The following is a 51,665-nucleotide window of genomic DNA, read 5'->3' on the forward strand; positions in this document are numbered from 1 at the left end:
GTTTTCAAGATGAATTATGTTGGAAAAAAATGAAGGAGAGAGCAACTTTGTATTTCTTATTTTGGCTGAAATATTTTTACGTAATAAAATTCAAATATATTGTGGGGGTAAGATTGTAATTGCACAGGAAAACATTACAAACTAATGTTTTTATATTTTTGTAAGTTTGACAAAAGAATAGAGGGGGATATTTGATATGTTTCATAATTGAGGGGTGTGTTTGCGGCACACTCTATAATACATGGGTGCAAAGTAAATTTTGCGCAATATATCACCAGCCTACCCCCAAAAATTGAGTTTCTCTCGTTTTCTCTCGTTTCAAATCTCACCCTACCCATAATTGAGGTATTACCAAAAACGAGAGAAACTCGACGATCGGTAAAAGGGTAGGGTGAGATTTGAAAACGAATTGACGTATTTACCCTAAAAAGCCTCACACGCCACACGTGTGTGCAAGTGATTCCAATGAGACTTGAACGGAAATTATAAATTTGAGACACCGTGCAACAATTTAATGAGTTAAGGTAAAAACTTTTTAAAAAAATAGTCCAGGGGGTAACGTGCAAAACGCACAACAGTTGGGGGGCAAAGTGCAATTAACCCTAAAAAATAAAGAAACTGAAAGAGAAGTCCAAGTTAAAGCACATGAGATTAGCAAGTGGACAAAGTTTTTCACCTAATAAAGCAATATTAAAGAAAGACTTTCATTGAAAATTGGGAAAGCAATAAAAGGCATAAAGCTCGTGTTTAAGAGTAAAGACAAAGGAACTTCATTTTCATGCATGTCACTTCTTTCAAATTCAAGATTTTAAAATAAAATTATCTGATTTACACACCATTTTATTTCATTTTTTAAAGATAATCAACCATAAGAAATATATTTAAGGGTAAATTACACACACCCCCCTGAGGTAAGCTTAAATAACTGTAAGGTCCCTGTGGTATCGATAATTACATTCACCCCCCTGAAAGGTAGTTAAAAACTCTAACGGGATAATGCATTGGATACATTATTTCGATAGGGTTCTAATGGACTATTACTTTTAGCTAGTTGTGGAGATAACATAGAGTTATGGGGAGTTATGGGGTGACATGGCTCCCCCAATATTTTTTAAATCACCCATAACTCTTAGTTGTCTTCACCACTTCCTGAAACCAATAGTCCATTAGAACCCTATCGGAATAATGTATCCAATGCATTATCCCGTTAGAGTTTTTAACTACCTTTCAGGGGGGTGAATGTAATTATCAATACCACAGGGACCTTACAGTTATTTAAGCTTACCTCAGGGGGGTGTGTGTAATTTACCCTATATTTAATGTTCCAAGTGGTGTTTATTGAAAGATAGTATATACCGAAAACCGAAACCGAAATGGCAGATCGGTGCGTAGAAATGGATTAATTGCGTAGAAAGGGAATGAGTTGATTAATGAAATGGTGTTGAATGATATAGATACACATATTGCATTCGTGAGTTATTTTTATGCTACACTCGGTGAAGATTACAACGGGTGAATTTTTACTGTTGATCTACACACACCAATGTGAATGTGTGTGAGTGCGTATGAATGGTAAAAATCTACCTCGTGTAGCATAGAATAGACTGCATTCGTATTACTTGATAGTTACAATAATTTGAAAATGATCAATGAAATCATTATTTCTTGATTGGTTGTAGTCTCGTAACTTTTTAATTGCAATAAAGTTGAATTTAATCATATATTTATATTAAATGTGTGATTACATTTATAAAAAAAAATTATAATTTGATAACTTTAATGAAGTTTAATTAATCAACCCCTCCCATTTATCATCTCTCAGAAACTCTCATGCTAAATAAAAATCTACAATTTCACTCTTATATTTAAACTTATTACATTAGTGTTTTGAAATTTTAAATCTAAGTTAGGGTTACTATAGAATTAAATTTTAATAAAAAATCATCTTAATTCAAAATGTGTTCATAGATTCACGTTGAAATTAAAAAATAAAAATAAAGGTTTCTTCATTTATTTATCATATGCATATTTGATGTGGGACGAATAAATGCTCGAACATATTAGATGCATTCTTGTTACATGTATCAACTACTTCAACTAACATATAATTTGATAATAATTGTATACATTAATTTGTTTATTTGAAGTCAATATAATTTTGACACCGTATTTGAGAAGAGCCTAAAATAGAAGAAATTTCAATACTTTTGCTTTTTAATTGGAAATAAATTGGAAAACTCACATCACACCCGTTACATATCAGTTATGTTTAGGGGTGAAAGTCGGATGGATCGGATCGAAATTAGCCTTTTCGGAAAATTTTCAAAAAAAAATCGGAAGTACAAAATCAATTCCAATTCCAATTCCAAAATTTTCGGAATCTAAACATTTATTCCAATTCCAAAAGGCCCGGAAATTTCGGAATTTCGGAAAAAAATCGGAAATCACATAAGCTTTAAAATTTCAAAACTTAGCCGAAATTTTCTAAAATGTTCATAATTTTTCGAAAATAAGAGCATCCACGTCGATAAAAGTAAAACTAATAACTACTAATTTCAGTTCAAAAAAATAAATAAAAATAAACACAGCATAATATCCAATAAAATTTCTAACAACAATTCATTATGCCAAAATCCTAAAACAAAACTTATAGATGTATTTTTCGGAAAATAAGTATTATATAATATATACTATTTATAGGTGTAAAAATCGGAATTTTTCGGAATTAATTTCGGAATTAAATCGGATCGGAAATCAGAAATTCCAAATTTATTTTATATAATTTCAATTCCAATCCAAAAAAATGGGAAAATTTCGGAAATCGGAATTTCGGAAGTCAGAATGAAAAAAATTGTTCCAAAATTGGAACTTTTCGGATCGGAACCGGCGGAAATTGGAAAATCCGTTCCAACTTGCACCCCTAGTTATGTTGCACGGACACTAAAATAGTGATAAGATGAAAAAGGAAAACGGATATGGAAAAACGGCATATCCCAAAAATGGGGTTATGGGTGTTTGAAGAAAATGTGTAAGTATTAAAATTATAGGGATAAATTTGTAAATATGCTATATAAACATATATAAGTTTTATTTATACATAAATTATTTTTATATATTTTCATACAACACATATTCAAAATAAAATTTAGTATCAACTATCAATTTGCAGTTGAGCATTAAATCGTGTAAATAATTAGGGAAGCAACAAAAATATTTTAAAATTTATTATTTAAACATATTATGTTTAAATTTATATATTTTTAGAAATTACAAAATAGCACATAAGATGTAAGGTAGGTGTTCTCGAGTGTCCAATGTGAAACAACTTTTGAATTGCTGAAACTAGGGGTGAAAGTCGGATAGATCGGGTCGAAATTAGCCTTTTCGAAAAATTCCAAAAAAAATCGGAAGTGCAAAATCAATTCCAATTCCAATTCCAAAATTTTCGGAATCTAAAAATTCATTCCAATTCCAAAAGGCCCGGAAATTTCGGAATTTCGGAAAAAAATCGGAAATCACATAAGCTTTAAAATTTTAAAACTTAGCCGAAATTTTCTAAAATGTTCATAATTTTTCGAAAATAAGAGCATCCACGTCAATAAAAGTAAAACTAATAACTACTAATTTCAGTTCAAAAAAATAAATAAAAATAAACACAGCATAATATCCAATAAAATTTCTAACAACAATTCATTATGTCAAAATCCTAAAACAAAACTTATATGTATTTTTCGGAAAATAAGTATTATATAATATATACTATTTATAGGTGTATTTTTCGGAAAAAAATTGGAATTTTTCGGAATTAAATCGGATCGGAAATCAGAAATTCCAAATTTATTTTATATAATTCCAATTCCAATCCAAAAAAATCGGAAAATTTCGGAAATCGGAATTTCGGAAGTCAGAATGAAAAAAGTTGTTCCAAAATTAGAACTTTTCGGATCGAAATCGGCGGAAATTGAAAAATCCGTTCCAACTTGCACCCCTAGCTGAAACATTAAGGATTTGAAGTTTATGTAATATGGCACCGTATCAATTCACAAAAATAACACAAATAAATTAATATGCCATAAAAAGTTAAGGAAACATCGAAAAAAAGGCATGAATTATTATGTAAAATGACACGAGTGCGTGTGCATTATTAAAAGGATATATATATATATATATATATATATATATATATATATATATATATATATATATATATATATATATATATATATATATATATATATATATATATATATATCCACTAATAATATACCTGCCTGGCTGCCTCATTATGCTGTTGGAAAAGTCAACCCTTCACATATTGTTCAATGGCATCTCACAATAGTAGAAAAATTAAAAATTATAATTTAGATAATTAAAAATGAGAAGATATCATTAGGGAATTAATAATATTATTTTTCCCGTTCCTTTTCCGCTTACGTAATTTGAAATGGACGATGAATATCTCTCAAAACTACCTTGAAGAAAACTGCGTAACTTCACAGATGTTGAGTGAGGAAAAAATAATTAAGAGTATTATAGAAACAGATAGATTAAAGATGGTGAAGTTGATAATAATACTAATATAAATCTCATTTCTCGGACGGAAACTCTTAGAGCACCAACGCTATTGAACAGTTTATACACGGGAAGTCCTTACGGTAATAAGGAAAAGTAAAGGATGAGATTTAATGTGATATTGTCAACTTTACCGAGAAACAAAAGATAATCGAATCATATTTTTAAGTTTTTATAGATTTATAAAAAAATTAATATACTGGCATGTATTTGAAACGTTATTTTTATACATTATTAATTTATATATTAGATGGGGTCTATAAGAATTTACAATACATATTATCTTATAAATTTAGCGAATTATTAATTTAGCACGTTGTCGTTTAGTATAAAATGTTTGATTAAGAAAAATTAAGTGTTTCTTAAGCAAAATTTGTTTGCAAAGAACACATGAACCAGCAATTTAAGCCACACAAAAAAATTGCCAGCTTATTTAATGATATCCAAAATTGCCTCTAATGGTGGGTCGTCTTCTGCTAATAATAATTGTTGTAAAATAATAATAACTATATTAAAAGATTACCAAACACAAATGATTGAGAACTAGCATTTAAATACAATAATTGACAACTAATACTTACATATTTTCACAATTAATTTCTTCTAAAATGACAGTCAAAATTACGACCCTTGTTAATTGAATACGTGTTGTCGCCTTATTGAGGCTAACATTTATTCTTTTATATATTCAAAACAAAATTAAAATTGAAATATTCATACTAAGTTTTCTTGTTGTAAGCAAGTTAAGCTAGCATACACCCTTAATTAAGATTTTCTTCATCTAAAACGATATTTAATTATGATTCCGATCCTCACGATCCTAAAATACGAAGTTTACTTGAACTTTTTTTTTTTTCCGATTTAATTCTTTTTCGTTACGACTTTTGCACATATTATTTCAATTTCTCCGATCCTAAAATATAGTTTACTGAAAAATACGTGGTATTTGTTGCAAACTCTTTTACAGTAAACTGCAAACGAAATACTAACTAGGAAACACAAGATTTTTTTCTCAAAATATGGTTGCAAGAACGGAAGAACGTGTCGTTTATTGAGGAGTTACATCTGATTATTTATACGGGGTGAATTTCAACTGATTAAATAACCCGCTAAGCATACGTATATATGGGTGTGTATAATTATATATAAATATATTGTTGAAATCCATCTAATATAAATAATCAGATGTAGCATCTAATTACCCCGTTTTATTTATTAGTTTTTTAAGGACTTTCTCTGGGACGTGGTTGCCACGAAATGTTACTGAAGTAATTTTTCAATGAAATTACACATGGGTCCATTAATTTATGTGAAATTAATATAGTTTATTATAGGTTGCCAATCATTTTTTTTATTATTATTATGTGTCTATGATAATAATAATTATTGTTGTACGTATATCTGTTCTACAAGTATAATAATTCACATATAGAGTGTAAATTTATCGACGTCAACTTATTGTTTGAAAGCTCAATTACAAGCTTGAATAAAGTTTGACGAGCTCGACCTCAACCGAACCTATTTCTTAGAGTTAATGCTCAAACTCGAGTATTTCGGTAATTAGGGGTGAGTTCGGGATGGGATTTCGGGAATTCGGGATTTTCGGGATCGGGATTTCGGGATTCGGGATAGAAATTTTAAATCCCAATCTCGTCCCATATTATTAAATCCCGGTATATCGGTATCCCTAAATATTTCGGGAATTCGGGATTGGGATCGGGAATCCCATATTTTGCCTAAAAACTAAGAAATGTTGTATTTTTTTTTTCCATTAGTATTATTTTATACACTAAACCAACTTAAATATATTATATACATACTATTGTTCTTGCACTATTTATTTTTACCACAAAACTTGGAACAAATAAAATTTAAAAAATTTAAAAATAAGTTGAAACGATATATTATATTGTATTTCTCATCTCCTTGACAATATATATATATATATATATATATATATATATATATATATATATATATATATATATATATATATATATATATATATATATATATATATATATATATATATATATGTGTGTGTGTGTGTGTGTGTGTGTGTGTGTTTTATTAGTTTTTTTTTTCTTTTTTCCTAATTCGGGATTAAAATATCCCGATCGGGATTGAACCAATTCCCGAATCCCGATCCCGTATTTGTTCCTAATCCCGATCCCGAATCCCGAAATCCCGAATTCCCGAAGTTTTAGTCCCAAATAGTAAAAATCCGATCGGGACGGGACGGGATCCCGAATCCCGATCCCAAAGTCCCAGCCCTATCGGTAATTATTGAGTTTCACAGTCGGGTTGTGAGCTTTTATTGTTAATTTTTTTTTGTGGGATTTTGAAAACTTAAAAGTGATCCTCAAGACCTCGAGTAATTAGAAAAGATCGAGCTCGTGAATTCGAGCTCAAGTTTTTTAAACTCGTCATTGTTTTATTATTGCGTTCAATCATAGGACTGATTGATTTATTTACACTTCTAACCTGCCAACAATTTATGTAAAATGAATAAAATAGTGGTCAATTAATTATTCAATTATTTTGCTAAGTAAAATAAAATACTAAATAGTCCCGTATTTCTTAATAAAAATTAGTAAAGAATAATAATAAAAATAGTTCAACACCAGAAAACCTATTGGTTGCTTATTAAAAAATGGGGCAAATAACGGTCGGCCCCTTGATGTAAGGTCAAATAACGAAAAAGACCCTATTGTTTGGATAATTGCAACCGTCTTCCTCAACTATGCATTATCTTACACATTCACCCTTACAGACTACAGTGCCAGATTTACTTACTGAATGCCGGGGGTTTTCGTAAGACAATACATAATTAAGGGGTGATTGTAATTATCCAAGTATAAAGGGGGTTTTAGAAATTTAACCTTAATTAAGGGAGGGATTTGTTGTAATTTAACTTTGTTTTAATATTGGTTATTATTGCTTATAAAAAAATAGGGTAAATTACAAACACCCCCCTGAGGTATAATCAAATTATAAAAATCCCCCTCTTGTTTGGATAATTACATCTACCCCCCTCAACTATGATTTTTTCTTAGACCTCCACCTCTATGGTGCCAAATTCAACATAGTCATCTCGATTCCGTGAAATGTGATCTAGTTTGTACTCTTTTTGTGTAAAAAATACAGTTTCCGATGCACCACAAACTGATATATACAAGCTAAAAATCACATATTATGATCATCTTGCTTCATAATGTAGAGTTTGAATGGGATAAAACGGGTACAAAAGTGATAATATTCCATATAATCTCGAAGATTCCACTAAATTTGATGAGTTGAGGGGGGTGGTTGTAATTATTCAAACAATAGGGGTATTTTTGTAATTTGACCATACCTCAGGGGGGTGTTTGTAATTTACCCTAAAAAAATAATATTGGTTATTATTATTAATATTTATTTACCCTCTCTTGTTATCGAATCAATAGTGGGGGCATCTTCATAGGTAACAACGAAAAGGGACCCAAGACAATCAGCAAACGCCTTAAATGAAAATCCAACTCATATCTCAATTCACCATATATTAATAAAAAAATAATAACGCCTCTCTCTCTCTACTTTCTCTCTCACACACACAAACAGGCATCTAACACTCGCGCACACACAGACAACACTCTTTGTCCCCTTCTCTCTCACACAGTCGAGTCTTCTCTCTCTCACACATTAGAACAACTGCTCCCACCCACCACTCACCGCCACCCGAATCGGAGAAAATCCTCTTCTTCCACCGCCAACCACTGCGCCGCCGCCGCTGCTAAACCGAAATTCCCCCCGTCAAATCGAATAAACAAACAAAAGAACAAGCCATAAATACAACAAAAAACCCCCCCGAATATATTGACCGCCTCCGGCACACGCGCACACCGCATCTCCTCCATTTTTCCAGCTCACTCTTCTTCACGCCTTTCTCTCTCTACAAATATTAAATTCCTAAATTCCGACGTAGAATTATTTGATTATTTTTTTTTTCCGTTTGACTAAGCTAGAGATTGAAAAAAAAAGAAAAAATGGTGGAGCTTGCACAGAATCAAGCAAGCTGAAATCAGTTCGGAGAATCTCTCCTCATTCTGAATGTCGAAAGAGGAAGACGTTCGGAAGGTATTCCGCACCCTCAAAGATAAAGCGGAGCGGAAATTCGCGCGCGTGCGCGACGCGCCGCTGCATCCGTACGGCGGGAGCGGCCCGCAGTACGGCCATTTCTTCCACACGGTTTTCAAGGCTTACATGAAATTGTGGAAGTACCAGCAGCAGAATCGGGCGAAATTGACGGAATCGGGGCTCCAGCGATCGGAAATTGGGGAGATCGCTTCCCGAATTGGTCAGCTCTACTTCAACCAGTATCTGAGGACCAGCGAGGCTAGGTTTCTTCTCGAGGCGTACATATTTTACGAGGCGATTTTCAACAGGAAGTATTTTGATGGTTCGGCCAAAGATCGAAGTATTAGATTTAAGGAATTGAGGTTTTATGCCAGGTTTCTGATGGTTTCTCTGGTTCTGAATCACGTGGAGATGGTGAAGTTGCTGGTTCAAAAGTTCAAGGAGCTCGTCGACTACAGTAAAGCTGATTTTCGGGTAATGAATTGTTATCCCTTCCTTTTGAACTGCACTAAGTTTTACAGCTCGATTCGTATGAATATCCGTTGGTTTACATTTGAATCTATCACTCATATTTTCAATTATGTCAGTTAGGTTGATTTTGTTTCAAGGGATTTCCTTTTATTTTTTTGTTCCTTAAATTTTATTTGTGAAGCATTGATCAATATTTGTTCTATCCGTTTGCCAATTAGTATCATTATTTGTTGTTTCTTATTTGAGTATGTATCACTGTTATTATTGATTTTGTCGACGAGCTATAATTGTGCGGCTTTTTTTCCCCCTTTTTGTGAATTCATATTAGACTGTCTCGTTTGGGTTGATCTGAGGGAATGTAAAGTTCAGTATTCAAGAGAGTGAAGGTGATAATTGAGATCTGAAAATGAACAGCTAGGGATTTGACCATATCGGCAAACTATGTGGTGCTCTGGCTGTAACTAATGAATAATATAAGATTGTTTGACATATTTAAAAAAAAAAAAATCCGATCAATATACGCATGCACGATGCCACCGTCAAAGAAGAACTCAAAGAAAATTATTATATGTGTAGTCCAATGACAGTTATGAGGTAGCTTTCACGGTAAAGTAAAATGATAACCCCTATCGGTATTTTCATTCTCACTTTAAAATACATTTTTCTAGTATCTATTTGTGATATTTGGAGTCCACTGATAATGTTTGCTACCCTTCTTTTGTTATTGTAAACAAGTAATTGCAGTTTATTGATATTTCTGATTGCACTTGGAGCTCCGTTATACTTGTCGTCTTTGAAATTTTGAAAGAGACACATAGCTAAAACCTGTAGACTAAGTCTCTCTCCCTTTCAGATCATATTATTTATTCATTTGCAGAAGTGCCAAGCATTGTTGGTAGCTTAATACCTTTGACTTTTTGTTGTTTGTTACTTTGTCTTTTACATAAACAATGGATAAAATAAAACTCATGAGTCATTTTAATGTTGACTGACAGTAATGTTATGTTGATGTTTATTAGTTAGTCGGCAAATAATATTACCATATCTACCATTTGGCGACAAGTTATTGATAAATCAAGTCATTTGAAATCTTCCTTATAAAATGCCGAAAAGTTAAATAGTTTTGTCATTTATATATGGAAAATGTTGAACTGGATTACAGGTTCGTACATGAATATATAACTTATTAAGTGTAACAACGAATGAAATTTAATTTGTACATCTGACAATCTAGGAAATTACTTCGGTACGAAACTTGGTATAATTTGATCGTTATCTGTTTGTTTGTGGGTATCATCTTGTTGTATGAACAACGTACAGCAAATTTTGTCACTTCTCTACAAATAATTACCTGATGTTCTATTAAATGAAGGACTGCAATAGGTGCATAACTACTTAGATCAGAGCAAGGAAATTTATTACTGAAAGAATACCTTTGTATGTTATTCGATATGCTAGTTCAGAAGTTGTCTGAAATTACTAGAAAGCAAATTTGTGCTTTAGACCAATTAGGGTTAGGTGTTTATAACTTGACCTGTAAATCTTGAAATATAAAATTTTGAGCATACTTATCAAGTATGAGTGTATTAACTGCCATGAAGGAGTCTGGTAATAGAATGTGGGCCTAAAGTTGTGGGGCAAGCAGCTTTGTTAATTGGATCCTTCTAAATATTTCTTATTCCACGTGGGCTTCAGCCACGTGACAATGCCATTTTGTAGCATACACTGGTTGCGTATATTGGATAGACTAGATGCATTAGATATGATGTATCACATATAATTCCTTTTTCCCGATTTTTCTATTTTTGCACTCGATAACTTGCAATATGGTTGTCATGTAACCACCATTAACTGAATCTGTTGTATAACTGCACAACCATCTAAATAGATTTCTCCTCTAGGACACCAACTTCAAAGAATGGAAGCTTGTGCTGCAAGATATCGTGCGGTTTACAAAAGCCGATTCAGCTGTCTTAAATGCTAGACCATTGCGTTATACTGCCACGTTAGATTGGCATCCAGCTTCATCTCCATACGTGGCCCGTTATCATGCTAAGAGACTTCTGAAATTCAGAGATGCACTGCTAACAAGCTATCACAAAAATGAGGTTACAGATTTTTTTTATTTTTTTTTTCTTAAAAAATTTAGGTGCTAGAATTTTATCCACTTGAAGTGTACTTAACTGTGGGCAGTGCTCTATACAACATTCCAGGTGAAATTTGCAGAACTCACTTTAGACACTTTCAGAATGCTTCAATGTTTGGAATGGGAACCTAGCGGATCGTTCTACCAGAAACATTCTGTTGAAGCGAGAGAAAACGGTGGACAAGCTGATCATTCTATTACTTCGGGATTAATAGATGTGAATTTGATGGCAGATATGACGGATCCAAATTTGCCTCCTAACCCTAAGAAAGCTGTTCTGTACCGTCCGTCTGTAACACAGTTGATATCTGTGAGTGCAAGTTCTTGAAATGATAATTTACCCTTTTCATTTTATATCGAATTAGGGCTGCATGAAAAGTTTGAACGCATTTTCTAACTTCAAGAAAGCAAAACTATTTGCTTGCATGACAAGCTACCTGAAGCTCTAACAACTGCCATTTCCTTGTTCATCTATTTACGAACAGGTTATTGCGACAGTTTGTGAGAAACTGCCACCAGATCATGTTATGCTTGTGTACTTATCCACCTCAGGTTGCTTTTCACTGACAATTGAATGATTGGTTGCTTTTTTGAGGTCATTATTTATTAGCATCCAAACTGAACATCAATGTGAATGCAGGGACTTCTGGTAATTGTAGTACTTCGCAAATGGAAAACCCTAAGATATCAAGAAAATATGCCATGTCCAGTGGCCCTGCCAACAACCACCATGAACAAAGCAATGGTTTTTGTGAAAATCATATTACTACTAATGGGGATTCAGATCAATATTTCAAGAATTCTTTGTCTTTAGGTCCAAGCAAAAATGGAGGTAGGAAAACTAAAATATCCTTATTCTAGTTCTTCTCCGTACTATGAAACGATTTTATCCATGATGAGTTGTTTTTGTTTTTGTCCTCTAAATCGAACTCACTGTCTATTGATAAATGTTTTGCAGATTCGGATAACCTGTTCCCCGGTGATATAATTCCTTTCACAAGAAAGCCTCTTTTCCTGATAATAGATAGTGATAATAGTCATGCATTCAAGGCAGGTTTGTTGAAACTTTGTTGAACTTATTCCTGTGCATTTCCACGCCTAACTCTATACTCTAGCAGCGTTTGGGGGGGTCCAGTACAATAAAAGTGATACGTTGGATAATATTTCATTAGGCATGTCTAGTCACATTTTTCTAGATGACAAAATTATGATTTGGTTGTGTATCAGCTAAAATTTCCAGCCAAAGAGCTCTAATATAATTCATTTTTGACGTGTTTAAATGTGTATAGTAATTTGTGTAGTTCGTTTCACATTGTGCTGATGCAATGAAACAAGTAACGCTCATTAATGATAACTTTAGTTATTTGAGAAGAAAAGCTCGGCATAAAAGTCAATCTCCAAGTTCGGTTGTAATTTCTGCAAATGTCAACATGTCACATGCATTAATAATAATTGACTTGTTGAAACATGGAAATAGAAATAAATTTATTTCCTCCTAGTTTTTTAAGATACTTGGACAGGATTATATTGTTGTTTCTTCAATTTGGTATATATAGTTATCCGACATGCATCACTATACTTATTGCTAATATTAATGAAATGCGGATATGTGCCTTCGTAATGTATATAATTGTGGAAACTTTGCTGGAAAGATATAAAGAAGAAGAAAAAATTCGTGTAGAGTGCTAATATGCTAATTGCGATTCAGGTTCTACGAGGAGCAGAAAGGGGTGAGCCTGCAGCTTTCTTTCTTTCTCCTTTGGCCCCTTCATTCAAGAATTCGATCGGTATAGATATGGCACGACATGGAAGTCAGTTCACCTTCTTCCTGACTGCTCCTTTGCAGGCTTTCTGCCAATTAGTTGATTATAACTTAACCAGTGATGACATGGTTAGTGCGTGCACCTATAATCGATCGAACTTTTTAGAAACTAACTCTGTTTGTATCTCTAATTGTTTCTGTTTAAATGTTTTATGTTAGGATATTTACAAGAACGCGGAAAGCATTCTCTCCACTGCCTTCTCAAAATGGGAGGAAATCCTCTGTACTTCAACTGAACTGGATCTGGTTTGGGCTCAACTTCTATGCGATCCATTTCTACGCCGGCTTATTCTTAGGTACTGTGTTTTTGTCTTACTCGTCTCATGATCGTAAATTGGACTAGAATGCTGGGAAAACAAGAAGGCTTATTTCAAGTTATATTAAATAGTTTCTTGATTTTTGCGCATCGCTCCTAGTGATATTCTTTTTTATACATTTAATTGAATTCCATTGATAATGAAAGGATTTTACGAGGCCATGTAATAATAGCCAATTTTCTTGTTGATAAATTTAGGCTACAATATAGCAAGAAGTAGAACCCTTTTAAAAACAGCTCTTACAAAGTATGATTTAAAATATCACCGATGGAAGTATTCGTGATGTTTATGCCATGTGCGATGATGTCATATTTCATATTCTCCTCAAGTTTCTTGGTTTGCGTGATATGGGAGTTTATAGAACATATTTCAGAACTAATGCATGCTGTTTGTTGTATTAGTACTTAGAGGTGGCCAAGAAATATTTTGATTTTTCTTTGAATTGTTTATAAAGTGACCTAACTTAATTATTGAGCTATGGTTTTGAATTTCTCCAGATTTATTTTCTGCCAAGCTGTTCTCAGTCTGTTTTGCGTACGTGAAAAAGGTGATCAATATCTGCCCGTTTGCCTACCTGAATTTCCCGATTCAGTAGCTGTCAACTCCAAAGCCGTGCAACCTGCAATCGCCGAACTCGCGGAACATTTTAAGGTTGCTCATTGTTTTAGATTCTCGTGAAAGGCATGGAAATGTGTATACAGAAGAAATCGGCATTTTGAGTGGGAATCGGAGAAGATTAATGTTTATTAGTTTAGTGGCATTTCTGTGGGGGTTTTTTTATACAAGATTTAGATATGTAATTTGTTCATACCTTGTGTAAAATAATAGAATCGAGTAGGTGTGTTTTGAGGTTTTTCCTTTTATCCATATTTATTCTTTTTCTTTCGTTCTTTCTTGTAAGTTTGTCTGCAGAGCTGTTGGTTAGAGTATGTGTGAATTTGGAAATATGGATGCACAATAAATACTTGTTTGAAACTCTTAATAAAGTGAATTAATTATTTCATGATTGGCTATCGTCATATTTGCCCTACACTTTACCTTTTCAAGAATCTGGTTTTTATTGTCCCACAGGGGATGGCGTAATAGTTGGAGTAAAAATTTATTGTCCCGAAAGTGTGTATTTATTAGGGCAAATTACGACCAACCCACGAGATAAGGTCAAATTATGAAAAAACTCCTCATGTTTGCATAATTACAAGCACGATTCCTCAACTATGTGTTATCTTACGAAAAATCCCTCAACCAAGAAAAAAACATTGAAAACAAAATCCCAAAAAAGAAAATAAATAAAGAACGAAAAATGAGAGAGAGGGTTTCCATCTTCCTCGCACCACCCACCCCGTCTTCTGCTCTCTCCCCCAACCTTAAACCAAACAACTCTCTATCGAAGACCTGAAATGGTACATCCGCCGCCGCACACATGGGAAAGTGAACGACCATTTTTAATGAAATATAAACCGGATCGGGCCGGGGGCAATTGGGATTGAAAACTGCCTGAAACTTTCTCCACACACACTCAGATGAGAATAGAGAGAAGAAAACCAACATCAAAACATTTCATTTGAAGATGATTCCCCATTTATATGCATTAATTCATAAAGTGCTACTAGAAATAAAAGAGTAAATTGCATTGACTACCCCTGTGAAAGTCGCAACTGCGCGATTCCCCCTTGTCATAAAATAATTAGCAAATACCCCCCTATGAATTTTAGTCAAAGGCGTATTCCCCCTTGGCGCACCTTCGTGTTGCTCACTCGATGTGCGTGCGACTGGTAAGGGATTTTTGACATGAAATTACGTAAATATCCTTATATTAAATTGATTAATACACCAATTGTAAATATCTTAAATTGAAGGACAAATTTGCAATAATTAAAACATATATTCTAGCATTAAAAATCTTTATATGTTTTCTTAAAGAAAAAGTTTTTATATATTTTACATTTTATATTAAATAAGAATAATAATAATAAAATAAAATAAAAGTCTTCTTCTTCCCCGCTCCAACTCACCACCCACAAATCACCACCGCTTCAACTCTCGCCGCTCCCCACCACCAGTTCAACCACCCTGCACAATCACCGCCACCATCACAATCTTCTCCAGATCCACATCCCACAACCACATTAAAAAAAGGTTCCAGATCCGTCGCCCCGCCTACAACAGTAAGACTGATGGATGTTAATACTAAATAAAAGGAAATGAGTTAATTGCAAATACCACCCCTGTGAAATCTCTAATTGTCAAATACCCCCTATCAAAAAAATATTCAGTCATGCCCCCTATGAAATAAAAGTCAAGGCATCGAAGCCCTTCGGAGCAAATCGTGTCCCTCACGCGCTGACGTTGCGAATTTTTCTCTCCTTTTGCGTGGGAAATGTCAGATACATCCCCTACGCAAGCCTTTTTTTTTTTCCCTTCTTTTTCTTTCCTCTCCTTCCTTCTTCAGCTTCCTCAAACCCACAACCGTCAAACATGTATCTCCTTCCTTCTTCATCTTCCTCAAACCCACCCCTGTCAAACATGTAGAAAAATCTTCCTGTAGATATAGCCCGAAAATTCTATAGAAACCATTGACATAAGTTTTTTCTCGCCTCTGCAACTCCAAGGCTGACCGTTGCCGCCGCACCGGTCTCACCACCCACCGCCGCGGCATGGCAGCGACCTCAATTGTGAGAAAATCGTTCAATCCTCCATTTTTTGTAGAAGATCTTAGTAGATTTAGAAGAAGAAATCGAGAGAAAATAATGTTAATATAACCTAATTTTAGGTCCAATTTTATTTTTTCATTAGCTCATTCAGATGAGTGAATTAAATGTATTCAAAATGTGAACTTTATAATGTATTATGTCCATTGTTGAAATTTTTAGCTTGGAGTTTGTGCGGATCTGTAGAAGATGTGGTGGTGTTGTTGACTGGTGAGCGTGGTGGTGCAGGAGGGTATGTGCGTGGGGGGCTGTTGCTGGGAACAAGATGAAGATATTTTTTTTATTTATTTTTTTTTAATTTTAATAATAATAATAATAATAATAATAATAATAATAATAATAATAATAATAATAATAATAATAATAATAATAATAATAATAATAATAATTATTATTATTATTATTATTATTATTATTATTATTATTATTATTATTATTATTATTATTTTTTTGTTTAAACTTGAAAAAACTATTAAAAAAAGTTTAAAACCTAATATGACTTATTAATTGCAATAAAACCCCGGGGTATTCTCGTCTTTTTACGCTTGGTCAAAGATTAAAAAGGCAAAAGGTGCAGTGTGCTTCAAAACATGTTACACAAGGGGGTATGAGTGATATTTTTTTTTGATAGGGGGTATTTGACAATTAGAGATTTCTTAGGGGTGGTATTTGCAATTAACCCAAAAGGAAATATATATTCAACAACACAAAAGTTGAAGTACTCTTCCGGTGGCAGCCCCACCACAGAGTCCGGAGGCGGCGGAGAGATTTCGATCTCGTTCTCGTCTCGGTGCAGTTCCTTTTCGTACGATTCCTTCTCTTCACCTGCACTATTTCGTGAGGTCGCCCGCATCGATAGAGCGGCAGGACTGAGGAGGCGTCGGCGGTGGAGATAGATTTTTAAGAAATTTTAGAAATTACAATTTGGTGCTGTAAATTAGGTTATTTGTAATTGATTCGATATTATTTTATGTTTATTTACAAAGGGCTATTCCTAAATTAAATTATATGGGGTATTTTGGTATTTTCTCGGTCAGTTAATGGGAAAAAATCAAATGGGTCGAGTGTGCTGTCCAAAAATATTCGTAGGTGGGTATTTACTAATTATTTTATGACATGGGGGAATCGTGCAGTTACGATTTTCACAGGGGTGGTAAATGCAATTTACTCAGAAATAAAATGCTACTACATCTAACACAACCTATAAAAGTGTTAAATTTATTATTTAAATAAAATGTTATTTGACTTAAATAAAGTGAGCGGCTAAAACAAATACCATTTTTTTCTTCAATACCATCAACATACAAAAAAAAAAATAGATAATAAATAGGTAATGTCATTATTACCCTTAATGAAAATCAATACCACACACATAATTTGTGTGGTATTGATTTTATTAAGGGTATTAATGTCATTACCTATTAATTTTCTATTTTCTTTGTTGTTGGTACTAAAGTGAGAAATAAATGACATTTGTTTTAGCCGTCCCCTTAAAGAAGTGCTACACCCCTTTTTACGTTTCTTTGTGCCTTCCAATTTTGGACCGTTACAGAAAACCACCGTTTACGAGTAACCAAAATCGTCGACGGCCGGATATGGGCGTCGAAGGGAGGTTGATATGGCGATGGCTGTGGTGCAAGCGGTTACGGTGGTGACCGTGGCTACTCTTCCCGCGACGGTGGCGATCCTGAAAGAAACTTCAAATTTAGTTGCATTTTTTTAGTAAATGCGTGATCAAGTTTTCAGATTTCGCTTTTTGTTTGGTTTTCATGGCTACTCTATGTTTTAGAGGTTTTAGCATATGGGATCGCTGTGTAATATGTCTAATGGCTAAAAAAGCCCATGTGTTAAAACAATTAGCACATATCCCCTTATGTTACAAAGTCAAAGACACTAAGGCCCCTACGAGCTGGTCGTGTGATACACTCATCAAATATGCGACTGGGGTTTGATTTTCTGACGTGAAAAGACCCAAATACCCTTTACATTATAAATTTCAAAAATAAGCCCCAAGTAAAGTTTTCAATTTTTCAAGTCTTTTAAAGTTTCAGAAAAGTCATTTTCTTCCTTAAGTCAGAGACTCATTTACAATTTTCCAAAAATACACTGAACATAACTGACCGTCGCTCTCCCTCCGGCGAACACTCTCTCCGGCCTCACCTCCCTCCATATTCTCAGCCTCCGGTTCGCCCCACCACCCCAACAATTTCTACGACGAAATTCAGTTCGGATTGGAGCTAAGATTCAAGCTCATTATTTTTCTGCAAAACCCATCAAAAACCCGTGAAAATCCAAGAAAATATCTACCCCCATCGAAAATAGAGCTTTTCACATAAAAAAAAATCCACGAAAAAAACTATTTTTTACATTTTTTGGCGTCTTCTCCGGCGTCTCCCGATAGGCGCCCGTCATTGTGCAAGGTACCTGATGCCTCCGGATCCAAACCTCCCCGTTGTTTTTTCTTCTGCTTTTTATTGTCTTCTCCGACGATGCCGGCGATTACGGCTTTGGCGATGGTGACGATTAGAGCTTTGGCTGGAGTTTAGTAATTTTGCTAGGCTTGCTAAGATTCTAGAATTTGCAAAAGAAGAATTGACTGGTGTGGAACTGGCAAGGAGAAGTTGGCGGTGGAGAGGACGAGAAGAGCGGATGAGGCGGGTGGTGGAAGGAAGGGGCGGCGGCTGGGGTGTGAAGATGTGATTGTCAGATGTGGTATTGTAAGTTAGGTGGTGGTGGTGATTGCAATGGGGAAGAAGAGTTTTTGGGAAGACATGTTATTTCTGTCTGTTTGGAGGCGGCGGCTTGACGAGGTGATTGCTGGTGTTGGCGGTGGGAGTTTGCTGGTGGTCGTGGCAATTTCAATGGAGGAAGAAGAATTTTGGGGAATAAGCAATTTTTTTTCTTTTCTTTTCTTTTTCCCACTTTTCTCCATAAAAAAATGTGTTCTTTTTCTTTATTTAAGAAATTTTAATAATTCCAATTTGATCCAAAGTTTTGGATTAATTATATTTAAATCCAATTCTATTTTATGTTTGGGAAATTACAATTCAGTCCCCTAATTTAAGTTTCAGAAGTTTAATGAAATTGCAATTTGGCCTTTATTATATATTAATTCTAATTTTATGGTATAAATTGAAGGGTAGTATAGTGACTTCCTCTTAGTCAACATATTTATTTCCACTAGGGGCAGTGAACTAAATAAAATGCAATATAGGGGATTAATTGATAATTATTTTAACATGGGGGCGGCTTTTTTAGCCATTACAGTTTACACAGGGGGTATGTGCAAATAACTCCTATTTTTTATCGCTTGTTTTGAAATTGTCCATGTACAAATAGTGTTTACAGAGTTCAAGTTTAATGAAAGAAGTGACTTGTGGTATTTACATCTCCTAAAGAAAAAAAAATTGGGTTAATCTGGAGAAGATGGCTTTTCTGGAAGTGCTAAGGACTGAATTGAAATTTTTGAAAAACTTCATTTGGGGACTTAATTTTTCTGGGGTGAATCTGTAATTTCTGAAATTTATAATTGAAAGGATATTTTGGTCTTTGCAGGGTAAAAAATACACACCCAGACGCAAAATCCGCGCATAACACCGATAAGCTGTCAAGGTCCTTATTGCCTTTGACTAATTTTCATTGGGGGGTTTTGCTAAATTTTTTAACACGAGGGTTTTTCGGGCATTCGAGATTACACAGGGGTGGTTTTTGCAAAAATCTCTATTTAATCATATAAATGTAGCTTTTGTAATATATAAATTATCCTCTCATAAAACTCATTTTTATCAAAAATTTATAGATATATTTTTGTTGCTCCCAACAATGATGATATGTTTTGAGTTCTCTCTCGTACTTATGTATTGATTTTGGGAGAGTTTTTTTTACTTTTACATGGACATGGGGAGTTATTCCACAGATTCTTAAAAATAACCCCGGCCAATTTTTGCATTAAAATAGAAGTATTTTTTTTTTTATTCACGAAAACCCCCCATTATATGTTTCAATAATTACGTCCGCCCCGTGCTAATTTTAGATATCTTACTGATGATGCTAAAAATAGATCACCTTAGATAGTTGAGATCGAGGGAGCTGGGAAAGCACAGTGGATCACTGCTCACGTGCTAGATGACCCTGAGATACCTGCGAACAAAGAAAACGTGAACTAGGCCGGGGGTTGATCCGGCGGAAACCCCTCCGACGCTCAAGTCAGACGTGCGGATTTTGGAAATAGTTGAGAGAATACCAATTATCGTATAACTCAAAAAATAGGGCCTAACTTTAATAAATGAATTATGTCGTTATTTATACTTTGACGATTGGGCTGTGGTTAATTTGTTGGGCCAAACCTTATTTGAAGGTAATTGGGCTTTCGTAATAGTATGCTTCTAGATCGGGCTCGTGGCCCAGTACGTAGAGGAATAATAGGTTAATTGGGCTGGGCCAATTATGCATATCACTTACATTAACACCCATTTGTAGGAGTGGATGTAAGAAATTTACTAATTGTAGGGGGCTAGATGTAATTTCTAAAAAACTGATTTTTTTTATAATTATACTTTACCTAAGTGAGGTAGTTGTAAGGTTTTTCTTGCAAAAACCACCCTTATGTACCTCTAATGGCTTTGACTAACTAAATACCATTTAAAAAAGGGGTCATTAGCAATAAACCCCTCATATAGATAATAAATGGTGATATGTCCACCCCTTCAATCTTTCTTTGTGATAGCCCCCTAGAATTTGTATTCCCAATTATACCCTTATGTCAATTAGGATAATTAGTCTCAATTATTCCTTTTTTTCTCTCTTTCCATAACAATAATCTAATTCCTAAAAATCTCCTTCCAAATTCCTAAAAATCTCCTTCCAAATTTCTAAAAATTTGCTACCAAATCAAAAAAAATAATTTTTTTATTTTTTTTATTTTTTATTATTTTCGGATTTTTTAGCCATTTTTCATTTATTTTTATTTTTTAATATTTTTTTAACAAAAAAAATTAATTTTTTTTAAAAAAAAAATTTAAACAAAAAATTGAATTTTTTTTTCTTGACAGATTTACAACTCCGAATATGATTATAGTTAAACATGACTATATGTGACTATATAGACATATTCTTTCTTTATATTGCATTTTTTTATATTTTCAACTTAAAAATTTCGATTATATAATGTGGTATAGTCATGTTTACCAAATTATATAAAACAAAGAAGATTCCCCTATTGTTTACAAAAACAATCCAATCAAAATTCACACAAAAAATACCAATTTTGAATCTAGTTATTCGAATATGACTACAGTCATATTCAACAATAGTCATATTCGAATATGACTACAATCATATTCAAAAAATACATAAATATGACTATAGTCATATTCGAACATGACTATAGTCCTGTTATGAAAAAAAAATTCGAAAAATACATAAAGATATAAAAATAATGAAAGAGAGTCATGGGGAGTCGACGACAACGGCGATGGTGGCGGTGGTGAAGTAAAGAGAGTGAGAGAGGCTATATGTGACTATATAGACAAATTCTTTCTTTATGTGACTATATAGACATATTCTTTCTTTATATTGCATTTTTTTATATTTTCAACTTAAAAATTTCGATTATATAATGTGGTATAGTCATGTTCACCAAATTATATAAAACAAAGAAGATTCCCCTATTGTTTACGAAAACAATTCAATCAAAATTCACACAAAAAATACCAATTTTGAATCTAGTTATTCGAATATGACTACAATCATATTCAAAAAATACATAAATATGACTATAGTCATATTCGAACATGACTATAGTCCTGTTATGAAAAAAAAATTCGAAAAATACATAAAGATAGAAAAATAACGAAAGAGAGTCATGGGGAGTCGACGACAACGACGATGGTGGCGGTGGTGAAGTAAAGAGAGTGAGAGAGGCGGCGACGGTGGGGGACAAATCTGGAAAAAAAATAAAAAAAAATGAGAAAGATAACGAAAAAGAGAGAAAGAGTCTTACGTGGAAACGAATGAGGAGGCGGCGGCAACGAGCGGCGACGGTAATGGTTGTGTACAAATTTATGTGGAGACGATGGTGGTGTAAAGAGAGAGAAATCGAGAGAAACAACGAACACGAGAAATAAATAAATCACTAATCGAGTGAATCAACAATAGTCATATTCGAACCAGAGTAGTCACGTTGATGCTGCTGTTTCAGATTTGGAGAGAAAAAAAAAGAAAAAAATCGAAAAAACCTGGGGAGGCGACGACAACAACGGTGAATGACAAAGAGAGTGGGGACGTGACTACGGTGGCGGTGATGGACAAATCTGGGAAAAAAAAGAAAGAAAAAGAAGAAAAAATTGAGAAATCGAGAGAAAAGGAAAAAAGGAAATCTCCATGTAACGCATCCGACGAAGGGCGGCGACGAGGTTGGGGAACATGATTTGTTTTTTTTTGTGTTTTTTTATTTGATTTTCTTTCTCAATTACTCTTTATTTATTTTTTATATAAATAAACATGTTATATTTTTAATAATGTAAATATTAATATATATAACATGTTAGCTAAAAGGCACCCAATCTCCACCACCTACCCCTCTACAAAACATTTTGTCAGCTTCCAATGTGAACACACGTGTGGTAGGTTATGATTTTTGCATGATGTTTGGTATCAGAACCATATGGAAAATAAATAATTAAACGACGCCGAAAATCGTAGACCACGTTTTAAAATTTTGAAATTAAAACTCGATTATTTTCAAAACAAATTATTAAAAACCTAATCACATAAGGGCACTTTAGTCTTATCATGTATGGTTAGGGGTGTCTCACTAATTAAGAATGAAACTTGGGTGTAGGCAAAAGTCTCTAATAGTCAATTGGGTTTAGTTCAAAATATTTTCAATTTGAGGGGGGTATTGCATATTTCCCCTTTAAATAAATAAAAAAAATTACAGATTAACCCCAAAATTTTCATTACGCCAAAATGAAAGTTCCAGAAATTTCAATTCAATTCTTGGCAATTTCAAAACGCCCTTTCCCCAAATCAAGGCAAAATGAGTTTTTTAGTCCCGTAAATTTGCTAGTTGAGAGTTTTAGTCCACCATGTTTCAAAATCAGAATTTTAGTCATGTAAGTTACAAAAGTTGAGAATTTTGGTCATATGACCTGCTATAACAGGTAATGTGATGGTAGGTTGAATGAGTTGACATTTAAAATATAAAAACAAATAGATAAAAAACAAATTAGGTGATGTGGCTAATGAGTTGGATGATTTTGGATAAAAAATTAATACTCAATGTCAAATTCACCAAAATAATGAGGAAATTTTAACATATTAAACATTAATTTATATATTTAATTATTTTTGTTATATTTGCAATAAAGAACCACAATAAACCCATTGAATAAAATGGACAACTATATTTTTATGAAAGGAAATAAGACAAACTAATGTTTAATTAATATTTCTTAGTTTTTATTTGATGAAAATAATAATTAAACTCATATTTATCTAAATATTTCATTCTTTTACAAATCTATACATAGTGATTACAATGAACTTGAACCATCAATCAAATTCAACATAAAACCAAAAAAAACATTTTATTAAACATTGTTGTAAAGTTAAATGACATGCACAATTATAATTAGTATAAGAAATCAAATACACATTTACGAATTAACCAAAAAAAATAATAAAATATATTCAAAACTCTATTAAATTAAATGTACCAAAAAAGTATTCTAGAGCCTCCAAACATAAATTACATTATCAAACCAAGAGTAAGAAATATCCATAACGAGTAATAAAATATAGTTAATTACTATTTTTATCAATTGAAAACTATGAAATATTAATTAAAAAATAGTTACTGCAAAAATGCTTATTTCATTCATCAAATAAAAATAATTTGATGGCATATTTTATTACCCTCCAAAATTGTCCAACTCATTAGCCACATCACCTAATTTATTTTTAATCTATTTATTTATATATTTTAAATGTCAACTCATTCAACCAACCATCACATTACCTGTTATAGCATGTTATAGCAGGTCATAGGACCAAAATTCTCAACTTTTGTAACTTACAGGACTAAAATTATGATTTTGAAACATGGTGGACTAAAAACTCTCAACTAACAAACTTACAGGACTAAAAAACTCATTTTGCCCCTAAATCAACTCCTTCCCGTTTAAACTTTCCACACAAAATCCTGCCCCGATGGCGCCCCTTTGCCAGAAATTGACCAAAAGATACATTTCTCCGGACGCTTTTCTGACAGATTTTTTTTCGGTGGAATTTCTTCTTAGACACATCATTCTGTCATGTTTTTCTCCAGCAAAAAACCAACCGGCATTCAAAAGGTTTAGGACCAAATTGCAATTTTCAAAATTCATGCTATGTATCTAGTTTATCCAGCCACCCATCCCCCGATGTAATACAATTTTGACTGACTTATACAGAATTCAAAAGGTTTAGGACCAAATTGCAATTTTAAAAAATCAGGCTATGAATACAATATAACTGACTTGTACAGAATTCAAAAGGTTTAGGACCAAATTGCAATTTTCAGAAATCATGCTCTGTATCTAGTTTCTCCAGCAACCAATCCCCTCTCCACTCCCACCTTTCTTCTACTCATCCAGCTCAAAGCAACACCATTTTCGCTCGATGAGAGATTTGTTTTATAGATATAATATTATATATATTTATATGTAGTTTTTGCAAAGACCCCCTCGGATTATTGTCAACGGGAACATTGCAACTGGGTTGAATGTGTTATTTTTAAAAGTTTTTAGGGGGGGTAACATTCAGTAGTTCAAAATTCCGTTGCTACATTTTGTTTCGGGCTTCCCATCATCAGCTCTTTTCCCGCAATAGTGAATCTAAGGGCGACAAACATTCTCGTACTTTCTTTTTAATTTATCAAAAAGAAAATTACCAGAATGTTTGTGGCATATATATATATAGCAATGAAACTATGGCTTGAGAATCGGAACTTTTTCAATCTCTGGATGAATTAGCTGTTGAGTATTTCACAACCATGTTTTTAATGTGCTCTAATTTTCGATCATAGTTCATTTGCAGTTGCAAGCATAAATAACATCCTCAACATCTGTTGGAAATTTTGAGTGTTATACTCAATTTTGGTTGATTATTTAAGTGGATTAAATTTAGTTTCTCAAAATTAAATGAATGAGAAATTAGTAAAATCACTTAATATAATAAATGGAAAATAAAGATAGTGAAATGCCACATTGGAAAAAGATGAAGCTTTTGGAATATGTGCGTAATTAATGAGAAAATGTGTGATACTTTTTTCATGAAATTATCGTCATAACCTTTGAAAATCTATAAATAGATTCCAAAATCCACCATTTGATCAATTGATTTTTCACATGAAATTCAATACAATAATTGAATTCACTTCCCATCATAGCATATCATTGCACATTCTTGCAATTATCAAATTCATTTCTTTGTGTCTTTTAAAAGTTCTAAACGTCGTTTTGTTCGCTGTGTTTCAATAACTGGTGTGCTACTTTGTTGGAACTAAAATAGTCGTTGTATCTTGGGAGACGATTGCCGTAAACCGAGTGCACTGCACGGGGCTAATTTGTCTTAAGGAGAAAGAACATAATTCTTGCCTCGACTACATTTTTCTTGCCAAAATTCTGTCCAAATTTTGTTCGTTCCCATTTCAAAATACACACACCCATATAACAACATCAAAACTACTGAAGCTCGTACACAAAATTATGTAAGCAATGTCTAAAAATAGAAAAACAAATTTTATTATAATATGGCTTTTACGTTTTTATATTCGAAGTTTGGGAATAGATACTGAAGCTATTTTTAAGTAGGGTTAATTACAATCACCTCTCTGTAGTAAAGTGTAATTATAAAAAAATGATAAATTACATCTAACCCTCTGCAGTTAGTAAATTTTGTACATCCACCTTATAAAGAGTGCTAATGTAAGAAATCTACAATCTGCATAAATAAAATCCCCAACATCAAAATTATATTAAGGCTTTTACGTTTTTTTTTTAATTCAAAGTATGGAATAGCTATTGAAGCTCTTTTTGAGTAGGATAAATTACAAACGCCTTCCTGAGTTAAAGTGTAATCATAAAAAAATCCTTTTATCTTTTTTGGGAAAATACATCTAACTCCCTACAGTTAGTAAATTTATACATCCACCCCTACGAAAGGGTGTTAATGTAATAAACCTACAATCTGCAGGGGATGGACGTAATTATAGAAAGAAACTGGGGGTTTTGTGAATAAGAAAAATAGATCAAGATTTTTTTGTTAATAACATTATTCGAGCTTTTAGCACAAACCACCCCTGTGTAATCTCTAATTGCCATCAAAGCACCTGTGTTAAAAAAATTAGCAAGAACCTCCCATATTAAAGTTAGTCAAAGGCAATAAGGCCCTTCCGAGTTGATGGTGTTATACACTCGCGAAATATGCAACTTGGGATTGGTTTTTTGACCTGAAAAGACTCAAATACCCGTTAATTTAGAAATTTGGAAAACAAGCCCCAAAATAAAAGTTTTCAAAAATTTCAGTTCAATACCCTTCAAATTCAAAAAAACCCTCTTCTCCCTTTAAGTCAGGGACTGATTTGCAAATTTTTTTAATTCAGGCAAAACTCCAGCGAATCTTCGACGGCAAAGAAAGAGGATTCAGATGAATGGTTTTTAAAGCACATTTCAACTCATTATTCTCTTAGAAGGGGAAGCCTACGCGGCTCTTAGCATTATTAATACATTTCACTAACAGCTTAAGCTTTTGGTTGAGATGGTCATTCAACAGAGGGCGACAACTTTGCAAATTATCAATGACCTTTTGAAGCTGGAATTTTCTTGTCATCTTCACACGGGGCTTACATCGAGGAGTCTTTACGTTTATCTATTCGTTTCGAGTCATGTATTTTCTCATTTGTTAAGCGTTCTGGTAATCAATTAGCGCATACTCTTGCGACTAAGTTTTGTTCGTTTATCATTGATCGCATAGTAATATATCTCCTCTTCAAAACAAAGATTTTTATGTGTAATTTGTAAAATATTAGAATCGAGTTGGTGTTAAGGTTTTCTACTTTTGTATCTTTTCCATTAGTTTTCAACATATACTTGTCGAAATTTCTCAAATTTTCGACATGTACATGTCGAGTTTTTTGTCTTCTTCTTTTTTTGCTTTGAAAATGTCAAATTTCGACATTTATATGTTGAAAATTGCATGCGACTAAACTTAAAAATCAATTTCAATCAAAATTTTCAAACTCTTGTTTGTAAGTTTCAATAGAACAATGATGGCGGAGAGCGGGCGGTGGTGGTTGTGTATAAATCCGGCGAGGTGGCGGTGTAGATGCCATGCCTGATTTTTCTTTAATTATTTGGTTTTGAATAAATCAAAATGAGAAATGTTATTTTTCTGGGTTGTATAAGTTTTATATTTCAAACAAGGGGTATTTTTGTATTATCAGCTAATATTTATTAAAATGTTGGTATTGAACTAAGGAAAAGTTGAAAAAAAAAATATGTATTAAAATGTGATTTTCAACTAACAGGCATTAAATTAATAGAATAATTTTGTTTGTGTAATTACAACCACCCACAATTATTATAAAAAAATCTCTTATTTAATAGGTAAAATTAACGTCGTACAGTTGAGGGGTAGTTGCAATTACCCAAACATGAGGGAAACTTTTATAATTGAGCTTACCTTAGGGGTTTGACCATAATTTGCCTATTATTTTATTAGACCTTTATTTTTATTAATTTATTTATTAGACCTAACTCGAGAAAGATGTGTGTTTTTTATGCAAGAAAAAACAAATCGACCCTCCCGATAAAAAAAATCACTTTCCAAATCATGAAGGCAAAAAAGGGGATCCGTGTCTACAGATTTGAACCAATAAGAATCAAGCATTCGACCACCTCGATCCACGTCATACATTAAACATCTAATCTAAGCCGTAAACCTAATACAAAGAAACACAAAACACCCCATCGGTAACCGTCAGATTCCACCAATTAACACATACGGATAACAATTTCTGACCGTCGGATTCGCCTAAGCCACCGCAACCCTCCTTATAAATTAGCATTAGCCTTCTATTTCCTTTAAAATTTTATTTTCGCTCCCCAAAGAACAGAAGAGGCAAAACACGAAAAAGAGTTCAAATCAAGCAAGGTGAGTCTTCTGCTCCTTTCTTCTTCTTACTTTTTTTTTAATTTTTTTTTTTAATTCTGTTTGTTTGCACGTATTTGATTTGGATTTTTAGGTAGGTGTGTTGTTGGTTAGCGATTGATTGATGTAGATTTATGATTTTGACGCGGATTTAAGATTCTAGGGTTTTACGCGTGGTTTAATTTGTGTTCTATGTTGATTCCAAATCTTCTCTCTCCTGGATTCTATCCTAATTTCTTATTTACTATGTTCAATTGATGATTTTTGTTAAAATTAGGGTTACGTATTTCACCCAAATTCTGGCAATTTTGATGGTTCATATCGTGAAATTGTCTCTGTGGATGTGCATATAGTATATTGGGTGAATGTACGCAAACCCTAATTTGAAGATTTTTCTGGATTTTTTCAATCTAGTATTTTAATTAAGGTTTGCTCTCCTGGTTTATACTGAAATCATGAAGTATGCATCTCCTTTTTTGACTTGATGTTCATTCTGGATTGTTAATTTTCATCTTATAATGTACGAAATTAGGGTTAATTTTTTGCTGTAATGTTCGTTTCAGATGGCCCGTACTAAGCAAACCGCTCGTAAGTCAACTGGAGGAAAAGCTCCCAGAAAGCAACTTGCTACTAAGGTCCTGATCTAGATTTTGTTTGTATAGATATTGAATGCCAATTTCAGATTTTACCATGTGATTTTTGAATAAATGTTCTAATTATAAATGCATTTCTTGATTATGTATATAGGCTGCCCGTAAGTCTGCCCCAACTACTGGTGGAGTGAAGAAGCCTCACCGTTACCGCCCTGGAACTGTTGCTCTTCGGTCAGTAACTATTTCTATCTAACGACATTATGAATACGTATTCTCTGTTATTTATTGTTTGTTTATAAAAAATCTCATTTGTTTAAATCTGCGATGCAGTGAAATTCGCAAGTACCAGAAGAGTACTGAGCTCTTGATCAGGAAGTTGCCTTTCCAGAGGCTTGTTCGTGAAATCGCCCAGGACTTCAAGGTTGGTCGGCTTAAAAATATAAAACCAAATACCTGAAAAAGTATTTCATTCAATTGAAGTTGAAAGTCTTGTCTGATTTATTAAACAATTTTTGTGTGTGTGTGTGTGTGCAGACTGATCTTCGTTTCCAGAGCCATGCTGTGCTGGCACTTCAGGAGGCAGCTGAGGCGTACCTTGTTGGTCTGTTTGAAGACACAAACTTGTGCGCCATCCATGCAAAGCGTGTGACCATCATGCCTAAGGACATTCAGTTGGCTCGTAGGATCAGGGGCGAGCGTGCTTAAACACATGCTAATGGTGTTCTTTTTTAGTTTGTTGTCTCGTATTAAGACAGATAATCGTAGATATAATATCAAACTCTTGGTAGTATATAGTTTTGTCGTTTTGTTGATTAGGATTTATCGTCTTTTATGGATTATTGCTATTTTGTGTTTGTTGGATTTGAAGGATATATGCTAAAACTTGCTATTTTGTTTGTTTGAATTATTTCTTGTTTTTGTGGCTGCTCTTCAGTTTCTTGTTTTTGTGATGTTAAATCAGTGGTGTAGTTTCTTGGTAATGTTTGTTACTACTTAGTTGAGCTGACTTGAAGAATTACTGTTTGTGTGTATTTGTCGATGTAGGTCTGAAAAAAAAAACTCGAAAAACAGAGCCGTTTTGAAATTAGGGAGCCATTATATGATGATTCATGTTCAGAACTTGGGTATGGGGTTGGATTGTAGGAACATGTTAAACTAGGCAAATGAATTTAGCATTTGAAATTAGAAAGATGGTGGTAAATAGAAGTCTATGATTCAGAGTTTTTTGTGGTGAAGATTACAAACGTTAGGGGTCCATTCTTGATCTTTTATAGGACACTCATCTTTTATTTTTCTTCTTTATGAACTACAATATCCATTTTTATTTTAGGTACAACTATTTTGAAATAAAATTCGACCCCTAACGTTTGAAGTGCATTGCAAACCACACCGTGCTAGTTATGTATTACGAGCTTGGCTTAAAAAGTAGGGCAAATTATGGGATATGGTCAAATTACGAAAAAAAAATCTTCTGTTAGGGTACACGTTCACCCCAATGTTGTTAAATTACCAACTGAAGAAGAGGGTTTTCCGTAAAACAATACATAGTTGAGAGGGATTGTTGTAGTTACCCAAACATGAGGTTTGGTTGTAATTTGGCCTAAAAAATATTGACAAGAGAGTTCAAACTCGGATCCGGAGCCAATGTAGAAGTTTCTCAAATTTCTATTAAGTTAAAAAAATATAATTCTTTTGTGTACAATAGTAGTAACAAAACCCCTCTCAACATTCAGTCCTCAAACTTAAAAATTTGGCTCCGCTTATAACTCTAGGGATTATAGAAATTAGAAAGAAATCTTGGCGACCAAATTGGTTGAATGAAATTAAAAATTAAAAATTAAAAAATTCATGTTGTTTACTAAAAATCATCCTTTATTTATCATTTCGGTATAATTATACCAATTTCACCCATAATTTCATTGAAGCCGTGGCCGTCGGATTCCGGCAATTTTAAGAAATTGATAATAATTTCAGACTTTACCTATCTGAACTATACCCAACGGTAAAATACCCCCCTCAACTTCAAAATGAATCAAAATAGCCCATGGTTTTTGTAGGCAACGTTAAAATGTTTGACGCCGTTAGTTTTAGAGCAAGACCGTTAGTTTTAAAGTATTTTTACATTTGTGCCCTTGACACTTTCTTCATCCCTTCTCTTTTTTTTTTTTTTTCTCTATCGCTGATGTTTCTACCGATGGAACCCATTTATTTGCAGCAAATCCCCCAAATTTAATCATCCAGATATTTCGTATGTCTCCTTCATCGAATCACTTCTCTCTATCTCTCTCTCTCCGAATCTTCTGAAACCCCAATTAATTAACCCCAACCATTGCCGGAATGTATTTATTTTAGCGTCTAGGTATAAACTCAGTGATCGAATTTGATGTTTGTTTTATGATTTTTGACGCATTTGGATTATAGGGTTTACGTTTTTTTGCTATCGACATCAAATCTTTGATTTCTGGTGAGTTTCCTTCCGTCTGTCTTAATTTTGTGTCTACTTGGTTATTTTAATATTGACATCTTGAAGAACTCGTATACCTTTATCTAGATTAATAATTAATTGTTTTTTTTTCCCTGGATTTTTAATTAAATTTGTAATAATAAATTTAGGTTAACGAGTAAGAAATGCACGAAGAGCAGCGGAGAATCGAGCTGAATGTGTCTATTTGTTATTTTGTAAAATTCAAACTGAGATTACATATTTTCTGTTCTTAATTGATCCTTCATTACCCGTATAAGTACTCGATGATTGAAAGATTACATTTTGATTCATTTCTGCGTTTGATTATCGGATAACAGTGAAGAAATTAACAACAGGTTACAACAATGGTGATTGCCGTACATCCTAAAACCCTAAGATACTGCACATTCTACATCAACGCTTCACATTTTCGAAGAAATTTATCTCTGTGGTCAATGAAGAAAGAACCGGATCTCGAATCGGCACTTGCTCGAAACCGAAGATGGATGGTCAACAATCAAATCAAGAACATAATTCTCCGATCCCCGAACCAAGTTGCTCCAATTGAATTCCTTCAGAAGAAATTCAAAACCCTCGATCTTAAAGGGAAGGCACTCAACTGGCTCAAGAAGTACCCTTGTTGCTTTGAAGTGTACCGCGAAAAAGACGAGCTCTTTTGCCAGCTGTCGAAAAGAATGCAGTGTTTAGTCGAAGAGGAAGAAGCTATAAAAGACTCGCAGGAGCCTGTTTTTGTGGAACGGTTAGCAAAGTTGCTAATGATGAGCAAAAACCAAAGACTAAACGTTCTTAAAATTAACGAGTTGAAGAGGAGTTTCGGTTTTCCGGACGATTATTTGCTTAGGATTGTACCCAAATACTCCGACATGTTCCGTGTCGTAAGTTACACGGGGAGACGAAGTTCGATGGAGATCGAACTCATTTCAAGAAACCCAAATTTCGAAGTTTCTTCAATCGAGAAATTAGCTAAGAAAGAGGGGCGGGGGCCCCGCTTCTCGTGTTCGTTGCCTCCCACGTGGATTAAATCGTGGGAGAGGTTTCGAGAGTTCGATTCAAGTCCGTACATTTCGCCTTACAAAGAAACGATCGGGTTGATTGAAGGATCGGTCGAAATGGATAAACGAAGTATAGGTTTGGTTCACGAATTACTATCTTTGACTTTGTGGAAGAAAGCATCTATTCTAAAATTAGCTCATTTTAGAAGGGAATTTTGTCTCCCGGATAAACTGAACGTATTGTTGCTCAAGCATCCGGGTATATTCTATGTTTCGAACAGGTATCAAATATATACGGTTCTACTTAGGGAAGGGTATAACGGGTCGGAATTAATTGAAAAAGATCCGTTAGTTGTTGTGAAGGAGAAGTTTGGGGAGTTGATGCAAGAGGGTCTACATGAGTATAATCGGCGGCATTATTTAATGAATTTAGAAAAGAAAAGAAAGAAAGGCGATTTAACGATTAGAACAGAGAGAAGGAAGAGAGATAGTAATGAAGAATTATGTGAACGAGACGATGATCAAGAAGGAGGTGGTCTAGGTGGCATATTCGATGCCGAAGAAAGAAAACGGTTTTACAAAGTTCTATTTGATGATGATTCGAAATAAATTTTGATTTTTGATTGCAGTGAGCTGCAGCCAAACAGGTTACAGAATTCAAATTTTCGGGAACTAGCTCCTCTTGTTTCTCTAATTGTTTTCGTTATTTAATTTTATTTATTTTTAATTTTGTTTCGTCAGGACATGTACAGGAACGCGAATGGGAGGAAAGCTATGTACTTCAACTGAACTGAATCTAGTTTGGGTTGAATTCTAAGTGATCCATTTCTTCGTCGCCTTATTTCTAGGTACTGAGTTTTTAACGCGGTCGAATTTTCAGTTGGTGTTGAGGTTTTTTTTACTTTTATATTTAGAGTTTGTGATGGACGATTAATCTGAAGCTAATTATATAATTTTTTAAACGAGTTTTTAATTATTTTTATTATTACCCCACTAAAGTATACTCTATGCAACGCTTACCCTCTTAAAGTATCATTTATAACACTTATCTCTCAAGCACCATTCAGTTTGTATTTAAGTTTTAATACCTTAAAATTCTCTTTTACTGAAGTGAATAATTAAAAACAATAAATAAATTATATTTATTATTTGATTATCAAAAATCTCATTTGTTTAAATCTGTGTTACAGTGAAATTCGCAAGTACCAGAAGAGTACTTAGCTCCTGATCAGGAAATTGCCGGCTTATTCGTGAAATTGCCCAAGACTTCAAGGTTTGTGGGCTAAAAAACCCGATACCTTAAAAAATATTTCGTTCGATTGAAGTTGAAAGTCTTGTCTGATTTATTACATGTTTTTTTTTGTGCAGACTGATCTACGTTTCCAGAGTCACGCTAGCGTGTGACCATCATGCCTAAAGACATTAAGTTGATTCGTAGGATCAGAGGCGAGCGTGCTTAAATATGAGCATGGTGATCTTTTTTTTAGTTTGTTGTCTCGTTTTAAGACAGATAATCGTAAGTATAATACAATCAAAGTTTTGGTAGTATATAGTTTCGTCGTTTTGTTGATTAGGATTTCTCGTCGTTTATGGATTATTGCTATTCTGTGTTTGTTGGATTTGAAGGATAAATGCTAAAACTTGCTATTTTGTTTGTTGGATTCGTAGGATCAGAGGCGAGCGTGCTTAAATATAAGCATGGTGATCTTTTTTTAGTTTGTTTGTCTCGTTTTAAGACGGATAATCATAGTAGTTATGATATCAAACTCTTGGTAGTATATAGTTTGTTTGTGTGTATTCGTTGCTTTTGTTTAATTACAACCACCCATCAGCCATGTATTGTCCTACACGTCAGTTTTTACGGTGTTAAATTTGAAGAAGGGGGTTTTTCGTAAAATTTGAAGAAATGTTGGCCCAACTAATAATAACTCAAGCAAAATATAGAAAGAAATCTTGCTGACTAAGAGAAGATCATAATAAAATTAAATATGGATGACAAATGGGTGGAATGAGATTAAAAATTAATAATTGAAAATAATGTCATGCTGTTTATTAAAAGTCGTCATTTGTTCATGGATAAATTACAACCACCCATGAGGTATGGTCTAATTACGAAAAATCCCCTTATGTTTGGGATTACACAAAACATTAATTATATATATATAAAGTTAATATTATTTATTACATTTAATAGACCTTTTTTCTTAATACAAATTATTTCACACTATATAGATATAATTCATAATATATTTTCTTCATTAAATTTATTAGAGTTTTTCATTTAATATAAATTTTCATAAAAAGAGCATGTAATTTATAATAATAAAAAATAAAAGGATTTATGAATTAATTATGAATAAAAAAATATGTAATATCATCTAACCATTAAATAGTAAATTAATTATGAATACCGGAATTTTATGTTTTTAAAATGGGTTCAATAAAAGGGAGAGAATTGTTATTAATTTTATCCACATGTCATCCTCTGAGTGGCATCCTTTAATATAATATAAACGGATCATCCGTTTTTAATTTTAGCGCATTTGGGATTCTAGGGTTTACTTTTTTTTGCTATCGACATCAAATCTTTGATTTCTGGTGAGTTTCCGTCTCTCTTAATTTTGTGTCTACTCAGTAATTTTGTATGTAAATTCACATCTTGAAGAACTCGTATACCTTTATCTAGATTGAGAATTGTTTTTTTTTTTTTTTCCTGGATTTTTAATGAAATTAGTAATAATAAATTTAGGTTAGAAAGTAAGAAATGCACGAAGAGTAGCCGAGAATCGAGCTGAATGTATCGATTTGCTATTTTGTAAAAATTCAAACTGAGATTAATTTGAAAAAAAATAAAAAAATTAGATGACACCATGTAGTGTGTGTATTGCGTTGATTATGCAGATTGTTCTGCTAGATTAGTGTTCTAGTACCGATAATTTCGATTGTTGTTTTTCTTCTTTAGTGACGCTCGATAGGGAATTTTCGAGGGGGCTGCACAAAAGTCGTATTATTTTTTCCCGAACGACCGAAATGGATCGGCAGCCACACGATTACGGTGCTCCTATGACGTACGGACAACAACAACAACAGCAGCAGCAAGCAACTAATATGCAGCAACAACAACAACCGTACGGTTTTCATCTGCAGCATCAACAGTTTCCTCCATCTGTACACGGCCCCCCATTTCTGCCCCCACACCCCTCTCTTCAGCAGCAATTCCCTTACCCTCGTCCAATGCAACAATCCCAAATCTACCCCCACTTGCCCCCCCACCCCCACCTCCATCAACAGTCACCGTCATCTTTCCCTCCACACTTACCTCCACATCTCGTTCCATCGCCTTTCCATGCACCGTACGACTCCACCCCACCACCCCCCACCCCACCTCCATCTGACCCCGAACTTCAAAAACGCATCGACAAATTGGTCGAGTACGCCGTCAAAAACGGGCCCGAATTCGAAGCCGTGGTCCGTGAACGAGAGCAAGATAACCCCGCTTACAGTTTCCTTTTCGGCGGCGAAGGCCATAATTACTACCGCCACAAGCTTTGGATTGCAACGAGACCCTATAATCCTCCTTTCCCTTTGCATCCACCTAACAACCCTATTAATGCTCCGAATGCTGCCCCTGTGGGCCCTGCTCACCTGCAGCAACCCCCGTTCCAGCCTTACTACGAGCAGCAGCACTCTCATCATTCTCAGCCGTTGATCGGCCATAGTCGACCTGGATTCGATCAGCCTTACAGGCCGCCTTTCACGGGTCTATCTAGACCGCTTCCTGCGGATATCGAGATGGAGCTGAATGGTGTTCTCAACAGTCTTACGGGTACGAAGGAGTCGATTAAATGTGCAAAGACTTGGTTTATGCAGAGATCTCCGTTCTTACCTGGTCTGGCTGAGGCATTGCGTGATCGGGTGTTTTCTCTCGATGATTCGGAGAGGCAACTGCATATTGTTTACCTTGCCAATGATATTCTGTTTGACAGGTATGCGTTCATTGCGTTAGGAAGTATTTCTCTATTGCATTTTCTCTTTACCTTTTTGTCGTAGCATATGCTCGGTATGTGTGAATATTAGCCTGCAGATGTGCATCTTAATTTTATTATGTTTAATTAAAGCAATATCTGGTGGAAAAAGTTGAGAATGATTGAATACATAAGAAATTTACATTGTTTCTATCTGTCCTGTTAATTGGTGTAATTTGTACGTTTTTTTTAGTGGTTGCATGCTTCATGCTCCTTGCTCTAGAGAGAGAAAAACGTATAATAAAGGGCTAACTAATTGGAGTTGGGTACGATGTTTGATCATGCTGTCACTTTGAATTCCAAACTGCAATTGCTGTCCAAAACATACATCGAGTAGTTATATGACGTAGAGAATTTACCCGAAAATGTTGCCGGATGTGCAAAATAGAAAAACAATGACAACTGATCACGAAAAAGAAACAAAAGAAACTCATTCTTGGAGAACATGGACGGTTAGTATCAAAGACTTCGTTTTTTCAGATACTTGGAGATCGGTTTAGGTATTAGTTTTAGGGTATGGACCGATATGTGTTAATAGCTGTAACGAGCTGATAAACGGGAAGCGTTAGAAATTACATAGAAGGCACTGAATATTGTTAACATGCAAGCTTTGAAATAACACAATGATTTACTAGTGTTTTGGGGTGTGGAAAATGATGAGTGAAGGTGGAATTTACAAAATATTGTTCGTTGATTTTTAGCAATCTTCAAAATATGCAAGTACATTGTTACGTAAACCAGTAGGGAATTTTTTGGTTCTGGTTGCTTATGAAGAATGACCATATTCAATCTTCTAATACAAATTTAGAACTAGTCTTTACTATGTGAGTCTCTATGTAAACACGCACATATTCCTTACTTGGTTCATCATCTCGTTTCGTTTTTTCTCCCAATTTTGTTATCATTTTCTTGATTTCTGAAATATATGCACAGCTTGCAGAGGCGGGTTAACCCTGAAGAGATGGATAACGAGGCACTTGCGTTCAAGCCGGTTTTGGGTTCTATGTTGGCTAGGATATACCACAACCCACACAACAAAGACGAAAACCAGTCGCGTATTCAGAAAATCCTCCAATTCTGGTCCTCCAAGGAAGTCTTCGACCACGAAACTATGTTCGGGTTTGAAAACGATATGATGAATGGGCTGCAACCTACTCCTTTTCCGGGTCCTCACACAGACCCATCTTCTTTTTCAGGAGACCGTTCTGCCGCCCCAGGTTAGCTAACCCAACGTACAACCTTTTAACTTTTAGGCTCTGTTTGGTTCGTGGTTTTCGAAATGAGGAAAAATGAAAATGCAAAAGAAAAGAATTTGAAAATCTATAGTATGTTTGGTTCGATGAAATTGATTTTGTAGAAAATTGTTTTTTTTACCCAAGCAGACGTAATAATTGAGGTTCTGCATGGAGATGAATTACTGCCGTTATTGGATTGAAGATACAAAACCTGCTAGCATTTTACTAGTAGATTTCGTTTACTTATTTTTTTTCCTTTTAATTCTTTCTGCAAGTAAAATGAGTTTTCGACAGTCACAAAATATTTTCACCTTATTCTCCCAAATTATTTTACTTAGTATTTTCGTTGATCCAAACGGAGCCATACGGAAAATTATCTTAAAGAATTTGATAAAGTCTCTCTCTCTCTCTCTGGTAACAACAGGAATGCATCAGATGGCAAACTACAACTCGTTACAATGGCAACAACACGATAAGCACAATCCCATTTCAAAGATGCCCGATCAAGAATATTCCGACAAACAAATCCCATCTCTGCCACCTCAGCAATTCCACCCAGCATCGATTCCTTCCATGCCTCTACCCCCGCCGCCTGTTCCCAGCCAAACCGGAGAAAAATTACCGCCATACCCTTTATTCCCACCTGGACTTATTCCCGGCATGGTTCGGAAAATGCAGATAGGCAGCGGTGTACCTTACTCTCCAATGAGCCCACTCGATATCCCCACTGTGATTCCACCCTCGAACGTTTCTCCATCCGAAGCGCTCGAGAGAGTGTCCAAATTCTTCAAGGAGATCGGAGAGGTGAATCCCTCTGTGGGGCCCACGGAATCGAGAGACGATGATGATGATTATGATTATGATTACGAGAGGGATTTTTCGGCCCGTAAAGGAGGGGCTTGTATACCTCCGCCACCTGGCCTGAATGTGGACTCGGATAGTGGGACCCGCGCTGATGGATCCGTGGAGCGGAAATCCGGGTCGGGTCGATTGGGTCTTGGAGCGAGTTCGGATCCAAACGGGCCGAGCCAGTACGATGATGTGTACTCTTCGTATAGGAAACAGAGGAGCAGCAATTATCATACGTCTATGAGTGCGAGAGCTGCCGCTAGATGAAACGTGTTTTTATTTTTTATTTTTTTTAAATGTTATTTCATGTCTCTTAACATTTACCGAGGGTCTTGTGACATTTATGGAGGTTCTAACTTTGATCGAAAACCGAAACCGAAAAACCGAACGCAAATTTTAGTAATCTGCTGTCATATGTGATTCTGTGAAAATGCATGTCAATTTATGGCTTTAATCCATTAAATAAAAGTTGTGATTATTCTTGTTTTGCATAATTTATTAATTTTAAAAAAAATACAAGCATTATTACATTGGACCAAATCAAACTTTTTCTCTTTAATCCATTGTCACACATATTACTGATTGTGTTGTGGATTAGTAATAATGTAATATACGGTTGGGTTCAGCAATTACTATTATATGAAAAAATAAAAAATAAAAAATTTAATTATTAATATATCATGTTTAATCTAAGCCCAACTTATTAAACAAGGGCTGAACTCTGAAGTGTTCAACTTATCAAAGTTTCCAAATCATAAAGGAAAAGAACGGAATCCGTGTCTGTAAATATTAACCAATAAGAGTCGAGCATTAGGCGAACACGATCCTCGTCACACCATCAACATCTGATCTGAGCCGTACAATTAACAGCAAAGAAACACAATATGGCCTATCCGTAGCCGTCAGATTCCACCAATTAAAACATATTAATAAATCATAAATCACTGACTTTTCCCCTCCTTATAAATAAACAGTAGCCTTCTTCCCCATTAGATTTTCCCCTTTTCGCTTTCAAAGAACACAAGACACAAAAGCACGATAAAGAAGAGTTCAGATCAAGCGAGGTGATTCTTCTGCTCTTCTCTTCGTTTTTTTCGTTTTTTTTTCCCTTTTTTTCTTTCCGCCGTGTTGCATGTATTTTGGAATTATAGGTAGGGCTGGGGTTATTTAGCGATGAATTGATGTCGATTTAGGATTCTAGGGTTACGTTTCATTGTTGATATAGCTTCATTCGTGTTCTATGTTGACGCCAAATCTTCGATTTCTCGGTTTTTTTCCTTGACCCACATCAGAATTATGTGTTACATTCATAATTTTGTTAAAAATTAGGGTTATTTGATTTCGCAAATTTGGGGATTTTGATTATTTATTAGTGAAATTGGCTTTCCGGATGTGCGCATTGTATCTTGAATGCATGTGCATAACCTTTCCTACTGTTAATTACCAAAACGCCATCGGAATCGGTAGTAACTTTGCTCTGTTGTTTGTCAAATCCCCCAAACCCTAGATTTGCACCTTTCTTATCTCCCCTGATTAATACTGATATCGTGAGATTTGTATTGGCTTCTTTCACTTTAATTTCATACTGGCTTGTTATTTGTTTCTGATTATGTTCTGAAAATGAGAGTAATTGTTGTCTTGATATGCGTACAGATGGCCCGTACCAAGCAAACTGCTCGTAAGTCAACTGGAGGAAAGGCTCCACGAAAGCAACTCGCAACTAAGGTTCTAATCTAGTATTTATCTTTCTTTATATCGTGTGCAAATTTCAGATTTTAGATCTATTGTGTGGTTTTGAATCAATGTTCTAATGTTAATAATACCTTTCTTGATTATATACATAGGCTGCCCGTAAGTCTGCCCCAACCACTGGTGGAGTGAAGAAGCCTCACCGTTACCGCCCTGGAACCGTTGCTCTTCGGTAAGTAGTAACTCTTTATCGAATTAGATTTTGAGTACAGATTAATTTGAATTTGAAAATTCAATTGAATTGATAAATTGGACTAACTGTTTTTACATAAATGATAAGTAGAAAGGCGGTAGGAACTAGAATGAATACTGCTGTAGCAATAACTGCAAGAATATTGACTTCCATAATATTATCGGTTTTTACTTGGCAATAACTCGGGATTATTTAATCCCCTAGAGATGATATATATTCTCTGTTATTTATTGTTGATTATTAAAAATCTTGTTTATTTAAATCCGTGACACAGTGAAATTCGCAAGTACCAGAAGAGTACTGAGCTCCTGATCAGGAAGTTGCCTTTCCAGAGGCTTGTTCGTGAAATTGCCCAGGACTTCAAGGTTGGTCGGCTTAAAAAAAACCCGATACCTTAAAAAGTATTTTGTTCGATTGAAGTTTACAGTGTTGTCTGATTTATTACATGTTTTTTTTTTTTTTTGTGCAGACTGATCTTCGTTTCCAGAGCCATGCTGTGTTGGCACTTCAGGAGGCAGCTGAGGCGTACCTCGTCGGTCTGTTTGAAGACACAAACTTGTGTGCCATTCATGCGAAGCGTGTGACCATCATGCCTAAAGACATCCAGTTGGCTCGTAGGATCAGAGGCGAGCGTGCTTAAAAAATGCTAATGGTGTTCGTTTTTAGTTGGTTTGATTTGTTAAGGCTGATTATCGTAGATATAACATCTTCAAACTCTAGTAGTATATAAGTTTCAATTCGTATCTGTTGTTGCTTAGGATTTATGTTCTTTATTATGGATTACTGCTATTCTGTGTTTGTTGGATTTTAAGGATATATGTTTAAACTTGCTATGTTGTTTTTGTTATTGCTTTCTTGTTTCTGCGACTGATCTTAGTTTCTCGTTTTCGTAATGGTATGGAGTAGTAGTATATTTTTTTTTCCGTACAGTTTCTCTTCGGCTTTGTTGCTTTGTGCATTGCTTAATTTCTTTAAGTTCTCACTTTCCTATAGTTATTCAGATAATTCTGGGAAGTTCAGGACTCGGAAGTAGTGAAACTTCTGGTGCTATATATATTCGTTCTCGTATTTTTATACAATTCGTAAATACGAAAATATTTTTTTCACAAGAGAACAATCTGCAGGTGTTTCTCTACTACATCAAGAAGGTTATATCGTATGTTAGGGTAGACATAGGAACAATTTCGCAACAGAATTTTGTAATTAAAACTCAACACTACTACTAGCTAGATTGACATGTGGTTATATATAATTTCAAAATCTATTGACCAAGAATTATTAAAATTTGAGTCGTGCTATTACAACTTGAACAAAGGAAAATGCCGAGAATTATTTACATTGGGTGGACATTGGGTGGATTTGAACCGTATTTTTTATTAAATAACTATCTATCCATTAAACACACACATACACACGAGTGTATGTGTGATTATATGTGAAACTATAGTTTAAATATAAATAATTAAGAACATTTAATTTCAAGAGAAGAACTCTGGTATGGGGTAGAATTATAGAAGGGTGTTATACTAGGAAAATCAGGGAGGTGGGTTAAGTATTTGAAATTATAATATTTTGGTAAATTGAAAATGAAAATGGTAGATTGTACCATTCTTGATTTTTCATTGAATAATCATTCATTTCTTCTTATAGACTTGGCTCATTTGGTATAGCTATGTTGAAATAAATTTCGACCATTCGATGTAGCATTTGAAATGAACAGCAAAATCATAATGTGTTAGTCATATGTGACGAGCTCGATCTAGAAAGTGTTGAATGACACTATTCTCCTACTCCTTTGTGGGAGTTAAAACTATTCGCAGTACACTTGTTCTTAATAAAACGATCATAAATTCCTGCAAAAAAGAAAAAGAAATAAGAAAAATAAATCATGAAGATTCATCAAGTGGAATTAATTTGATGATTCATATTCATGAAAAAACACGTTGATGATATTTAAAAGAGAAGCTACAAGGGAGGGCTGTCAGCTGTGATTGTGGTGGTCACGCAGCATAAAAAGTTGAAAAGGACCAAACAAGTCAACAAAGTATAAAACATGATGGCCCCCTTATAATTATTGCTATCATGACTTTATCTACATCTTCTTCTTCAAGATTGATTAATACTAAAAACACCCTCATATTCACAATTATTTATAAATATACCCTCATATTCCACAAATATAATAATTTTGCAAATATGAAATAAAAAATATAATAACAATAATAATAATAATCAGTAATCACAAGCATCAAGTGGTGCGTTGTGCTGTGCGACCACTGAGGTTCTTTCTCCAAATATACAACTGTAAAGTTTGCATAAAAGGCGAAAAAGAGACCGACTTTCGACTTTATTTATTAAGAATAGGTCTCGAAAATCATATTCAATATGTCGATTTAAGATCGTTCCTTAAAAGTTCGTTATAAACATAACGGAATGCATTGTCATTCAATTAGAAAGAAGAAAAAAAAATGATAGAATGTGTACAAGAAATCAAAATCGATTTGCGTTCGGCTCGATTAAAGCTTGTTCGAGTTCAACTCGGTTGCATATCAAATCAAGCTCAAACGCAAAGCTTTGTTTGCAAACAAACTTGACAAACATTCACCTCGACTCAATTCATTTGTACCCAGAGTGAAGAAGAAAAAAATTGCACACTATACCCAAATCCGAGGCTCCCTATTTGTCGAGATAATAAAGTTATACCAAGGCAAGAGCACATCTAATTCACTCTAGGGTAAATATTCATCTGCACACAAGCGTTCAAAGTATTAAATTCGATGAGATTTGAAATCCGGAATTTTAAATACGAAGAGATTCAAAAGCATAAGGACTGCTTTTCATAGGGACAAATGGACATCAATTATGTAAGCAAATTTTCATACATCATCATCGAAGTGTTTTTCGAAAAGAAACGAAAGGCGAAAAAATAATTCATGACAGGGGGACGACGAAAGACACATCTAATAGTAGGTCACGAAAGAAAAGAAGCTGACTAGTAAACTAAATACTTTGCTGCAAGCAGCAAACTTTGTTTTTTTTCCCTCCGGAACTATAGAGACAATAGCAGAACACCCAAACCGTAAATCGGCTACTCGTTATCAGGCTTTGGTGCTTCCTTAATCTCTTCAGACATATCATCCTGCATCGGGACAAAATAAAGATTATCAATCACTCAATTCAATCGACAATATTATAAGGCCTCGTTTGGTAGGTAAGATTAGCCATGATTAATTAAATAATTGGACCTTATTGAATGTTCGATTAGTCAAATAACTTTCCGGGCCGGGGCGCAATTGTGGAAAAAATAGTTATAATCTTGGCTAATTCAGAGATTTTTCATAAAGATTGTTTAATCGTATCTTGGCTTATCTTATCTTGGTAACCAAACAAGGCCTAAATATGTAATTGGACCTTAGTGGATGTTCGATTAGTCAAATAACTTTCGGGTTCGGGGCGCAATTATTGAAAAGAAAGTTGTAATCTTTGGCTAATTGAGAGATTATCTTAGGCTTATCTTATCTAGGTATCCAAACAAGGCCTAAATAAATACGAAGCGAAGAGCATAAGAGTCTACCTGCATGTCTGAAGTCCACAACGTGAGGTTGTCACGGAGAAGCTGCATGATTAGGGTGCTATCCTTGTACGATTCCTCTCCAAGAGTGTCCAGCTCAGCAATTGCCTCGTCGAAAGCCTTGAATTAATAATAGCATAGGCACACATTAGCACTAACCTCGATTAAAGCTTATAATAGATCAAAACAACCCCAATTTTCTTTTACTTTTTTATCTTTCCCACGAACTAAAATTCCATCACCATAATAAAATAACGGAAGATAAACAAACAGCAGGTAGATCATTGCCTCGAAATATTTTGCCTAGAAATCAAATATGTTTTTTTTGCAGACTGACCTGTTTGGCGAGATTACAAGCGCGGTCGGGAGAATTCAATATCTCATAGTAAAAGACTGAAAAGTTGAGTGCCAATCCGAGTCGGATGGGATGAGTTGGCGCCAGCTCAGCATTTGCAATGTCCTGTACACACCGAAAATAATATACTCGCATAATTAGAACATTAATAAATAACAATTTGAATAAATTTGATTCAAATCATTGCTTAAAAAAACAGATTATGATAAATCTAAAGAGACGAATAGCTGCAGCATTTGCATCAAACGCAAAATTCGAAATCGGAATCTCGATTAACGCATTCAGTTGCATCTAATTCTACACGAAACAACGGTGTAAAAAATGCCTAATTTACCCAAACATTTGAAGAAAAAAAACGCCACCGCGTCAATTGAATTTCATAGCTAATGATTCATTGATAGAAGTTGTTAAATTAAGCAGGTTTCGATAGTTCCATTTAACAAAGTATAGATCAATAAATAAAAAAATTCAAACAATTGATGAAAAAAAGGTAAGAATTTCTTCAGATCCAACAAATTATTTGAATTTAATGAACAAAAATTAAATGATTCGAGAAAAAAAAATGTGACCTGAGCGGATTTGTAAGCGGAGAGAGTGTTCTCGGCGGCGTCCTTACGCTCGGCTCCGGTTTTGAACTCGGCCAAGTAGCGGTAGTAATCGCCCTTCATCTTCAAGTAGAAGACCTTGGAATCGCCGGTGGATGCGGATCCGATGAGTTTGGTGTCGAGGAGCTTGAGAATGCCGTCGCAGATGGAGGAGAGCTCCGTCTCGATCTTAGATCTGTAGCTCTTGATGGCGGTGACGTGGCCCTCGTTGCCGCGGCTCTCCTCCTTCTGCTCGATGGAGGAGATGATCCTCCAGGAGGCGCGTCGGGCTCCGATGACGTTTTTGTAGGCGACGGAGAGGAGGTTGCGCTCCTCGACGGAGAGCTCGTCGCCGTCGACGGCGCCGACGACCTTCTCCATGAATTCGACCATCTCCTCGTAGCGCTCAGCCTGCTCGGCCAGCTTGGCCATGTACACGTTCTCCTCACGTGGGGACGCCATTCGGATTCGCTGTTGGTTTTTCTAGAGAGAGAAACAATTTAAGAGAGAGAGAGAGAGTGAGTGAGAATACAATGATGAGGGGCGGATTTACTGATTTCTGTGTGTTTAATAATGTTGTGGTGTATTATTATTTATTTATTTATTTATTTTTATTATTTAATGTTTGGGCTTTTATGAACCGGGCTGGGCTGGCCCAGCCCATTTCGGGTTTCCATATGGCACGAGAATTATGTCAATAGTAGTTACAATTGAGGGCCCGTTTGGCTTAGTTTATTTTAAAGAGCTGATAAATTATTAGATTTAATAAGATGTTTTAAAAGCTGATAAGTTGTAATATCTTATTTTCATAATTATGTCACGAGTGGTTACAATTGAATGAAATAAGCTCGAATGGTCGGGAGTTTTAAGGTAATTTTGTTAAAATTGAAAATAAATTAAATATATAATTGAATCAAATAAATTGAGTAACGAGTAGTTACGATTCTTAGAGAAATGAATGATTAAAGTTAAACAAAAACTAAATAAGCATAACATTTACATATAGGATATTTTACGGGAACATCTAAGGTAAGGTTAAATTATGAAAAAAAAAATATTTATGTTTGGGTAATTACAACCACCTCCATCAATTATAAATCTTTTTACACGTCCATTTTTTGAGTGTCAGATTTAGTGGAATTTTCTAGATTATATGGAATATTCTCTAATTTGTACCCGTTTTACTCTAGTTCTGACGCAGAACGGAAGCACGGTAAAGAATTAATTTCTACGAATTAATGCTATAGAACATTCGGAATCCACCGAAAACTCTGGAATCCACCAGAAAATAGAGAAAACTCTAAAATATTTTATTAAAATTCGAAAATCTTTTCAAGATAAAGTCCTAAGGCAGCTATTTATACAAAAAAAAACTGAAAACCCTAATTAAACTAAGAAAATACTAAAAATTACCAAAAACGGCAAAAACGAGTTAAATTCTAATTCTAGTAGATTTCGTAATTTTGGGAACAACCCAATTTACAGAATCCTAATATGATTTTTCTATGATTTGATATTAATTTTCTAAAACTTACCTAAAATAGCAAAAACGAACTTTTAGAAGTCTAAACGACGTTGGATAGCTGAAATTTGACGTGATTCATGAGCTTTTCTCATGAGTTTTGTTCCTTGCGCCGTTTCACTTGAGATAGAGTTCGTTTCGTACTCAAATACAATTTGAGTTCGTTGAAAACCCTTATTTTTCCATAATTTCTTTCGATATCTCCACCGATGCCCATTAACAACTCTTCTCCGAATTAAATAGTTATTTTGCAATTCGAATCCAATTTGGCGTTCCTTATCAAGTTCCACACTTTGAAACAAGATGATCACAAAATGCGTCTTTTGACTTGTAAATATCAGATTGTGGTGCATTAAAAACTGTATTTTTTTACAAAATAATTACAAACTAAAGAAGAACATTCCACGGAATCTAGAAGATTATGTTTAATTTGACATTTTAAGGGTCAACGTGCAAGAATACTCATAGTTAAGGATAATGATTATAATTACCTAAATAAGAGAGATTTTTTGATAATTTGACTTTATCTCAACAATTTGACTTTATCTAAAGGGTGGACGTAATTTACCCTTTATAGATATAATATTAATAGGGTAAATTACAAACACCCCCCTGAGGTATGACCAAATTACAAAAACACCCCTCTTGTTTGGATAATTACAACCACCCCCTCAACTCATCAAAATTTAGTGGAATCTTCGAGATTATATTGAATATTATCACTTTTGTACCCGTTTTATCCCATTCAAACTCTACATTATGAAGCAAGATGACCATAATATGTGATTTTTAGCTTGTATATATCAGTTTGTGGTGCATCGAAAACTGTATTTTTTACACAAAGAGTACAAACTAGAGCACATTTCATGGAATCTAGATGACTATGTTGAATTTGGCACCATAAAGGTAAGAAAAAATCATAGTTGAGGGGGGTAGATGTAATTATCCAAACAAGAGGGGTTTTTTTGTAATTTGACCATACCTCAGGGGGGTATTTGTAATTTACCCAATATTAATATGATATAGATATCTAACCTTGATCCTATCTTTAACACATTGTTAACGACTATTAGGTGAGAGAAAGTAGTTGCTATCCATAATTTTAGATTTCATTTGATTCAAGAGAGAATTATCCCATGTGTGAAGTTCCAACCTAACATTAGATGGGACCAATGAGCTATCGTCTAGTCAGCAAATCCACGTGTTCACATATGATAGGGTAGATGTTGATTTTCTTTGCCATATTGTTCTACCAATTGATTGCCCTACTAAATTATATTAATTTCATACTCAAATATTTTGATAGGGCAATAATATTCAATATCATTACAACTAAATGTAATTTTATTTTATTGTACCAATTTATGATTAATAAATATAAATAAATAGAAATTTATTTTAATAATGTATTAATTTTATATATAAAGTAGACATAGTTTGCAAAGCTTTTAATATTAGTTAAAATTTTATGGTACTTTTAGTTATGTCAAAAATATTTAAAATATTTTCATTAGCGAGCATATAATTTAGGTCAAGAGTATTTATTTTAAGAAATTCTTTTAAAAATATCTTATATTAGGTAAGTCAGTACTCCATGAGTCCATCCATTCCATAATATCTGTCGCTTTGGAGAATTTTTTTTGTTCCATATTATCTGTCACTTTAAATTTCCAACACTTCACTAATTACTTGATTTCCAGTTTATACCATTCTTAACTCTTTCCAATACTCTTTTTTCAACTAATTTCTCTCTCTTATTAAGTACAAGACAAGGTCATTTTAGTCTAAAAGCATACATTTTCCTAAAATCAAGACCATTTAATGAAATTCTTAATCTTTGTGAAAAGCTGAAAAACGACAATTAAAATGAAACGGAGGGAATAATATATATTGAAAATAATTATGCATTAAATACTAGTTTAGGTATTTTAAATATGTACATGCATTGAATGATTGAATTGCTTTTAAAAATGATGTTCAATTTTGACTTAAATATAATAGTCTACATAAATTAGTAATATGGTTGGTTCGAATTGAAATCGTAATGTTACCCCATAATTGTTCGGTCAAAACCATAACCATACCGTAGTATTTGGGAGAACAAACTAGTTGAAAGCGAAATGAGCATATGTTGTGTCTTTGAAGCTGATAACAACTCGGAAAATGCAACATAAAATCGATGGAAATGTGATATTTTAGACTTAAATGCAAGATCTCCTGTGGATATTGTTTTTTTCTAGAATAAATCATGAGCATCTTATTTTACCTCTGATAAAACTTAGGGGTATGGGGTAATTATCAATACTACACGAACCTTAAAGTTATGTTAACATACCTCAAGGGTATAGTGTAATTTACCCAACTCATAATAGACTTTCCCATAGTTGACCAAAATAGGTTGACATATTGTTCCAAACTTTTAGCTAATAAAATATGAGTGTATTTATTAAAAAAAATGTGCAATCAATTTTGATCGGAACCAAAGTATTTGCGTTTCGTCGCTAACAAAATGACATCCCAAAAAATTCTAATTATACCTACTTTATATTAGTGATGTATATGAGTTGAGCTGATTTAATGATTCAACGAGCTTGTTCGACAAAAGTTTGAGTTTGAGCTCGAAATCAAACTCGAGATTTCTTACGAGTTCCGGCTCATTTTTAATCGCTCATGACCTCCCAAGCTTTTCAGTTTTATTATGAATACAAATAATATAATAAAAAAAAAAAATACATATAGTAAAAAAAATTAATATACATTTTTTGTTATAATAAATTATAAATTAGTTTGAAAATAATAAACAAAATCAGCTCTACCTCGAGTTAAATAAAAATAAAAGCTAGATATTTATATTTTTACTAATATTTACATATATTATTTGATATTTTGAGCCTTTTAAAACTTTATTGATTTATTAAAAGCTCTTATATATAATATATATATATATATAAAAGGAAAGAAAAAAGACCTCGTGAATCACACATTTGAACTTGAACACGATGGATGTCGTGTCAATCGTGGAAAGCATGGGAAACTAAACCCCACCGCCAATAGATGCAACCACACCGCAATACATCCCTGCACACGCACACACGTGATCACTCCTCTCCTTCTCCATCTCCAATTACTCAAATAATAATATTTCAGAAAGCATCTCAGTTCAAATATACTTCCACAGCATCAGATTCTCATTCCATATCCATAACAATCGTCATCCTACACTCGTCACCCCGTACTTATAGAGAGAGAAAGCCTAGAGAGAGAGAATTATCCAGAGCATCTAGAGAGAGAAATGTCGTCGTCTTTGGGGGTGGAGTATGCTTCGGAGGAAAGTAACCGCCACGAAGATGTGGATCAATGGCTCCAGTTGCTCCGTACGAGTTGTGATCCGACGGCTACAAACCTCTCTCTTCCAGCTGATGCTTTTCTAAGAGCAGCCATCTCCCTCAAAGATCAGGTCTGTAGTTACTGCACTGTACTGTACTGTACCGCTCACAAATTGACGATTTTGCCCTCTCCTTACATACGCGCAAAATTAGGGCGTGATTTTGAATTTTTTTTTTTTGTTTGGGGGTTAATGTTGGGTGAGTGTGAAAATGGTGACGGTTGATTATATATAGGTGGTGGAAATGACTTGGAGAAGACGAAGGGGGAAAGGCAGTTTGGACCCGACGGTGTATACCGGTTTGATGGGGACGGCGTTCACGTGCTTGCGGTCGTATGAGGCCACCGGCGACCACCGCGACTTGCGGCTGTGCGCCGAAATTGTTGACGCCTGCGCCGCCTCTACTCATATCTCCAACAGGTGGAGTTAATTAAATTATGCACTTAATTTCTTCTTCCTTTGGTAATTAGTAATCCAGTTTTGCCTGGCGAGGTGGCGCGTCAGATTCGGTGGTCGGTGGCTGTGGGGCGGCCTGAATTTGCTGAAAATTAAAATTTATTGATTGTGTGTGCGCGCGCGTGTAGGGGTGTGTGTGTGTGTGTGTGTGTGTGTGTGTGTGTGTGTGAGAGAGAGAGAGAGAGAGAGGTCTGATTTACGTGTGCTGAGATTTTGAACTGTCTGTCAAATATTATCAGTAAATAATTTTCCAAGGTCTCGTTTGGGAATATTAATGGGATTGATAAGATTGATTGAATATTTGATTATGCAATCCTTGTCGGCCTCGTTTGGTTGGGGAGATTAGCCGTGATTAACTAAATAATTGGACTTTGTTTGATATTTAAATAACTTCTCGGTCGACCCGGAAATATTATGTTATCAAGCCTTTTAAGGAGCTTTTTTTGTTGAACTTTCATGGGCCCAATAAAACAACTGGATTTTCATTGGATTATTTAATGCTATCTTGGTTAATCCCATCTTGACAACCAAACGAGACCGTGTTGGGTAATTTCTTTCACGGGATTGTGTAGTAATAGTGATTGAGATTGGACTTATTTTCGTTATTCATGTGTATGCTTGATCAAATTTTTACGTCCGTTTTGAATTAAGGGCTTCGAACCTGAAACCCCAAATATATGATGGATCTTTTGTCTATCAAGTATGGCCCTTATTCCCAAACGAGGCCTAGTATTATGTATTTGTGCACTTTTGCTATAGATCATATTAATCTACTAAACAGTATGCTTACTTCTCTGTTTTCTGGCATCAGTCTTCTGATATAATATTGCTTGCTATTTTCAGACATGTTACTTTTCTTTGCGGTAGAGGAGGGGTTTATGCGCTCGGTGCCATTACTGCAAATTACTGTGGGGATCAAACGAAGCGTGATTTCTATTTAGACCGATTTCTTGAGGTATTACTACCGTACACCACTTGTCGGTCCATTTAATTTTTCCATGGTAATATTTGCATAAGTTGTATAGCGATGCGTTATATTGCTACAAGTTTTCTTTTGATTCTTAAGACTATCCAGTGCCGAACTTTTATGGTCCTATTATCTTTCATAAGGGGAGGAGACAAAAATTCAGATTAAGTTGCAAGTTGATGATAAATCGTGCAGTTCAAGTGTCGGTTCAATTCGGCTCAACAGAAGCTATAATTTCCTTTTAGGTGTGAAAAAAAAAAAAGATTTCTTGTTTCGATCCCACTTTCTACTATGAGCTAATGTATGGGAATGCTTGCAACTATTACAATTTTGATTTTTGTTTTTCTTTTTTCAAATTTT

General features: G+C 34.4%; 7 protein-coding genes across 7 annotated transcripts in view; 6 read left to right on the plus strand and 1 right to left on the minus strand.

The window, feature by feature from the left end:
- Positions 1 to 8,008: 8,008 nt before the first annotated feature.
- Positions 8,009 to 14,447, plus strand: LOC105965161 (signal transducer, putative (DUF3550/UPF0682)). The gene is made up of 9 exons (XM_012989683.2): positions 8,009 to 9,162; positions 11,061 to 11,267; positions 11,373 to 11,615; positions 11,791 to 11,857; positions 11,946 to 12,137; positions 12,264 to 12,355; positions 13,014 to 13,196; positions 13,287 to 13,423; positions 13,942 to 14,447. Exons 1-9 carry the CDS (start codon positions 8,662 to 8,664, stop codon positions 14,120 to 14,122), a joined length of 1,803 nt encoding a protein of 600 aa, XP_012845137.2. The 5' UTR covers positions 8,009 to 8,661; the 3' UTR covers positions 14,123 to 14,447.
- A 13,654-nt stretch (positions 14,448 to 28,101) lies between these two features.
- Positions 28,102 to 29,841, plus strand: LOC105965165 (histone H3.3). The gene is made up of 5 exons (XM_012989686.2): positions 28,102 to 28,347; positions 28,908 to 28,979; positions 29,092 to 29,168; positions 29,268 to 29,358; positions 29,472 to 29,841. Exons 2-5 carry the CDS (start codon positions 28,908 to 28,910, stop codon positions 29,640 to 29,642), a joined length of 411 nt encoding a protein of 136 aa, XP_012845140.1. The 5' UTR covers positions 28,102 to 28,347; the 3' UTR covers positions 29,643 to 29,841.
- Positions 29,842 to 31,118: 1,277 nt separating this feature from the next.
- Positions 31,119 to 34,075, plus strand: LOC105965164 (Ubiquitin carboxyl-terminal hydrolase family protein). Its single transcript, XM_088822503.1, has 5 exons — positions 31,119 to 31,307; positions 31,634 to 33,061; positions 33,156 to 33,262; positions 33,605 to 33,687; positions 33,783 to 34,075. Exon 2 carries the CDS (start codon positions 31,767 to 31,769, stop codon positions 33,021 to 33,023), a length of 1,257 nt encoding a protein of 418 aa, XP_088678629.1. The 5' UTR covers positions 31,119 to 31,307; positions 31,634 to 31,766; the 3' UTR covers positions 33,024 to 33,061; positions 33,156 to 33,262; positions 33,605 to 33,687; positions 33,783 to 34,075.
- An 808-nt stretch (positions 34,076 to 34,883) lies between these two features.
- On the plus strand, positions 34,884 to 38,991 carry LOC105965162 (SWAP (Suppressor-of-White-APricot)/surp RNA-binding domain-containing protein). Its single transcript, XM_012989684.2, has 4 exons — positions 34,884 to 35,012; positions 35,377 to 36,400; positions 37,373 to 37,656; positions 38,099 to 38,991. The coding sequence occupies exons 2-4, from the start codon at positions 35,445 to 35,447 to the stop codon at positions 38,788 to 38,790; spliced, it is 1,932 nt and encodes a 643-aa protein (XP_012845138.2). The 5' UTR covers positions 34,884 to 35,012; positions 35,377 to 35,444; the 3' UTR covers positions 38,791 to 38,991.
- A 423-nt stretch (positions 38,992 to 39,414) lies between these two features.
- On the plus strand, positions 39,415 to 41,312 carry LOC105965166 (histone H3.3). Its single transcript, XM_012989687.2, has 5 exons — positions 39,415 to 39,587; positions 40,177 to 40,248; positions 40,368 to 40,444; positions 40,740 to 40,830; positions 40,935 to 41,312. The coding sequence occupies exons 2-5, from the start codon at positions 40,177 to 40,179 to the stop codon at positions 41,103 to 41,105; spliced, it is 411 nt and encodes a 136-aa protein (XP_012845141.1). The 5' UTR covers positions 39,415 to 39,587; the 3' UTR covers positions 41,106 to 41,312.
- Positions 41,313 to 43,299: 1,987 nt separating this feature from the next.
- Positions 43,300 to 45,560, minus strand: LOC105965167 (14-3-3-like protein 16R). Its single transcript, XM_012989689.2, has 4 exons — positions 44,961 to 45,560; positions 44,374 to 44,496; positions 44,040 to 44,156; positions 43,300 to 43,604 (listed from the first exon to the last, which is right to left on the minus strand). The coding sequence occupies exons 1-4, from the start codon at positions 45,435 to 45,437 to the stop codon at positions 43,554 to 43,556; spliced, it is 768 nt and encodes a 255-aa protein (XP_012845143.2). The 5' UTR covers positions 45,438 to 45,560; the 3' UTR covers positions 43,300 to 43,553.
- A 3,910-nt stretch (positions 45,561 to 49,470) lies between these two features.
- GCL1 (GCR2-like 1) overlaps positions 49,471 to 51,665 on the plus strand; it is a 3,458-nt gene continuing 1,263 nt past the window's right edge. Inside the window, exons 1-3 of the mRNA XM_012989744.2 lie at positions 49,471 to 49,954; positions 50,118 to 50,302; positions 51,182 to 51,293. Coding sequence (XP_012845198.2) covers positions 49,790 to 49,954; positions 50,118 to 50,302; positions 51,182 to 51,293 — 462 coding nt within the window. The 5' untranslated portion in view covers positions 49,471 to 49,789. The remainder of the gene's footprint in view (positions 49,955 to 50,117; positions 50,303 to 51,181; positions 51,294 to 51,665) is intronic.

This window comes from Erythranthe guttata, chromosome 8, assembly GCF_056151865.1.
Source record: "Erythranthe guttata isolate IM_541 chromosome 8, IM_541, whole genome shotgun sequence".
Taxonomy (NCBI): Eukaryota; Viridiplantae; Streptophyta; class Magnoliopsida; order Lamiales; family Phrymaceae; genus Erythranthe; species Erythranthe guttata.

Excerpts from the sequence above, each read along its gene's own strand:
- LOC105965167 (XM_012989689.2), bottom strand. The coding sequence starts at position 45,437 with ATGGCGTCCCCACGTGAGGAGAACGTGTACATGGCCAAGCTGGCCGAG. Across the intron at positions 44,497-44,960 it reads CCGCTTACAAATCCGCTCAG|GACATTGCAAATGCTGAGCT; the intron begins GTCACATTTTTT and ends CGGTGTGTACAG. Across the intron at positions 44,157-44,373 it reads CTTGTAATCTCGCCAAACAG|GCTTTCGACGAGGCAATTGC; the intron begins GTCAGTCTGCAA and ends TATTAATTCAAG.
- LOC105965166 (XM_012989687.2), top strand. The coding sequence starts at position 40,177 with ATGGCCCGTACCAAGCAAACTGCTCGTAAGTCAACTGGAGGAAAGGCT. Across the intron at positions 40,249-40,367 it reads GAAAGCAACTCGCAACTAAG|GCTGCCCGTAAGTCTGCCCC; the intron begins GTTCTAATCTAG and ends TTATATACATAG. Across the intron at positions 40,831-40,934 it reads AAATTGCCCAGGACTTCAAG|ACTGATCTTCGTTTCCAGAG; the intron begins GTTGGTCGGCTT and ends TTTTTTGTGCAG.
- LOC105965161 (XM_012989683.2), top strand. The coding sequence starts at position 8,662 with ATGTCGAAAGAGGAAGACGTTCGGAAGGTATTCCGCACCCTCAAAGAT. Across the intron at positions 9,163-11,060 it reads ACAGTAAAGCTGATTTTCGG|GACACCAACTTCAAAGAATG; the intron begins GTAATGAATTGT and ends TTTCTCCTCTAG. Across the intron at positions 12,356-13,013 it reads ATAATAGTCATGCATTCAAG|GTTCTACGAGGAGCAGAAAG; the intron begins GCAGGTTTGTTG and ends ATTGCGATTCAG.
- LOC105965165 (XM_012989686.2), top strand. The coding sequence starts at position 28,908 with ATGGCCCGTACTAAGCAAACCGCTCGTAAGTCAACTGGAGGAAAAGCT. Across the intron at positions 28,980-29,091 it reads GAAAGCAACTTGCTACTAAG|GCTGCCCGTAAGTCTGCCCC; the intron begins GTCCTGATCTAG and ends TTATGTATATAG. Across the intron at positions 29,359-29,471 it reads AAATCGCCCAGGACTTCAAG|ACTGATCTTCGTTTCCAGAG; the intron begins GTTGGTCGGCTT and ends GTGTGTGTGCAG.
- LOC105965162 (XM_012989684.2), top strand. The coding sequence starts at position 35,445 with ATGGATCGGCAGCCACACGATTACGGTGCTCCTATGACGTACGGACAA. Across the intron at positions 36,401-37,372 it reads AATGATATTCTGTTTGACAG|CTTGCAGAGGCGGGTTAACC; the intron begins GTATGCGTTCAT and ends ATATATGCACAG. Across the intron at positions 37,657-38,098 it reads AGACCGTTCTGCCGCCCCAG|GAATGCATCAGATGGCAAAC; the intron begins GTTAGCTAACCC and ends TGGTAACAACAG.
- LOC105965164 (XM_088822503.1), top strand. The coding sequence starts at position 31,767 with ATGGTGATTGCCGTACATCCTAAAACCCTAAGATACTGCACATTCTAC.